The 72,089-nt window shown below is 39.4% G+C and overlaps 2 protein-coding genes across 2 annotated transcripts; both read right to left on the reverse strand.

The window, feature by feature from the left end:
- Nucleotides 1-3,376: 3,376 nt before the first annotated feature.
- Nucleotides 3,377-51,738, reverse strand: LOC110543072 (vomeronasal type-2 receptor 116-like). The gene is made up of 6 exons (XM_060366261.1): nucleotides 51,542-51,738; nucleotides 41,335-41,620; nucleotides 40,247-41,059; nucleotides 23,815-24,042; nucleotides 10,086-10,209; nucleotides 3,377-4,281 (listed from the first exon to the last, which is right to left on the reverse strand). The coding sequence occupies exons 1-6, from the start codon at nucleotides 51,736-51,738 to the stop codon at nucleotides 3,377-3,379; spliced, it is 2,553 nt and encodes an 850-aa protein (XP_060222244.1).
- A 13,196-nt stretch (nucleotides 51,739-64,934) lies between these two features.
- On the reverse strand, nucleotides 64,935-70,980 carry LOC132646983 (vomeronasal type-2 receptor 116-like). Its single transcript, XM_060366211.1, is given in 4 exon segments — nucleotides 64,935-65,133; nucleotides 66,336-67,153; nucleotides 67,421-67,706; nucleotides 70,784-70,980. Coding segments are annotated over 4 exon segments (1,500 nt in total).
- Nucleotides 70,981-72,089: the final 1,109 nt, after the last annotated feature.

Here is a 72,089-nt window from a genome sequence, read left to right on the forward strand (position 1 = left end):
GTTTGTGTATTTCCTCCCTCCTACTTGTGTGTGTTTGCTTCCTTTTTTTCTAGTGCTATCAGGTGAGCTCTTAAGTTGTTCTCTCCACTTTCTTTTTTTTAATTTTATTTTTCTTTTTAGTTACATTTTGTTAACTCTGTGTTCCAGCTGTATCCCGCTCCCTTATTCCCTCTCCAAACCCACATTCCCTCCCTGGTCTCTTCCCTGCCCTTTTCCACGTCCACTGATAGGGGAGGACCTCCCCCACCTTTCATTTGACCCTGTTTTATCAGGTATCTTCAGGGCTGGCTGCAAAGTCCTCCTCTGTGGCCTAACAGGACTGTTCCTCCCCTGGGGGGGGGGTCAAAGTCTCTCCACTTTCTTTATGAAGGCACTTAGTGCTATGACCTTTCCTCTTCACGCTTCTGTCATTGTGTCCCATAATTTTGGATATATTGTGCCTTCATTTTCACCGAATTCCATAAAGTCTTTAATTTCTTTATTTCCTCCCTGACCCAGTAGCCATTAAGCAGAGAGTTGTTAAGTTTTCTTTAGTTTTTTTGGTATTCTTCTCTTTTTGTGGTTGTTGAAGTATAGCTTTAATTCATGGTGGTCTGCTAGAATACAAAGTGTTATTTCAATCTTCTTGTATTTCTTGAGGCTTGCTTTTTGTCTGAGTATATGCACAATTTTGGAGAAGGTTTGTTTAATTATTTTCCTGTTTAGTTCCTGTCTCAAGGATCTGCCCATTAGTGAGAGAAGGGTGGTAAAGTCTACTATTAGTGCTTGGGGTTTGATGTGTGATTTAAGCTTTAGTAATTTTTTTTTTTTTTTTTTTTTTAATGTGAGTGCCCTTGTATTTGGGGCATATATGTTCAGAATGGAGACGACATCTTGGTCGATTTTTCCTTTGATGAGAATGAAAGGCCCTTCTCCATCTCTTTTTATTAATTTTGCTTGAAAGGCTATTTTACAACATTTTATAGTTTCCATGCTTACTGGAAGCATATTAGAAAACAGCCTTATACAGGAAATGAAAATAAATTAGTCATTAAAAAAAGAAATCTAAGCCATATAACCTGGGCCAAGGGATATTTATAAAACAAACAAGCAAACAAACAAACAAACATGATGTTTCATAGTTCCCAGTGAAATGTGACAACTTCAGAGAGTTTTGATTGTCATAGTCATCTGAAATTTAAGCATACTAAATGAGATTATTTTAACAAGAATTTCTTCTATTGTCATGTTTCTGACTGTGTTTCTTATGGTACATTTAACAGTGATGTTTATTATGTGGTATACATAGAGTGCCAGACATCTCTTGTCATATCTCATCCTTTCTATGTAGGTTCTTGTAAGTCTGACATCTTTTAAAAAATTAATTAACTAACTAATTAATTAACTAATTAATTAACTACAATTTATTCACTTTGTATCCTGGCTGTAGCCCCCTCCCTCATCTCCTCACAGCCCCACCCACCTTCTCTCTTCTCCCCCTATGCCCTTAGTCCACTGATAGGGGAGGACCTCTTCCCCTTTTATCTGACCCTAGCTTATCCAGTATCATCAGGGCTGGCTGCATTATCTTCCTCTGTGGCCTGGCAAGGCTACACACTCCAGGGGAGGTGATCAAAGAGCCAGCCAGCCAGCCACTGAGTTCATGTCAGAGATATCTCCTGCCACCCTCCCCCCATTAGGGAACCCACTTGGAAACTGGGCAGCCTATGGGTGTCCCCAAAGCAGAGGGTCTAGGTACTCTGTATGCATGATCCTTGGTTGGAGTATCAGTTTCTGCATTCCCCCCGGGCCCAGGTGATTTTTCCCCCACTTTGTTGGTCTCCTTGTGGAGCTCCTGTCCCCTCCAGGTCTTTCTATCTCCCTCTTCTTCCATAAGGTTTCTTGCACTCTGCCATGAGTCTCAGTATCTTGTTCAATACCGTGATGGGTAGAGTCTTTCAGAGGCCCTCTGTGGAAGGCTCCTGTTCCTTGTCTTCTCCTACTTCCGATATCTACCCTTTTTGCCTTTCTGAGAGAGGTTTCAGCCGCTTCCCTAGGGCCCTTCTTTTTATTTAACTTCTTTAGGACTATAGATTTTGTATGTTTATCTTATATTATATGACTAATATCCACTTATAAGTGAGTATATACCATTTGTCTTTCTACTTCTGGGTTACCTAACTCAGGATGATATTTTCTAGTTTCCACCATTTGCCTGCATATTTCATGATTTCCTTTTTTTTTTTTTAATTGCTGAGTAGTGTCTCACTGTGTGAATGTACTACAATTTCTGTATCCATTTTTCTGTTGAGGGACATCTAATCCTCCAAGAAATGCAAACCAAAATGACTGACATTCCACCCCACACCCATCAGAATGGCTAAAACACACAAGGGATGACACCTGTTGGAAAAGTTGTAGAAAAAGGGGAACCCTCCTCCATTGCTGGTCAGAATGTAGCCTTGTAAAACCACTTCAGAAATAAATCTGGTGTTTTCTCAGAAAATTAGGAATAGTGCTACCTCAAGATTGAGCTATACCACTCCTGGGCCAATATTTGAAAGATGCTAAAATGTACAACAAGGACATTTGCTGAACTATGTTCATAGCAACATTATTCATAATAGCCAGAATCTGGAAACAATCTAGATGTCCCTCAACTGAAACCTGACATCTTAAATGTACATTGAAAAAATATCATCCTACTCTTTAAAACATTCTCCTTTATTTAAAAATTATGTATTTTTCACTTATGTAAATGACTGTGTGTGTACGCATGTGTGTTTTTGTGTGTATGTGTGTGTTTTAGTATCTTGTTATGTGCACTGATTCCTTTATGGAGCCCAGAGAGGGCATCTTTTGCTTTGGGGCTATTGTTACAGTTGGTTGTTAACACCATTTTTCAGGGCTCTGTATTGAATCAGGTCTTATTCAAGAGCAGGACATGATATTAACTGCTGAGACATCAATCCATCTTCTTTTGCATTCTTTCTGTTTATCAAACCATCATTCTCCATGTTAAGTTCTAATCTTCTAACTCCTTGTTTAGCATCAGTATTCTCTTATTTTAAGGAGGAACATTGTTTCACTTTCATGCAAACAAAACTTCACTCTCCCATAAACTTCTTAAATTTTTTGCGCACTATTCAACTGACATCACAGCCATTCACCCAGATATTAAAATAAGAACTTTAAGTTTATTTTGCTTTTTTTATTTCAGAAAAGAACATGTCCACTCTGCACTATGTCCCATGATAATGCTATGAAATATCATTAGAGGAAACAGTGAACATCATTTTAGAAATAAATAGATATTGCACTATATTTGGTGCAATACAATATTTGGTGGTTATGCACCGATCTTATATTTGTCAGTTAGAATTAATGAAATATGAGTTTAGGAGTATGATTTCTCCCTGATCTTTTGAATAGAATTTCTGTCTGGTCTTAACAAAATTATGTACAACTTGGGAACAAAGATGCATCCCAGCATCCCTGCACTGGAAGCCAAGATAGAAAAAATCTCCACAGCTACCATGATCTTGCCCTTGGTGCTATGGTAAACAGGGAGGAAAGTGATCCAGACACTGCAGAACAACAGCATGCTGAATGTCAAGTACTTGGCTTCATTGAATGTGTCAGGCAGGTTCCTGGCCATGAAAGCCACAGTGAAGCTTCCCAGGGCCAGGCAGCCCAAGTATCCCAGGACACAATAAAATGCAACAACTGAACCCTTGTGGCAGACAATGAGGATGTGGCCATGCTCAGAGTGTGCATCAATATCAACATAGGGAGGAGAAACTCCCAGCCAGATTGAACAGAGAATAATTTGGATGAGGGTACAGAGGAGGATGATACAGTTAAGAGCCCCTGAAACCAGAAAGTACCTCATCCTTCTTCCATGAGCTGTGACTTTGAAAGCCAGAACCACAGTGATTGTTTTAGCTAACACAGTGGAAACAGCCACAGTGAATACAACTCCAAAAGTGATTTGCTGCAGGATACAGGTGACTGAGTTTGGATGACCAATGAAGAGCAAGGAACAGAGGAAACAGAGCATGAGTGACATGAGTAAGATGTAGCTCAGGGTGCGGTTATTGGCCTTCACGATGGCAGTGTCATTGTGTTTCAAAAATACTGCAAGAACCAGAGCTGTGAATGCAGAGCAGCACAAGGTCACTAAGGCCAGAGCCACCCCCAAGGGGTCTTTATAGCTCAGAAAGATCACAGCTTTGTGCATGCAGTGGGTCTGCTCTGTGTTGGCATACTGGTCTTCTGGACACTTCACACACTGATCCATATCTGATAGAGAAAGGAAAGATTTGTTAGTGTAGCTTCAGCATTTTTATTGATGAGACATTTCAAATAAGAGTCTTAGAGAAGTGTTGCAAGAGTGGTTGTACAGACCATAAGTTTACAAAAGCTAAAATCATTAAGAACGTGTGGCTGCGTATGGTTTAAAGTCATCAACCCCATACAGTCAGTGCCTCCCGAGTTTACTGTTTAATGCTGTCCTTATGGAGATGGAGGCTGTTTTCTAGTGGGACAAGACCTGTGATAGGCTTCCTAGTTCCAGTTCACCAGGCCACATACAATGACATAGAAGGAACAGTAAAAAGAAACTCATCAGGTTTTCTTTGTCTCTGTGTGTTTGTGTGTGTATAGGTGTGTCCATGTGAAAGTAAGCAGTGCTTATAAATTTGGTAATGATTTAGTTTATATAGGGGAAGTAGGAACATGAGGGTGAGAAATGAGAGTTATATAAATGCAATATTAATGTTTGAAAACTAAAAATTAAAATTACAATTATGTCCTTATTTATCTTCTCATCTGGCAGTAGGGACAAAGTGTTCCTCAGTCTTGTTCATGAGAAGCACCAAACCTATCAATGACGTTAAAAACCTCTGAACAGACTGAGCCCTATGTCTTGATTCCATCTTCTTGGGAAGCATCCACCCTCTTCCTACTTCCCTCATTTTCATCACTGTGAGACACAGACTCTGTGAATATACTCAGAGGTAAAATATATATTAATAACTAGAATGAGCAAAATGAAATAAGAACCCTCAAGCAAGAGTGGTAAACCAGATTTTTATTAACAGATCTTGCCTTGGGTGTATAAAAACAGCATAGGACACTGGTCATCTGTAAATAGTATGTAGGTAGGTTTGTCACACCAGTCCATCTGTCTTCACATTAGCAGAAGCCTTTCCTATGGGGCCTTCACCTGAGCTGGTGCTGAAGTCTGGACCTTAACTGAAGCTGTGGCCTCTGCCTTGGTTTGAAGCTTGGGTTTTGTTTGACAGAGCCTACAACCCTTGGCCATGTAGCTTCAAATCTGCTTTCCAAGCTTGGGGTATGCGATGAAAGCCAGATGCCTGAGTTTGTGGCTGGGGCCCTTTGGCACCTTTGGCTTAATGGTGGTAGGCTTCACAAAGGCCTTGATGGCTTCTGCTCACACACTCATTGCCTTTGCCTCGTTTGCCTGCATCTTCTTCAGGCCTTTCTTGTTGTGCTTCTCAGAAGAGCACATGTTCCTCTAGAACTTGGGGTAGACCCCTCTAAGAGATTTGTGTCTTTGTGTTGGTGGTTTCTTGATGCCATTTCTGTGCTATTTGTGGTACTGTCTGTGTGTGGTATAGTTCTTGGACTTGGTCATCTCTGCACAGTAACTGGTGGCTCCTGCAGCTTCTGAAACCAGAAGAGGTAACCCAGATTTGTGTGTGTGTGTGTGTGTTGTGCAGGATATGTAATTCCCAAATGGCAACTGTGTAAAATGTGATTGCAGTTGTCCTGAATCAATAGGTAATTGCCAAGAGATATGATGCACTTCCAGGATTTTAAGTCTTTTCATCTAACAATGCATTTATGGACAGCTGTCTTTAGTTAATTGGTTTAAACAACTGGAAAGTTGGTTCAGCTGTGAAGAGAATGTCCTGATCTTGCAGAAAACCTGAGTTTGGTCCCTGCACCTATGTCAGGTGTTTCACAACAGCTTTTATAACCATAGGGTTATTAGGTACCTCTCACTTGCATCTGCCCTTGAGTACACATAGCCTAACACCTCACAGATACACATAATTAAAGTAACAATAAAAACATTTTCTGTAAATTGTGTGGTATTTCTTAATGCAATTACCCATTGTTCTTACCTGTTTTTACATTTAAAATAATTTTATAGTTTTGGTTATGTGTCTAGCTTTGAACAGCTGAGCCATCTCTTCAGTACAGGCTGATCTATCAATGGAATCAAATCAAAGACCAAGAAATAAACCCACACAACTACCAAAAGTGGATTTTTGACAAAGAAGCCAATGCCATATAATGGAAAAAAAAAGCATCTTCAACAAATGGTGGAGCAGGAGATGGAGTAGGGAGGTAAACAAAAGTGGAGATCAGATGTGGGGATAATGGGGTTGGGAGGTGAGGGGGCCGAGAACAAGAAGAGAAACTGAGGAGGGACATCTCTTGGTCAGGGTGGAGGCCTGCTACAGGGTAGGCTCCTGGGAGGATATGTGTGTGATTCTAGCAGAGACTCCTAACAGCGTGGGGGCCATGAAGACTGAAGTGACCACCTCCTAGCCAGGCAGGACTAGTGGAAGGAGGGGAACAACAACCACCGACAAAACCTGTGAACTAAAAATTACCCTAAAGTGTAATTACACAAGAAATGTAAGGATAATGAGGGAATAAAGATTGAGGGAAAGTCCAAACAATAATTGGCCCAACCTGAAACCCACCCCGCAGGAGAGAGCCTGACACTACTCTGCTATGCCTTCAGACAGAAGCCTAACTTGACTGTTGTCTGGGAGGCTACAGCCAACAGTAGATTGAGACATATGCTGGGACTTGCAGCCACACATGGAGCAGAACTCTGGGGGTCATGCGGAAGTGTTGGGCGAAAGAAGGAAGGACCTGGAGGGGACAGGAACCTCATAAGAAGACCAACAGAGACAACTGACCCAGTCACATAGGGGCTTACAGAGACTGAGACATAAACCAAGGAACATGCATGATCTGGACCTAGGCCCCCTGCACACACGTAGCTGATGGGAAGCTTGGTCTTCAAATGGGGCACCTGGTGAGTGGAGGGGAGGCCTGTTTCTAACATGGACTCTATTGCTTGCTTTTGGATCACTTCCCCCTGGCAGGGCTGCCTTGCCTGGCCTCAGGGCACGAAGATAAGTGCAGTCCTGATGTGACTTGATGTTGGGGAAGGTTAATAAGGGGGGGAGGGGGCTCCTCTTTGTCTGGGAGAAAAGGGAGAGGGAAAGGGAAAGGAGAGGAAGCAGGGGAGAGTAGGAGGAGAGGAGGAAGGGGGCACACTTGGAATGTAAAGTAAATGAACTAATATAAAATTTAAAAAAATTCTCAATGTTCTGTGTCATAAAGGAAATGCAAATCAAAATGACTCTGTGATTCCATCTTGCACCAATCAGAATGGCTAAGGTTAAAACCTCAAGGGACGGCACATGGTGGGTGGTGTGGATGTGGAGAAAGGGGAACATTCCTTTATTGCTGGTGCAAGTGTAAACTTGTACAACAACTTTGGAAGTCAACCTGGTGCTTTCTCAGATAATTGGGACTAGCTCTACTTCAAAACACAGTCATACCACTCCTAGGCATAGACCCAGAAGTTTCTCTACCATACAACAAGGACATTTGTTCAGCTATATTCATAGTACCTTTATTTGTAATAGCCAGAAACTGGAAACAACCCAGATGTCCCTCAACCAAAGAATGGATAAAGAAACTGTGGTAATTTACACAATGGAATATGACTCAAGTATTAAGAACAGAAAAATCATAAAATTTGCAGGCAAATGGATGGAAATGGAAAAGACCATCTTGACTGAGGTAATCCAGACCCAGAAAGACACACATGGTATATACTCAGAAGCAGATATTAGCTGTATAGTACAGGATAACCACATTACAATTCACAGACCCAAAGAAGCTAAATAACGAGGCCCCAAGATGAAGTTGCTTGAATTTTACTCAGAAGACGAAATAGAATAGACATCAGAAGTGTTTGAAGAAACACACCAGGAGAGGAGAGGGAGTGTGAAGGGAAACAATAGTGCAGAGCAGATGTCGGGAGAGTGGGAGCAGGAGTGGAAAGACAGGGAATTTGCAAAGAGAGGGGAACCTGTGGACAGGAAATTTCTGAGACAAGTTGGAGACCTAAAACAGTGCAGACTCCAGGGAGGATATTGAGGCGACTATAACTGAGACCCATAGTAGTGGAGGGTCATGGAGACTAAAGAGACCACCCTCTAACTAGACAGGATTCCTGGGGGAGGGAGATGGAACACCAACTCACCTACAAACTATTGATTTGAAATTTACCCTGCCTACAAGCTGTGCAAGGATAAAGATAGATCAGAGAAAGAGGGAATGTCCAAGCAATCCCTGGCCCAACCTGAGACCTACTCCACTAGAGAGAGACAACCCCAAACACTAATAACATTCTACTATGCTTGCAGAAAGGCGCCTAGCATAGCTTTCTTCTGAGCAGCTCAGCCCAGCAAAGGGTTGAAACAGATGCTGGGACTCACAGCCAAAGATTATGCAGAGCTCAGGGAGTCTTGTGGAAGAATGGGGAAAGAACAGAAGGACCCAGAGGGGACAGGATATCCACAAGACCAATAGAGACAACTACCCTGGGCCCAGGAGGGCCAGCAGAGCCTGAAGCACCAACCAAGGACCATGCACCCACTGTATCTAGGCCCCCTACACATATGTACTCAGTGGGCATCTTGGTCTTCTTGGGTGTCCCTTTAAGCGAAGAGGGGGCTGTTTCTGGCATGGACTCTGTTGAATGCTTTTTGAACACTCTCAGTTGGTGGGGCTACCTTGCTAGTTGCTCAGTCCTGATGTGACTTGGAATGCTGGAGTAGGTTTGCTGGGAAGGGGAGCTCTCACTTGAGTAGGGGAGGGGGACGTGTGAGGGAGGGTGGGACCAGGAGAAGAGGAGAATAGAAACTAAGAATGAGGTGTAAAGTGAACAGCTAAATAAATAAAAGTAAAAAAAATTACAATTTTATTATACTCTGTTTAATTATTTCAGAGTACTTTGAAGTGCATAGATGTCAGAGCAGTTTTCTAGGAGTTGGTTACATGCTCCTACTACATGGGTCCTGGGCATGAACTCCAGTCATCAGTCTTAGTGACAAATGATTTAAATGTTGTATCATCTCATTTGCCAGAGAACTAGCATTTCATTACATAAGATGACAGGCAAAAGCAGAGAAAACCTATGCATTGGCCTTTTGCATATATCCAACCCTAAATATATAATCATTTGATTATTGCTCTGTTGGTGGCAATAAAATTTGAATATTTGTGACTAATTGCTTTCAGTACAAAATCATTATAATCTATTACTTCATGATTTAATTAATTGGGCACTTTATATAAAAACACTGAAAATACGACTCCTCATATTTTCTACATCATATGTTAACACTTATTCCCACCTTCCTAGATTCAAATCACATTTGAGAATAGGCTTCTCAAAATTGTACAAAATCTGTTTCATATTTAGCAGTTTGTGATAATTTTACAAGTAATATTTGACCTCTACATTAATTTTCAGAAGAAATGGATTTGGTGTCCAGCACCCTCATCACACAGTCCAGTGGGTCTGATGTCCTATTCTATTCCCCAAGGGCCCCTCTACATACAAGGTGTGCATAAATAAATGTAGGGACACACACACACGCAGAAAGAACTAATGCATTTTTAATAAGATTCGTGACTGAGATATTTTCTACATATTGTTTTAGAGGAGATTAATCACAAGAAAAGATTTTGTATAGAATGTGCTCACACTGCATTTTGACTATTAAAACTTTTTTTTTTTTTTTTTTTTTTTTTAGAAAATATGATCTGACAAAATTTCAGTGAATCAAAATCTAGGTCTAGGCATAAATATTTTTTTCTTTTTTGCTTAGGACATTGTTAATGTTTGATTCCTACAAAGACTACTGTAAAAATGGTATGTTTTATTTTTGCAGTTGCTTTTTCTAGGCTCCTTCAGCATCCCAGCGTGGGTGTGAGAGGAGTGGCAATGTGAAGGATTGACCACAGCAGCAAACACTCACTTGTCTCATTAGAAATTTCATTTTCTGGGCAGGGGATGCAATCAAAACAGCAGGCTGCCATTCCCTCCTTCCAGAATTTTCTGAACCCAGGACTGCAATCAGCACTGCATACAGAGGGCGGCATCTGAGAGAAATAACATACATGCTAATATCAGGAGTTTTACCCACTTCTTCCATAACTATATTCTATTAGCAAGTTGAGATATCAATAAGCGTATTTCATATACAGAAACTGAGGTAGCACTAGTCACTTAGGACTTTGTATAATGCCAAACCTGAATATATGGAAGCAAAATGATGAAAAGCTGAGTTCTTTACCAAATCCTACAAATTCAGGAGGAAGAGCTTTTAGAGTGCTTTGTGCATACACTACAGAGATTGCAACTTGGTTTTCTAGTTATTTTTCATCAAACTGACACAAAGTACAGTAAAAAGACAGAGGAGATGGAGGGAAGCTTAACTGAGAAATTCTTACTATCCAACAAGTGATCTTTAAGTTCTTGCCTTGTCTTTCCTTAACTATAGCCCTTCAGCCAAGTCAACTCTTCTTCCTACTTTGCTTAAGGTCAGTGTTTAATCACAGCAACAGAGTAGCAAGTTAGGACTAAAGGATATCTGAACAAGGAAACATCTCCTCTGTACCAGATAACAAACATGGCCTCCAATAAATTAATACTGCAAATCTTTACAACTCAGTGTAAAAAAAAAAAACAAAAACAAAACAAACAGCTGAAAAGACATATCCTGGACTATATAATGTGCTGAGTTGATGTGCAGGAAGCTTGAAGGTGAAGTATTTCCTGAAGTGCAAAGGCCTTACCGGGGAACCTGAGTAAAGTTAGTTTGTTTAAAGTTAATTGAAGGGTTTCTTAGGGTAAATCTGAACATGGTGATGGAGCTCTAAATGCTACATCAGAAATTTGCTGCTTCTTGAATGCTTACTTTCTTTTTTTTCTTTATTAATTACACTTTATTCACTTTGTATCCCCCCCTGTGGTTCCCTCCCTCCTCTCATCCCAATCCCTCCCTTCCTCCACCCTCTGCATGCATGCCCCTCCCCAAGTCCACTGTTAGGGGAGGACTTCTTTTTCTTCCTAGTCAATTAGGTCTCATCAGGAGTGGCTGCATTGTCTTCTTCTGTGGCCTGGTAATGCTGCTTCCTCCTCAGGGGGAGGTAATTAGAGAACAGGCCAATCAGTTCATGTCAGAGGCAGTCCCTGTTCCTATTACAATGGAACCCACTTGGATACTGAACTACCATGGGCTACATTTGTGCAGGGGTCTTAGGTTATCTCCATGCATAGTCCTTGGTTGGAATAGCAGTCTCAGGAAAGACCCCTGTGCTCAGATTTTTTGGTTCTGTTGCTCTCTTTGTGGAGTTCCTGTCCTCTCCAGATCTTGCTGTTTCCCACTTCTTTCCTAAGATTCCCTGCACTCTGCCCAAAAGTTGCCCATAAGTCTCAGCATCTACATTGATAGTCTGCAGGGCAGAGCTTTTGAGAGGCCCTCTGTGTCAGGCTCCTGACTTGTTCCCTCTTTTCTCCTTCTTCTGATATCCAGCCTCTTTGCCTTTCTGGATAGGAATTGAACCTTTTAGCAAGAGTCTTCCCTCTTGATTAGTTTCTTTAGGTGTACAGATTTTAGTAGGTTTATTCTATATTATATGTCTATATGAGTGAGTATATACCGTGTGCATCTTTCTGCTTCTGGGATAGCTCACTCACGATGATCTTTTCCAGATACCACCAATTACCTACAAATTTCATGATTTCCTTGTTTTTAATTGCTGAGTAATATTCCATTGTGTAGATATACCACAATTTATGCATCCATTCCTCCAGTGAGGGGCATCTGGGCTGTTTCCAGCTTCTGGCTATTACAAATAAGGTTGCTACAAAATGCTCAACCTCATTAGCCGTCAGGGAAATGCAAATCAAAACGACCCTAAGATTTCACCTTACACCCATCAGAATGGCTAAGATCAAAAACTCAAGAGACAACACATGCTGGAGAGGTTGTGGAGAAAGGGGAACCCTCCTCCACTGCTGGTGGGAATGTAAACTTGTATAACCACTCTGGAAAGCAATCTGGCGCTTTCTCAAACAACTAGGAATAGCGCTTCCTCAAGATCCAGCTATACCACCCCTAGGAATATATCCAAAAGATTCTCAAGTACACAATAAGGACATTTGCTCAACCATGTTTGAATGCTTACTTTCAATCCTTCATTCAGTATTAAGGTCTATGTCTAAACCACATTGTCACTGATGCTGTCCTCATGTGCTCCACAAATACAGTTTTAACTACAACTTTTCTTTTTATTGTGGTTGTGAAACAGGGTCCCAGGGAACATTTTTCCCTCTTTTTTGTATATATTTCCCCATTTATTTTGGCACTTGGTAAGATTTTAATGACTATTTTAAAGAAGAGTGGAGAAAATACACTCTAATGTCTGTTCCTTTTTTTTTTTTTTTTTTTTTTTTTTAAGGCAGGTGCTCTATGTCTGCTGTGCCAGCCTTGGGTTAGCTGTATTGGCCAGACTGTCTACATGTGGACACAGATCTTACTACCTTTGCCTACAAAGTGTTTGAATTAAAGAAATGCACACACTTACCTGGCCTGTTTTTTATTTGAATGGAAAAATTTTAATTTTTCTCTCTAACTAGTACAATCTGTTTACCATAAAAAAACCTTAATCTGTCAAGGCGTGTTCTTTTTATTCTGTCAGGTTTTGTTTGTTTTGTTTTTTAACTCTGAATGGATAATGGAATTCTGTTTTTAAATTTTATTTATTTTTCCTTTTTATTAATTTATTTTACATCTTGGTTACAGGCTTCTCCCACCTCTCTTCCCATTCCTACCCTTCCTCCTGCATAGCCTTTCCCTTATTCCTCAGAAAAGGGGAGGCACGCACCCAGATACCCCAGCTCATCTATTCACATGATGGCTGAGTTCTTTTTTCTCCCCTGTGGCTGATAGGAAAACCCTATCGGGTTGAATTGATCAAAATCAAGGCAACATAGTTCATGACTGAGATTTCCTCCCTTTCCCTAACTAGTTGGGCCCACATGAGGCCTAAGACTCCTATCTGTCTTATCTTCTTGATATCTGTGCATTGTAGTATGCCTATCCTGTGCTTTAAGACTAAAATCTGCTTATAACTGAGTATATACCATGTGTGTCTTGCTGGATCTGTATTACTCCACCTAGTATGATCTTTCCTAGTTCCATCCATTTGCCTGCAAATTTCATGATTTCCTTGTTTTTAATTGCTGAGTAGTATTCCCTTGTGTAAATGTACCACAGTTTCTGTATTCATTTCTCCGTTAATGGACATCTGGGTTGTTTCCAGTTTCTGGCTATTACGAATAAAACTGCTATGAACATGGTTGATCGAATGTCCTTGTGGTATAGTGGAGCATCTTTCGGATGTATTCCCAGGAATGATAGAGCCGGGTCTTAAGGCATGGCTATTGCCAGTTGTCTGGGAGAGCAGTGCCAGATTGATTTCCAGAGTGGTTGTCCTGTGCACTAGCACCAGCAGTGGAGGAAGGTCCCCTTTCTCCACATCCTTCCCAGCATGTGTTGTCACATGAGTTTTTGGTCTTAGCTATTCTGAAAGGTGTAAGATGGAATCTCAGAGTTTTTTTGATTTGCATTTTCCTGATGACCTAGGACATTGAGTATTTCTTTAAGTGCTTTTCCGCCACTCAAGATTCCTCTGTTGAGAATTCTGTTTAGCTCTGTCTCCCATTTCTAAAGTGCATTATTTGGTGTGTTGGTGTTTCTTTTCTTGAGTTCTTTATATATTTTTTAATATATTAGCCCTCTGTAAGATGGGCTAATCTAACAGACTGGAGATCTTTTTCCAGTTCGCAGGTTGTCGTTTTGTTCTGATAACAGTGTCCTTTGCTTTACAGAAGCTTTTCAGTTTCATCAGGTCCCATTTATTGATTGTTGATCTCAGTGCCTGTGCTGTTGCTGTTCTGTTCAGGAAGTTGTCTCCTGTGCCAATGAGTTCAAAGCTCTTCCCCACTTTTTCTTGTAACAGATTTAGTGTATCTGGTTTTATGTTGAGCGAGGTCTTTGATCCACTTGGATTTTAGTTTTGTGCAGGGTGATAAACATGGAACTATTTGGTTTTTGCTACATGTAGTCATGCAGTAACACCAGAACCATTTCTTGAAGATGCTGTCTTTTTTCCATTGTATGGTTTTGGCCTCTTTGCCAAAATCAAGTATCTGTAGGTGTGTGGGTTTATTTCTGGATGTTCTGTTCAATTCCATTGATCCACTGTTCCGTTTCTATGCCAGTACCATGTAGTTTTAATTTTTTTATTTTTTATACTCTTTAAAAATTTTATTTTTATTAATTACAGTTTATTCACTTTGTATCCCCGCTGTAGCCCCACCCTTATTCCCTCCTAATCCCACCCTCTCTCCTTCCCTCATCTCCTATCCCCAGTCCACTGATAGTGGAGGACTGATAGTGGAGGATCTCCTCCCTTTTCATCTGATCCTAGCCTATCAGGTCTCATGAGGACTGTCTTTCATAGTCTTCCTCTCTGGCCTGGTCAGGCTGCTTTCTCCTCAGGGGGAGGTGATCAAAGAGTCATCCACTGAGTTCATGTCAGAGACAGCCCCTGCTCCCCTTATTAGGGAGCCCATTTGGAGACTGAGCTGCCACTGGCTACCTCTGTGCTGGGGGTCGAGGTTATCTCCATGAATGGTTCTTGGTTGGAGTATCAGTCTTAGAAAAGACCCCTAGGCCCAGATTTTTGAATCTGTTGTTCTCCTTGTTGAGCTCCAGACCCTTCCAGGTGTTTCTATCTCCCCCTTCTTTCGTAAGATTCCCTGCACTCTGCGCAAAGTTTGGCTATGAGTCTCAGCATTGCTTTAATACCCTGCTGGGTAGAGTCTTTCAGAGGCGCTCTGTGTTAGGTTCCTGTCTTGTTCATTATTTTAAGCTTCTTCCAATGTCTATCCAATTTGCCTTTCTGAATGAAGATTGAACTTCTTAGGCAGGTTCCTCCTTCTTGCTTATGTTCTTCAGGTATACAGATTTAGGCATGATTATGTTATATTAGGTCTAAAATCCACTTATAAGTAAGTATAAACTGTGTGTGTCTTTCAGCTTCTGGGATACCTCACACAGGATGATATCTTCTAGTTCCCACCATTTGTCTGCAAATTTCACGATTTCCTTGTTTTTAATTGCTGAGTAGTATTCCATTGTGTAAATGTACCACAATTTCTGTATCTGTTCCTCAGATGAGGAACATATGGGTTGTTTCCAGGTTCTGGCAATTACAAATAAAGCTGCAATGAACATGGTTGAGCAAATGTCCTTGTTGTATACTTGAACTTATTTTGGATATATGCCTAGGAGTGGCATAGCTGGATCTTGAGGTAGCACTATTCCTAATTGTCTGAGAAAGTGCCAAATTGATTTCCAGAGTTGTTGTACAAGTTTACATTCCCACCAACAGTGGAGGAGGGTTCTCCTTTCTCCACATCATCTCCAGCATGGGTTTTCAGTTGAGTTCTTGATTTTAGCCATTCTGATGGGTGTAAGGTGAAATCTCATGGTTGTTTTGATTTGCATTTCCCTGATGAGTAAGGATGTTGAGCATTTTATTAATTGTTTCTCTGTCATTCGATATTTCTCTATTGAGAATTCTTTGTTTAGCTATGTACCCAGTTTTTAAAATTGGATTACATGATTTGTTGCTTTTTAACTTCTTTAGTTCTTTATACATTCTGTCAGATATAGAATTGGAGAAGATCCTTTTCCAATCCATAGGTTGTCATTTTGCTTTGACCACAGTGTTCTTCACTTTACAGAAACTTTTCAGTCTCACGAGGTCCCATTTATTGATTTTTGATCTTAGAGCCTGTGCTGTTGGTGTTCTGTTGAGGAAGTTGTCTCCTGTACCAATGAGCTCAAGGTTCTTCCCCACTTTTTCTTCTAAGAGGTTTAGTGTGTCTGGTTTTATGTTGAGATCTTTGATCCACTTGGACTGTAGTTTTGTGCAGGGTGATAAATATGGATCTATTTGCATTTTCCTACATTTAGATATCCAGTTAGACCAGCACCATTTGTTGAAGATGCTGTGTTTTCTCCATTGTATGGTTTTGGCATCTTTGTCAAAGATCAGGAGTCCATAAGTATGTGGGTTTATTTCTGTGTCTTCTATTCGATTCCATTGATCCACCATTCTGTTTCTATGCCACTACTATGCAGTTTTTATTACTGTTGCTCTATAGTACAGCTTGAGATCAGGGATGGAGATACCTCTAGAAGATCTTTTATTGTAGAGGATTGTTTTAGTGATTCTGGGTTTCTTTTTATTCCATATAAAGTTGAGAAATTTTCTTTCAAGTTGTGTAAAGAATTGTGTTGGTATTTTGATGGGAATTGCATTGAATCTGTAGACTGTTTTTTGCAGGATGGTCATTTTCACTATGTTAATCCTACCAATCCATGAGCATGGAGATCTTTCTATCTTCTGATATCTTCTTCAATTTCTTTCTTCAGAGACTTGAAGTTTTTTTCAAACAGGTCTTTTACTTGCTTGGTTAGAGTCACCCCAAGGTACTTTATGTTATTAGTGGTTATTGTGAAGGGTGTTGTTTCCCTGATTTCTTTCTCGGCTCTTTTGTCTTTGGTATACAGAAAGGCTTCTGGTTTTTTTGAGTTAATTTTGTATGCTGCCACTTTGTTGAAGGTGTTTATCAGCCGAAGGAGTTCTCTGGTTGGATTTTTGGGGTCGCTCATGTATACTATCATATCATCTTTGAATAGTGAAACTTTGACCTCTTCCTTTCCAATTTGTATCTCATTGATCTCCTTTAATTGTCTTATTGCTCTAGCTAGGTCTTCTAGTAATATGTTGAAGAGATATGGAGAGAGTGGGCAGTCTTGCCTTGTCTCTGATTTTGGTGGAATTGACTTAAGTTTCTCTCAATTTAGTTTGATGTTGGCTATAGGCTTGCTGTATATTTTCTTTACTGTGTTTAAGTATGTGCCTTGTATCCCTGATCTCTCCAAGACTTTAAACATGAATGGCTGTTGGATTTTGTCAATTGCTTTTTCAGCATCTAGGGAGATGATCATATGGTTTTGCTCCTTCAGTTTGTTCATATGGTGGATTACATTGATGGATTTCCATATATTGAATCACTCCTGCATGCCTGGGATGAAGCCTACTTAGTCATGTTGGATGATATCTTTTATGTGTTCTTGGATTCAGTTTGCAAGTATTTTAATAAGGATTTTTCATCAATGTTCATAAGAGAGTTAAGTCTGAAGTTCTCTTTTTTTTGTTGGGTCTTTGTGAGGTTACGTATCAAGGTGACTGTGGCTTCATAGAATGAGTTTGGTAATATTCCTTCTATTTCTATTTTATAGAATAGTTTGAAGAGTATTGGTAATAGCTCTTCTTTGAAGGTATGGTAAAATTCTGCCCTGAAGCCATGTGGCCCTGAGCTTCTTTTGGATGGGAAAGTTTTGATGACAGCTTCTATTTCCTTAGGGGATATAGCACTATTTAATTGATTTACCTGGTCTTGATTCAGCTTTGTTAAGAGGAATCGATCAAGAAAATTGTCCATTTCATTTAGATTTTCAAATTTTCTGGCATATAGACTTTTGCAGTACAACCTATTGATTGTTTGGATTTCCTTGGTGTCTGTTGTTATGTTCCCCTTTTCATTTTGGATTTTGTTGATTTGGATAGTGTCTCTCTGCCTTTTGGTTATTTCTGCTAAAGGTTTATTTATCTTGTTGGTTTTCTCAAAAAAGCAACTCTTGGTTTCATTGATTCTTTGAATTGTTTCATTTGTTTCTAAATTATTGATTTCAGCCCTGAGTTTGATTATGTCCAGCAGTTTACTTTTCTAGTGTGTGTCTGCTTCTTCTTTTTTTTTTTTTTCCTCTAGGGCTTTCATGTGAGACATTAAGTTGCTTGAATGAAATATTTCAAATTTCTTCTGTTAAGTTGCTGATATGAGATCTCTCAAAAAAGCTTTTTAAGGCACTAAGTGCTGTGAACTTTAAGGCACTTAGTACTATGAACTTTCTTCTTAGCACCACTTTCATAGTGTCCCAAAAGTTTAGGTAAGTTTTGCCCTCATTTTCATGAACTTGAGGAAGTCTCTAATTTGTTTCTTTATATTTTCCCTCACCCTGTGATCATTGAGCAGGGAATTGTTCAGTTTAAATGAGTGTGTAGACTTTTTATTGTTTCTGTTATTGTTGAGGTCTAGCTTTAATTCATGGTGATATGATAAAGAATACTAGGTTAATTCAATTTGCATATATCAGTTGAGGTTTGCTTTTGTGATAAAATAGACGGTCATTTTTGGAGAAGGTTCCATGGTGCTGGGAAAAAAAATTATGTTCTTTTGTGTTTGGGTGAAAAGTTCTTTAGACATCTGTTAAGTCCATCTGATTCATAATCTCTGTTAACCTCATTATTTCTCTATTTAGCTCCTGTCTCAATGATCTGTTCATTGGTAAGACTGTTGTGTTGAAGTATCCCACTATTAATGTGTTGGGATTGAAGTTTGATTTAAGCTTTAACGTTTCTTTTACAAATGCAGATGCCCTTGTATTAGGGGCATAGATGTTCAGGATTGTAATGTACTCTTGGTGGATTTTTTCTTTGATGAGAATGAAAGGAAAATTAATCTCTTTTGATTAATTTTGTTTGAAAGTCTATTTCATTAGATATTAGAATGGCTATTCCAGCTTGCTTTTTATGTCCATTTGCTTGGAAAACTTTTTTCAGCCCTTTACTCTGAGATAGGGTCTATCTTTGTTGCAGAGTTGTGTTTCTTGAATGTAGCAGAATGTTTTATCCTGTTTCCAGAACGATTCTATTAACTATTAACTTGTGTCCTTTTAGTGGAGAGTTGAGACCATTGATGTTGATAGGTATTAGTAACCAATGAATGTTACTTCCTTTCATTGTGGAGTTGGTAGTGATAGTGTGTGTGTGTGTGTATGTGTGTGTGTATACTTGTTTTCTTTTGAAATTTTTGTTGTGAGGTTATTTATGTCCTGTGTTTTCTTGGCTGTAGTTGATTTCATTAGATTGGAGATTTCCTTCTAGTATCTTCTGTAGGGTTGGGTTGCTGTGTAGATATTGTTTAAGTTTGGTTTTGTCAGGTATTATTTTGTTTTCTCTATCTATGTTGATTGAAAGTTTTGCTGGGTATAGTAGTCTGGTTTGACATCTGTCCAGGCCCTTCTGGTTTTCACGGTTTCTGCTGAGAATTCTGGTATGATTCTGATAGGTCTACCTTTGTATGTTAGTTGGCCTTTTTCCCTTGCACCTTTTAATATTTTTCCTTGTTCTGTAGATTTAATGTTTTGACTATTATGTGGCTTGAGAAATTTCTTTTCTGGTCTAGTCTATTTGGTATTCTGTAAACCTCTTGTATGTTTAAGGGCGTCTCTTTCTTTAGGTTAGGGAAAATTTTCTCCTATGATTTTCTTGAAAATATTTTCTGGATCTTGGAGCCTGTCTTTTTGTCTATTTTGATTATTCCTATTTTCATCCTTTCATGGTGTCCTTGATGTCTTGGATGTTTTTTTGTCAGGAACTTTTCCAATTTTATTTTTTCTTTGAGAGATGTATCAATTTCTTCAGTTATATCAACACCTGAGATGTTTTCCTCCATCTCTTCATTCTGTTGGTGATGCTTACCTCTGTGGTTCCTGATGTCTTCTCTAAGTTTTCCATCTCCAGAGCTTTCTCAGCTTGTGTTTTCTTTATTGATTCTAATTCCATTTTCAGGTCTTAAATACTTTTATTCATTTCCTTAACCTGTTTGATGGGGGTTTCCTGTCTGTCTTTGATGGCCTCTATTTGTTTGGATGTATTTTCCTGTATTTATTTGAAAGATTTGTTTGTTTCCTTTTTAAATGCTTCCAATAATTGCATAAGCATAGATTTAAGGTCATTTTCCTCTGTTTCAGCTGCATTAGAATATCCATTGGTTTTTTTTTAATTTTATTTATTATTTTTTTTGTTTCTAGTGGAGCCATGATGTTTTGGTTTTTGTTGATTGTGTTCTTACACTGGCCTTTAGCTATCTAGTTGTCTGTAGCCTTGGTTGTTTGTTCCTGGAACCTTCATGAAGACTGAATACACCAATTTCTGGAGTCTGGAGCAGTCTTCAGGATGATGAGAGAGGTTTAGGGGAACAAGAATGGGTGCTGGTGTTTTCGATGCAGTCATGCTTTGGTGGGTTTTTCTTAGGCAGGGTGCATGCAAGGGTGCCTTAAAGGGCATGCAGAAGACAGCTGAGCTGGGCTTATAGTCTTACCAGACACTGTGCTCCTCAGACTCAGATTTGTCTAGGCTCTGTCATCTTGGATCAGGTTGTTCACCTGATATCTACAGGGGCACCAGTAGAACCAAGGTTTGGAGGATGGGATGTTGTTGCAGGAATCCAGATGATGTCCTCAGAGGAACTGGAGTGATCCGATGTCTGGCTGTTGGAGCTGAGAGTTCCACACTGGTTTGAATATACGGGAAGGTCAGAGCAATCACAGTTTGTGACTCCTGAACCTGGGAGTTGGCCATGAGGGGCCTGGATCAGATCATTCTCAACTCCCAAGAGAACCCATTCAGTCAGGGAAGCAAAAAAGTCAGTGTTTTGGTTTACTGATGGGTTTTGCAGTCTCTGATCTTCTGCCCCTTAGATACAGTACACACTGGTTGCTGTCATCTTGGAACTGCCCAGATGACAGATTTCTTTAAAGGCCTTTTATGCATGTTTTTGAATAATCATGCCATTCCATCTTAGAGTGTATTTACAGGAAGTATCTCGCTTAACTGATCTGCGTTTGCGGAATCATGCTTCTATCCCTTGAAAAAAGAACACTTGGGTGCAGAGACTGACCATTCTGTTTTGTTGTTGAGTTCTCTTGGTAGGTGTTTAGTCAAGAATTTTTCCATCCATGTCCATCAAAGGGATTGTTCTCTCATTTTCATTTTTTGATTCCAGTTCTTTACAATGTTTCCTCCCCATTTTTATAGACGGATTCTGTTCTCAGTTATAAATAACATTTGTCCCCATGGATATAACAAAAGAATGTTGTTTTTGTTTTGTTTTGTTTTAATTACCAAATATTGTTGTCAGTGGCTTTTTTTTTAGAGATTGTGATCATTAACAACAAATTATTATTGAAAATTGTTTGGTACATATTGTCTATTTATTGTTATTGCAATATTTGTTACTTTTCTAATATTTTTTTTTCTCTGGAGTTTAGTGCTGTCTCTATGTTCCTTTGACATCTTTTGTTCATCTTGTGAAGGGGTTACTCTAGTGTCTTTCAGAGTGCTCTTTCAGTGGTTATGAATTTCTGTACTTGTGTTAATTATTAAACTTTATTCTGTATTCTTCAATTTTTAGGAATAACCTTGCTGGGCATAGTTGCTGAGGTTGGCAGTTATGTCTTGATATATCAGTGTTGCTCTCCTCTTTTAAGAATAGTGACATTTGCTGTTTTACAGATGGAGCCTTTCCATGACACAGTCTTTTGTCCTGCAGCTTTCATTTTCATCTCTTTGTTACAAAATGATTTTTAAGTTAAATATGTCAAAGGTAGTTTCCTTACTGATGTTGAGTGTTTAGTATTTAAATAACTATTGTATCTTGATGGCCACACATCTCATGAAAATTTACAACTACATTTTACTGAATATAGTGTTGATGATTTGAGTGTGTCTTCTCCTCCTGTGCACATAGTTTGTAAGGTTGATCTTTTAATTAGAACCACTTGGTCTCCTATGTTTTTAAATCTTCTGTGTTGCTTTATCTTTGTCATGGTTTAGAATTTTCTAACACATATGAATAATCTTTGAGCTTTGCCATCCTGCCTTCATCTTGAATTATTCTATTGGTGAGAATTTTTACTTAGAATTTAATTTCCTTTTTCCTTTACATATTTTTGTTTGAATATTTACATTATTTTGTACCTTTATGAGATTCTTTTTTCACATCCTCTTTCATTGTGTAATTGTATGCAAGGTTTTGTGATCTCATTGAATTATTCCAGAGTTAATTTTTCTCTTCTCTTTTGATTTTTCACAAAAATTCTTATAATCATTCTTTGAAACTTTTATTTGTAATGTCGTTGAACATACTCTCATTTATGTCTCTAACTGTAACATTTTGAGGCATGTTGCTTTGATATCATCATTTTTTAAGTTTGTTTCTGTATGTATCCTGTTATGCATATCTGGGAGCAGAACACTGACTGTATAGTTTTTAATCTTGTTTATTTATTTATTTATTTTTCTTTTTAAAATTTTTTTCATTTAATTTTTATTAATTACACTTTAATAATCTTGTTTATTATTCCAGGGGATGCTCTTGTAATGCTAAAGTGAGCTGTCATTAGAACACACATGAAATTTCATCTCTGCCATTGAATGGATATGTAGATCACTAGCTACACTTTCAGCTCATGTGATCTTTTGCCCAAGAATGATTGCCCACATCACTCTGGGGAAAGAATTTTAACTATAAATGTCACACTATATGAATAACCTGAGATATTACTTATGATCTAGCTTGAAGAATGTCTGAACTTCACTTCTTTAAAATTTAAACAACTTTGGAGTTGGGTAGTTAGAATAGAATACCTTAAAACCAACCACATCAAAATGTATATACCCTATGATATATATTATACCCTAAAGCCATGATGGGATATTTTATGTTCAAATTTCCTCATAGCTAAATTTATATTATTACCAATACTTCTCGGTATAGTGAAGGAAACTAGACATAGTCTTATTAGTTTGAAAGAGATATGCAGGAATTAAGGGAACCAAGCAAGGATACTATAGCAAGCAATTTCTTTTCCATGGCATAATTTAGGGTTGGAGAGATGGCCAAAATCTCATTAACAGCTGAATTTTTTTGCACCCACTGTGTACCACTAAGCTATCTCAAGTTCCCAGGTATTCAATCACTCTACTAGTGTCCACATGCTTCACATATGATAGTGTTGAATGGACAGGCATGCATACAAAACACCCATACACATATAAAAGAAGAAAAGAAAGAAAATACAAAGTTATATTTCATAGAATATCTGATATGTATGAAAATGTTAATTTTTGATTAGATTAATTTTGATAACATTTTAGGGCCTCATTGTAAAAAGGCTTAAATAAAATTATAAAATAAAAATTAATGATTGCATTTGAAAAAGTACTTTGTATTTTTAATTTACTCCATCTTTACAATTAGCCTCAGCCTCTTAAAAAACTCTTTCACATTTCAGCATAAGGGAGAAAATCACTGTATAGTAACTAGAATGGTACCATGAAGACATTGCTCACTTCACTGAAAATAATATCAATGAGTGTTCAAAACAGTTTTATATTCCTATTAAAAATAAAACAGGTTCTGAGATAATAAAGTACACTGTATATACTGTACGTTTGAAATCCTCAAATAAATAGAAATGTCACATCTAAAACAGTGAAAAGAAGTAATGTAATATAGGAAGCTAGAGGTAAGTTTCTTAAGTAACATTTTTTTAATTTTTAATTTTTATATTAATTACACTTTATTCAGTTTGTATCCCTTAAGTAACAATTTATCACATTTTGCTAAATCATAATAAAGTATTAATGGATCCACTAAGCACACAGTGATTACTGCTGTGCAATGAAAAATTGATTCAGTTACTTAAAACCCACCTGTCTACTTCCTGTGGCCCACTCTATCATGTCTTCAGATAAATGCAGCTGTTGACCATGTGGGAAATATGGGCTAAACTTTCCTATCTTCACCTTAAGTCCAAGGCCATGTGGGAAATTTCTAATGTGGAAGATGTCACACTCTTCCTGTAGTTTTTCCTTCTGGTTCATATTCACTTTATCTCCAATAGGACTAGTGAAGTGGGTCTTTCTCAGAATGGAGTGCATCTAAAAGAGAGACAAGGGTCTGTAGTCTATATGTCCTTTATTGGTGTGAAAAAAACTGAGGAAGTTAAACAGCAACAAATCAATAATCCAATTAAAAATGGGGTATTGAGCTAAACAGAGAATTCTCAATAGAGGAATACCAAATGACAAAGAAACACTTAAAGAAGTGCTCAACATCCTTAGTCATCAGGGAAATGCAAATCAAAATGACCCTGAGATTTCACTTTATAACCCATCAGAATGGCTAAGATCAAAAATTCAAGTGGCAACCCATGCTGGAGAGGATGTGGAGAAAGGGGAACCCTCCTCCACTGCTGCTGGGAATGTAAATTTGTACAACCACTCTGGAAATCAATGTCACTCTTTCTCAGACAATTAGGAATAGTGCTTCCTCAAGATCCAGCTATACTACTCCTAGGTATATATCCAAAAAGATGCTCAAGAATACAATAAGGATATTTGCTCAACCATGTTTGTAGCAGCTTTATTTGTAATAGCCAGAAGCTGGAAACAACCAAGATGCCACTCAGTTGAGAAATGGATACAGAAATTGTGGTACATATACACAATGGAATATTACTCAGCAATAAAAAACAAGGAAATCATGAAATTTGTAGGCAAATGGTGGGAACTGGAAAAGATCGTCCCAGCAGCAGAAAGACACACAGGGTACATTATATACTCACTCATAAGAGGATATTAGATATATAATATAGGATAAACATACTAAAATCTGTACACCTAAAGAAACTAACCAAGAAGGAGGGCTCTGGCTAAGATGTTCAATCATTATTCAGAAAGGCAAAGAGGATGGACATTAGAAGAGGGAGAAAACAGAGAACAGGATGGGAGCCTATCACAGAGGGCCTCTGAAAGTCTCTACTCTGAAGGGTATCAAAGCAGATGCTAAGACTTATAGCCATTTTGGACAGAGTGCAGGGAATCTTATGAAAGAAGGGGGAGACAGTAAGACCTGGAGAGGACAGGAGCTCCATAAGGAGACCAACACAACCAAAAAATCTGAGCCAAGGTGTCTTTTCTGAGACTGATACTCCAACCAAGGACCATTCATAGAGATAACCTAGAATCCCTGCACAGATGTAGCCCATGGCAATTCAGTGTCCAAGTAGGTTCCATAGTAATGGGACTGTCTCTGACATGAACTGAATGACCTGCTTTTTTATCACCTCCCCCTGAGGGGGGAGCATCCTTACCAGGCCACAGAGGAAGACAATGCAGCTACTCCTGATGAGAGTTGATAGACTAGGATCAGAAGGAAGGGGAGGAAGACCTCCCCTATCAGTGGACTTGAGGAGGGGCATGGGTCAAGAAGGGGAAGGGAAGGTGGAATTGGGATGGGAGGAGGGAAGGAGCTACAGGGGGGATACAAATTGAATAAAGTGTAATTTATAAAAATAAAAAAGAGAAAATATATTCTCATTCATCAGAAAGACAACTTTGTTGAAGGTATCCAGGGGAAAATCTCAATGAAAGCAAAATGATAAATTATTTCATCATAATGTTTGCAGAATTTTAGTTCGCTGAAAGTAATAAAACAAACAAAATCATAGGTGTAAATGTAGACACCAAATATAGATGTGGAACACACATGTCTCTGGACAGAGAGATACATCCATATGGATATACACAAGTAATATGGTCTCACATTTATTTGCACACATATCAACACTCATGCCTAGACACACTTATGAATATACAGTCACAAACACACAGACATATGCACCCTAAAAGACACACAAGAAACAGTGAAAACACATACATAAGCACACACACACACATGCACAGACAAATGCACACAGGGTGACATAATGAGATAGAAACACCCACACAGAGAGACGCTGACACAAAGACAGATTTATGTTCACAACATCCAGTGACAGTTCAACACACACATACACACACACACACACACACACACACAGAGCAACACAGGTATACATATAAACAAGGCTATACACAGAAACACAAAAACACATATTCAGGAATACAAAGACATATGCACTGACAAATACATTCAGAAGAAGAATACATTCAGAATACATTCAGAAGAATACATTCAGAAAAATACACAAAGACAGAAACAAACAGAGAGACATTGAAACACAAATCAATTTATGCTCATTTTCACAGAGAGTTAGCAGGACAGAAACACACATGCACACAAACACAAACATCAACACAGATATACAGAAACACTCATAGAAACACAATCACACTGGAAAACATAACATTCAAGCACATGAACATATGTCTGTTACTGAACTCAGTAACAGCACTATTTTCTGTGTAATTACTCTCAGCCTCTGAGGAAGGTCTCCAGAGATCTACAGTTGGGACAGAATCAGTTGTGAAAACTTGAGAAAACCTTCCCTTGCAATTATTAACTCAAATTTAGCAATTAATAAACAAATGTTAATCTTATCATGGGAAAGATTAATGAGGAAGGACAGATTACTTCTCCAATAGTAGAACAGGTATGATTATATTTAGGTGCTCTGTGACAGAATCATTGATTTTTCACAGGAACATAGTGTCTTTGACTCCACCGCCTTTCTATTAGAGATTTATCCAAATCTCTAGATTTAGTTTGTCAGCATTAAACATGTTTAGAAACCTAGTTTTTTGAGGAAACATTTTCTAGTCAAATTAGTTTGGACATCTGAGAGATTCTTAAAAACTATGACATTGATGAGAACAAGCATCATCCAATGGAAGAAACATTACTTTCAAGTAGATAAAAGCGTGTACTTTCCAATTGTCAACTGGCTGATTTTCTACCTGCTGAAGAAGTATCTCATGAAAGACATGGGTCACGGCATACACAGCATTGTATGTGTCATAACTGCTATCACTAAAGGCCATGTCAAATGTCTGTTCCATTAGCCATTCCAATGAGGCATTGGATGAGCAGTTCTTCAGTGTCTTACAGTTAGCTGCTGAGTCTTCACAGTTAAAGTGCATCCACTCCAGCCTTGCCAGAACTTGTCTGAGTATTTGAGAGGGTTCAATGTCTGGACAAAATTTTTAAAACCAGAAATCTTCCCATGGTGGTGTGCAAAAGCAAGATTCCCATGGTATGAGTCAAGTCTGAAGTCTCTCTTACTTGTAGTGACATCCCATTGTGAGGTGGTGACCCACATTCTCTGTATACCTCGAGATTCCCACATTCTGAAGCTCACAGCTAGAGTACCGTCTGTGTCACCATAAATGATAACCACATTTGCAGATGATGTCATGATTTGGTTGTAGTACACTTCAGCTCTTGACATGTATAGCTGTGTGTTGCCTGGGATCATGTTCACAAAGGCCAAGCAGACTGTACTTTTTTCCATCTCTGTTCTCAAATATGAGAGGAATTGGATACTTTGATCATTGTCTGAGATGGCCAGCCCAACCCAGTTCCAGTTGAAGTAAAGTAAGAAGGAGACCATGGCCAGAACAAGAGATGAATCCTCATGGGCCATTTGATGCAGAAAGGGAAATTGTACAGCATCATTCAGGATAGGATGGAAAGACCCATAAGTAAGCTGAAGAACCTAGGATATAGGTAGCAGCATGAGGAATCATGTATCATGACTAAGAACTTGTAACCCCCCCCTTTTTTTGGTAAAAAGTTCTAGAAATCCTCCTTAGCTCTTATTTCTTCCCTTGTCTCTGTTTTACACAAGGACATGTGTGAATCCCATCAAGTCTGTGAATAATACCTTTGAAGTACATAGATTGACATAAGGCCAGTATAGGCAGTCGTCTCTTTACACCCTTCTTAATACCTGGTTAATGCCACCAATGGAGACACAATTTCATGAATTTCCACCCCACAAAATCTTACCTGCTGTGATGCGTTGTGGTACATGATTGTCTGAGACAACACAGATGTTATCCAATTTGGTCCCGTAAGCAACGCATTACAATCCATCTCTTGGTACATATAAAATTAAGAGGAATTTCATGATTTTGTTCAGAAAAAGGAATTAGAGTGTAAAATACATAGTGGTAATTCTTTATTTATTTATTTATTTTTATCAGTTACATTTTATTAACTCTGTATCCCAGCCGTGTCCCTATCCCTCATTCCCTCCCAGTCCCTCCCTCCCTCCCTCATCTCCACCGTGCCCCTTTCCAAGTCCACTGATAGGGGGGACCTCCTCCCCATTCATCTGATCCTGTTTTATCAGGTATCTTCAGGACTGGCTGCAAAGCCCTCCTCTGTGGCCTAACAGGACTGCTCCTCCCTTCGGGGGTGGGGAGACCAAAGAGCCAGTTATTGAGTTCCTGTTAAAAATAGTCCTTGTTCCCCTCACTTTGGGAAACCAATTGGTTACTGAGCTACCACAGGCTACATCTGAGTGGAGGTTCTAGGTTATATCCATACATGGTCCTTGGTTGAATGTCAGTCTCAGAAAAGACCCTGTGCCCAGATATATTTGGTCCTTGTGGAGCTCCTATCCTTTCCCCATCAGACTAACTCCCCTTCTTTCTTATGACTCCCTGTACTCTGCCAAAGGTTTGGTCATGAGTCTTTGCTTTGAAAACACTGCTAGTTAGAGTCTTTCAGATGCACTCAGTAAAAGATCATTCTGAGTGAAATATCCCAGAAGGAGAAAGACAAACATGGGATATACTCACTTATATAGACCTATAAGATATGATAAACATAATGAAATCTATACACCTAAAAAAGATAATCAATTGAGCGGACATGGGGTAAGATGATCAATCCTCATTTAGAAAGACAGATGGGATGTGCATTGAACGTATGACTGGTAATTCTAATACTAATGTTTTATTTGGTAAAAGATATGGGTTTCTATTGACTTCATCCATTGAAAAAGCCTTGGCTAGAGAAAACTGTTGGTTTTCTGCTGGTGTTCTGTAAAAGGGTACAATATTTATTATGCTCAGAGATCTACATATAATCACTTGCAGTCAATACAATAACTATTTTGTACTCACTGGCCCCACCACTAAAGTATGAAACCAATGTTCTGGGTAGTGAGGTTGGGGTGACATAAAAATATGGAAGCTTGCAAAAGTTATAAAATTCCATGAGAGTTCATCACCCATAAACAAGCATCTTCCACAGAAAGTGTTTTCCATCTGTAGTTATTGTGTGCTTCCTCAGAAGGTAAAGACAAGGCCACAGGCTTTGATAAAACAGCAAACTTGATTATGTACTTATTTTGAATATTTCAGCAAAAGGAAAAATATACATAATGTATGAGTTCTGAAACAATAATATTTTCTTATGAAATTAATTGAATTGGCTGGGGTAGTTAAAGAATGGCTGATCAGATTGATTTCCAGAGTGGTTGTACAAGTTTACATTGCCACCAGCAGTGGAGGAGGGTTCTCCTTTCTCCACATCATATCCAACATGGGTTGTCACTTGATTTTTTTCATCTTAGCTATTCTGATGGGTGTAAGGTGAAATCTCAGGGTTGTTTTGGATTTGCATTTTCCTGATGACTAAGGATGTTGATCATTTCTTTAAGTGTTTCTCTGCCATTCGATATTCCTCTATCGAGAATTCTCTGTTTAGCTCTGTACCCCATTTTTAATTGTATTCCTTGATTTGTTATTTGTTGCTGTTTAACTTCTTCAGTTCTTTTTATATTTTGGATATTAACTGTCCATCACATATAGGGTTGGTGAAGATCCTTTACTAGTCTGTAGGCTGTTGTTTTGTTCTAATGACAGTGTCCTTTGCTTTACAGAAGCTTTTCATTTTCATGAGGTCACATTTATTGATTGTTGATCATAGAGCCTATGATGTTGGTGTTCTGTTCAGGAAGTTGTCTCCTGTGCCAATGAGTTCAAGGCTCTTCCTCACTTTTTCTTCTAACAGTTTAGTGTGTCTTGTTTTATATTGAGGTCTTTGATCCACTTGGACTTTATTTTTGTGCAGGGTGATTATTTTCATTTTTCTGCATGTAGATATCCAGTTATACCAGCACCATTTGTTGAAGAGGCTGTCTTTTTTCCATTGTATGGTTTTGGCTCCTTGGTCAAAAATCAAGTATTCATAGGTGTGTGGGTTTATAATAGGATAAACATACTAAAATCTGTACATCTAAAGAAGGAGGATCCTGGATAAGATGATAAAAATTCACTCAGAAAGGCAAGCAGATCAGACAGTGGAAGAGAGAGAAAACATATATATATATATATATATATATATATATATATATATATAAAGAAAAAAATATAACTGATCAATGCACAGCCATCCTTTGTGCAACATTTGCTCTTGTACTAAAAATTCATTATACTTAGTTGTCAATATTTTTAACATATCCCTCAAATTCATCCTCATGTTGTTTATTTTTCCTTTGTAGTTTATACTTGAAGACAGAAAATCTTTTTAACGGTTTATTTTCAAATAAATTCACACACCAGAGATGCATTTTTTGTTTTCTTTTCTTTCTTTTATTTTCTTAGTTATTTTGTTGTGTGTGTATGTGTGCAGATTGTGCATGTACATAGTTGCACATACATGTGGAGGACAAAAGTCGTTGTCAGGTGCCTTCCTCTTATGTTCTCTACCTTGTTTTTTTTTTCCTTTTTTTTCTTTTTTTCCCTCCCAATCCCTCCCTTCCTTTCACTTCTCCACACAGTCCCCTCCCCAAGTCCACTGGTAGGGGAGGGTTTCTTTTTCTTCCTTCTGATCCTAGTCTATCAGGTCTCATCAGGAGTGGCTGCATTGTCTTCCTCTGTGGCCTGGTAAGGCTGCTCCCCCCTGAGGGGGAGGTAATTAAAGAGCAGGCCAATCAGTTCATGTCAGAATCAGTCCCTGTTCCCATTACTATGGAACCCACTTGGATACTGAACTGCCATGGGCTACATCTGTGCAGGGGTTCTAGGTTATCTCCATGCATGGTACTTGGTTGGAGTATGAGTCTCAGGAAAGAGCCCTGTGCTCAAATTTTTTGGTTCTGTTGCTCTCCTTGTGGAGTTCCTGTCCTCTCCAGATCTATTATTTGCCACTTCTTTCCTAAGATTCCCTGCATTCTGCTCAACAGTTGGCCATTAATCTCAACATCTGCTTTGATAGCCTGCAGGACAGAGCCTTTCAGAGGCCCTCTGTGGGAGGCTCCTAACTTGTTTCATGTTTTCTTCTTCTTCTGGTGTCCATCCTCTTTACCTTTCAGAGTGAGGATTGAGCATTTTCAGGTAAATGGTGGGATCTGGAAAGGATCATCCTGAGTGAACTATCCCAGAAGCAGAAAGACACACACGGTATATACTCACTCATATAGACATATAATATAGGATAAACCTACTAAAATCTGTACACCTAAAGAAACTAATCAAGAGGGAGGACTCTGGCTAAAATGCTCAGAGATGCATTTTTTTAAAAATAAAGTGCATGTCTGACCTTCAAAATCAGTCTGTCACTTTTTGAGAAAACTAGGAATAGCTCTACTTCAAGACCCAGGTATAACTCTCCTGGGCATATACACAAAAGATGCTCTACCATACAACAAGGGCTTGTGCTCAGCTATGTTAATAGCAGCTTAATTCATAATAGCCAGAACCCATAAGCAATCTAGATGTCCCTCCACCAAAGAACTGATAATGAAAATGTGGTATATATACACAATGAACTACTATTCAGCCACTAAAATCCAGGAAGTTATGAAATTTACAGGCAAATGAGTAGAACTAGAAAAGATCATCCTGAGTGAGGTAACCTAGACCCAGAAAGACATATATAGCATATACTCATTCATGAGCACATTTTATCCATATAATAAGTGATAAACATACTACAGTTCACAGACCCAAAGATGATATGCAGCAAGAAGGCTCTCAGGGAGGATGTTTAAATCTCACAGAGAAGTGGGAACAAAATATACAGCAGAAGAGGTTAAAGAGAGGGCAGAAGGTAGGAGAGGGAATGCAGAGAGAAATGATGCTGGAGATTAGACTTGGGGAGACCTTGGATGGGAGGGCAGATGGCCTGCAGAGAGAAGACACATCTCTCTGGCAAGCTGGAGAACTAAGAGATGGTAGGCTTTTGGAGAAAATATTGGGGTTACTCTAGTTGAAATTCCTAGTACCAGGGGTCATGGAGGCTGAAGAGGATACCCTATTACAAGACAGAACTTTTCATGGAGGGAGGGGAACACCAACCCACCCATAAGAATTTTGATGCAAAATTTACTATACCTACAAGAGATGCAGGGATAAAGATGGAGCAGAGATTGAAGGAATGTTCAACCAATGCCTGGTCTAACCTTAGACCCATCTCATGGGAAAGAGTCAATCCAAGACACTATCAATGATACTTTGCTGTGCTTGTGTATGGGCCTAACATAGCTGCTCCCTGAGAAGTTCCACCCAGCAGTGGATTAAAACAGATGCTGAGACTCACAGCCAAACATTGGGCCAATTGTAGGAAGTCTTGTGAAAAAGTGGATGAAATGATAGAAGAACCTGGATGTGACAGGAGCTTCACAGGAAGACCCAAAGAGCCAACTAATCAGGACTCCTGAGGGGCTTGTGGAGACTGAAGCACCAACCAAGGACCGTGAATAGATTGGACCTAGGCCCCACACAGATGGGCAGCCCAGGCTCATGTGGGTCCCATAGCAAGGGAACCAGGGGGTGTCTCTAACATGGACTCTGTTGCCTCTTTTTTAATCACTTTTTTTTCTGCGTGGGGATACTTTATTTGGCTGCAGGGGAAGAGGACAAACTCAGTCTTGATGAGACTTGATGAACTGAGGTGATTGGTAAAGGCGCTCTTCTTCTCTGAGGAACAGAGGAAGAATGGGGAAAGGTGGAGGGAATATTACTTAGCAATTAAAAACAAGGAAACCATAACATTTGCAGGCAAATGGTGGAAACTGGAAAAGATCATCCTGAGTGAGAAGCAGAAAGACACACAGGGTACATTATATACCCACTCATAAGTGGATATTAGACATATAATATAGGATAAACATATTAAAATCTGTACACCTAAAGAAACTAACCAAGAAGGAGGACTCTGGCTGAGAGGCTCAATCCTTATTCAGAAAGGCAAAGAGGATGGACATCAGAAGAGTGAGAAACAGGGAACAGGACAGGAGCCTTCTACAGATGGACTCTGAAAGACTCTGCTCTGCAGGGTATCAAAGCAGATGCTGAGACTTATAGCCAAACTTTGGGAAGAATTCAGGGGATCTTATGAAAGAAGTGGGAAATAGTAAGACCTAGAGAAGACAGGAGCTCCACAAGGAGAGCAACAGAACCAAAAAAATCTAGGCCAAGAGGTCTTTTCTTAGACTGATACTCCAACCAAGGACCATTCATGGAGATAACCTAGAACCCCTGCACAGATGTAGCCCATGGCAGTTCAGTGTCCAAGTAGGTTCCATAGTAATGGGAACAGGGCCTGTCTCTGACATGAACTGATTGGCCTATTCTTTGATCACCTCCCACTCAGGAGGGATTCAGCCTTACCAAATCACAGAGGAAGACAATGCAGCCACTCCTGATGAGAACTGATAGGCTAGGATCAGAAGGAAGGGGAGGAAGACCTCCCCTATCAGTGGACTTGGGGAGGAGCATGGGTAGAAAAGAGGGAGGGAGGGTAAGATTGGGAGGGGTGCAGGGAGGGAGCTACAGGTGGGATACAAAATGAATAAGCTGTAATTAATAAAAAAAACTGTAAAAAAAAGTATTGCCTGTAAGAAAACAAAAAACAAAAACAAAACAAAAAAGGAGAGGAGGGGAGAGCTGGGATGGCGGCATCCACCACGCATGGTATCTGACCAGCAGCTCAGCAGTGAGAGCTGGGTAGCCGACAGGCCATACTGTGGTCCCCCAAGTACTGACCTCTGTATTTCTCAGGTGAGAGGAGAATCCATGGGGATACTCGAAGGTCCAGCTTCAATCCACCAACTAATACCAGGAAAAATTCCCCAGGCTCCCTCATGGCACTGCGGAAGCCGTAGGCCATCCGCCCAAGCCCAAGCCCTAGGCCACCCGCCTAAGTCCACTTTCTGTGGATACCTTCCTGGGACCAGAGGCTGGCTGCTCAGACCTTGGGCACTCACTCTTACTGCCTGTGCAATGAATACTTTCTCTTACTGAGGGTGAGGCTCCAAACCTGGGCACCTACTCTCACAGTCCTGTGGGCACTTTCTGGTATTGGTGACTCCTGGTTCCAAACCCTGGAACCCACTCCTACCATCCTATGAAGACCTGGTCACAGCAGCTATTGGTGCTCACTTTCACTGCCCAGTGGAGGGGAGACATTCTGATACTGTCTGAGAGGCTTGGCTCCATTCGGCCTCTTCCCCCCTGCCTGGCTCACCTGGGTCAGAATCAGCCAGCGAGACACAGACTGTGAATACAGTGGAGCTGAGCTAGGTGCAGGGACTCAAGTCCCATTATATGCCATCTCGAGGAAGCAGTGGGACACAGAGATATTTCTATCAGCGCCCCAAGGCTCACTTAGGCCAGAAACAGGGAGCCCAGCACAGACAGAGAAGCCAGAGCAGCTGAGTTAGGTACAGGACCCAAGTTCCATTTTTCTCCTTCCCAAGAAGGCCTTGGGGCACTGGAGCAGCAGTAGGCACAGAGATCTTTCTGCCTGCTCCCCAGAAGCCTAGCCCACCTGGGTCAGAAACAATGAACCTAGCACAGCCAGTGAACACACTGGAATGGAGCCTGGGCATGGGACTCAAATCCCATTCTCCACCATATTAATGGAGCCTGTGGGGCACTGGAGCAGCTCTAGGCTGAGAGATCTTTCCGCCTGCCCACCCCCCAGCTACCTGGCCTACCTGAGTCACAAACAGTAAGCCAGCAGAGAGAGTGAATCCAACAGAGACAACTCCAGATTCCAGAGACAGGTGGAATACAGTACAGGCTCCAGGAATAATTAACCAGATAGCTAGAGGCTGGCGTGAGAATACAGGCAACAAAACCTAGGACATCCCTAGAATCTCAAAAAAAAAAAAAAAATCAATGAATATTCTATTGCTGGTGAAACACAAGAAAATGCTCTTAAATCTACAATTATGCAGTTATTTGTGGCACATAAAGAGGAATTGAACAAAAAATAGAAACTATCATGGACAAACAGGAACCCACACTCAAACAGATGAAGGGAATTGTGCAAGACATGAAAACAGAATTAGAGTCAATAAAGACACAGACAGAGAAAACACCGATGTTGGAGAACTTAGAGAAGATTAGGAACAACAAAAGTAAGCATCACCAACAGAACACAGGAGATGGAGGAGAGCATCTCAGGCGCTGAAGATATGATTACAGAATTCGACACATCTCTCAAAGAAAAAATAAAATCGAAAAAATTCCTGACACAAAACATCAAAAAATCAAGGACACCATGAAAAGATGAAACCTAAGAATAACAGGAGAGGCAAATAAGAAGATTCCAAACTCCAAGATCTAGAAAATATTTTCGAGAAAATCATAGGAGAAAATTTCCCCAATCTAAAGAAAGAGATGCCCTTAAACACAGAAGAGGTTTACAGAACATGAAATATACCAAATAGACCAGAAAAGAATTTCCTCTCACTACATAATAATCAAAACACTAAATCTACAGAACAAAGAAAAAATATTAAAAGATAGAAGGAAATAAGGCCAAGTAACATAAAGGCTGATGTATCAGAATCACAGCAGACTTCTTTTTTAATTAAAATTTTATTTTTTATATTAATTTTAATTTATTCACTTTGTATCCCAGCTGTAATCCCCTCCCTCAATCTCTCCCAATCCCCCCTCCCTCCTTCATCTCCTACCTTGCCCCTCTCCAAGTCCACTGATAAAGGAAGTCCTCCTCCCCTTCCATTTGACCCTAGCTAATTAGGTCTCATCAGGGCTGGCTGCATTGTCCTCTTCTGTGGCCTGGCAAGGCTGCTCCCCCCTCAGGGGGAGGTGATCAAAGACCCAGCCACTGAGTTCATATCAGAGACAGTCCCTGTTCCCCTTACCAGGGAACCCATTTGGAAACTGATCTGCCATATGCTACATCTGAGCAGGGGTTCTAGGTTATTTCCATGAATGGTTCATGGTTGGAGTATCAGTCTCAGAAAAGAATTCTCTGCCCAGATTTTTTGGTTCTGTTGCTCTCCTTGTGGAGCTCCTGTCCACTCCAGGTCTTATTATCTTTTGTCATATGATTTTCTGCTCTCTGCCTAAAGTTTAGCTATGAGCCTCAGCATCTGCTTTGATACACTTCTGGGTAGAGTCTTTCAGAGGCCCTCTGTGGTAGGCTCCTGTTCTGTTTCCTGTTTTCTCCTTCTACTGTCCATCCTGTTTGCCTTTCTGAGTGAGATTGATCATATTACCCTGGGTCCTCTTTAGTTAGCTTCTTTAGGTGTACAGATTTTAGTATGTTTATCCTATATTATCTATCTAATATCCACTTATAAGTGAGTATATACCATGTGTGTCTTTCTGCTTCTGGGATACCTCACTCTGGATAATCTTTTCTAGATGCCACAATTTGCTTGCAAATTTCATGATTTCCTTGTTTTTAATTGCTGAGTAGTATTCTATTGTGTAAATGTACCACATTTTCTGTATCCATTCCTCAACTGAGGGACATCTCGGTTGTTTCCAGGGTCTGGCTATTACGAATAAAGTTGCTACGAACATGGTAAAGCATGTTGTGAACTTGAGCATATTTTGGATATATGCCTAGGAGTGGTATGGCTGGATCTTGAGGAAACACTATTCCTAATTGTCTGAGAAAGCGCCAGATTGATTTCCAGAGTGGTTGTACAAGTTTACATTCCCATCAGCAATGGAGGACGGTTCCCCTTTTTCCACATCCTCTCCAGCATGTGTTGCCACTTGAGTTTTTGATCTTAGCCATTCTGATGGATGTTAAGTAAAATCTTAGGGTTGTTTTGCTTTGCACTTTCCTGATGACAAAGGATGTTGAACATTTCTTTAAGTGTTTCTCTGCTATTCTATACTCCTCTACAGGGAATTCTCTGTTTAGCTCTATTTCCCATTTTTTTAATTGGATTATTTGATTTGTTGCTTTTTAACTTCTTTAGTTCTTTTTATATTCTGGATATTAGCCCTCTGTCAGATATAGCGTTGGTGAAGATCCTTTCCCAGTCTGTAGGATGTTGTTTTGTTCTGATGACAGTGTCCTTTGCTTTCCATGAGTTTTCCACTTTCATGCGGTCCCATCTATTGATTATTGCTCTTATAGTCTGTGCTGTTGGTGTTCTGTTCAGGAAGTTGTCTCCTGTAGTGATCTCGGGCTCTTCCCCACTTTTTCTTCTAACAGGTTTAGTGTGTCTGGTTTCATGTTGAGGTCTGTGATCCACTTGGACTTTTGTTTTGTACAGGGTGATAAATATGCATCTATTTGCTTTTTTCTGCATATAGGCATCCAGTTAGACCAGCCCCATTTGCTGAAGATGCTGTCTTTTTTCCATTGTATGGTTTTGGCTTCTTTGTCAAAAATCAAATATCCGTAGGTGTGTGGATTTATTTCTGGGTCTGCTATTAGATTCCATTGATCTACCATTCTACAGCATGCTTCTTTTTTATTTTATTACTCTTTTCTTTTTTAATTAAATTTTTATTTTTTATATTAATTACAGTTTATTCATTTTGTATCCCATCTGTAGTCCCATCCCTCATTCCTCCCAATCCCACCCTCCCTCCCTCATCTCCTCCCAGGCTCCTCTCCAAGTCCACTGATAAGGAAGGTCCTCCTCCCCTTTCATCCGATGCTAGCTTATTAGGTCTCATCAGGACTGGATGCATTGTCCTCCTCTGTGGCCTGGCAAGGCTGCTCCAACCTCAAGGGGGGTTGGTCAAAGAGCTAGCCACTGAGTTCATGTCAGAGATTGTCCCTGTTGTCCTTACTAGGGTACCCACTTGGATAATGAGCTGCCATGGGCTACATCTGTACAGGCATTCTAGGTTATCTCCATGAATGGTCCATGGCTGGAGTATCAGTCTCAGAAAAGACCCCTTAAGGTCTTGGCTGCTTTACCAGGCCACAGAGGAAGACAATGGAGCCAGTTCTGATGAGACCTGATAAGCTAGGATTAGATGGAAAGGGAGGAGGACCTCCCCTATCAGTGGACTTGGGGAGCGCCTTGGGAGGAGATGAATGAGAGAGGGTAGGATTGGGAGGGAATGATTGAGGGTGCTACAGCCTGGATAAAAAGTGGATAAACTGTAATTAATATAAAAAATATAAAGAGAGAGAGGAAGAAAGAGAAAGAGAGAGAAAGAAATAGCTCCCTACACACACTCACCACGAATCCGCATGAAGACCAAATTGCCAATCAACTTTCATGGAAATGATATCAATTAGTGATCAAAAATAGTTTCGTATTCATACTAAAAAATAAAACAGGTTCTGAGATAATCAAATACACTGTATACAGTGCATGTTCAAGATCCTCAGAAAAATAAAAAGCTTCATATCAAAATATTGAAAAGAACTACTATAATTTAGGAAACTAGAAGTATGTTTCTTATGTAAAAACTTATCTCATTTCAGTAAGTTATAAGAAGGTATAAATGGATCCACTAAACACACAGCATTTACTACTGTGTAATAGAATTCAGTACAGTTATTTAAGACATACTTTTTTACTTCTTGTGCCCACTCTGTCACAAGTCATCAGATAAATGGAGTTTTTGACCATGTGAAAAATATGGGCTAAACTTTCCTATCTTTACATTAAGTGCACAGCGTGTGGGAAATTCCTAATGTGAAAGATGTCACACTCTTTCTGCAGTTTTCTTTTTGGTTCATGTTTACTTGGTCTCCAATAGGACTAGTGAAGCAGGTCTTTCCAAGGAAGGAGTGCCTCTAAAAGATAGACACCATCGTGTATTCTACATGTTCTCCCTTAATGTGAGAAAATGTGTTCTCATTTCTTCTGAAAGACAATTTTATTGAAGGTATCCAGGAGGAAATGATAAATTAATTTATCCTAATGTTTGCAGAATTTTAGTTATCTGAAAAGAAACTAACAAACACAAATATAGACATATATTTAGACACCAAACATAGATGTACAACACGCACATGCACACACAGACAACAAACATTCATGTGCAACATACACAGACAGACATCTTCACACACAGAGAGTCACATCCATATAGAGATTCACAAGTAATATAGGCATACATTTATGTAGACACACCAGCCTAGGCACACATATGAACATACAGACACAAACAGACAGACACATGCTCCCAAACAGACACTCTAGTACAGAGACCCAGAAAACACATACACAGATATACACAGACAAATACACATGGGAGACATACAGAAATACACAGACTTACCAGGGGGACATTAACTCAAAGACTAATAAATGCCCACAGTATCCAAAGACTGATAGACACACACACACACAGATACACACACACACACACACACACACACACACAGCAACACAGATATAAATAAGTGCAAGCCCAAATACAGAAACACATAAAACATACACAGATACATGCACTGATAGAAATACTCAGAAAAATATAGAAACACAGAATCAAACATACAGAGAGACATTGACACACAGACAAATTTTGGCTTACTCTCACAGACAGACAACAGAGTCAGCAGGACAGAAACACACACACACACACACACACATACACACAAATACAGACACCACAGTTATACACACAGATACACAAAAACACACATAGAAACACAAATAGACAGTGAGAAACTTTCATTCAAACAGATGAATATACGTCTATGCACTGAACTGAGCCACAGCACTCTTCTCCGTGTAATTACTCTCAGCCTCTGAGGAAGGTCCTCAGAGACTACAATTGGGACAGAATAAGTTGAGAAAACCATCTTCTCCATTTATTAACTCAAATTTTGCAATTAGTGAACAAACGCTCTTCTCATTATGGAGAAGATTAACGAGGAAGGACAGATTATGTCTCCAATATTGGAACAGGTGTGATATATTCAGATGCTCAGTGACAGAATCGCCGATTTTCACTGAAAAATAGTGTATCCAATTCCACTGCTTTTGTATTAGAGAATTATCATATTTCTAGATGTACTTTCTCAGCAGAAAAAAAAGGTTAAAAATCTACTTTTTGGGTGAAACATTTGCTAGTCCATTCAGTTTGAGCATCTGAGAGATCCTTTAAAACCATAACATTGATGAGACCAAGTATCATTCAAAGAAAGAATCACTACCTTCAAGCAGCTAAAATCACGTCCTTTCCCCTTGTCAGTTGGCTGATTTTCTACCTGTTGAAGAAACATCTCATGAAAGACATGGGCCATGGCATACACAGCATTGTATATGTCATAACTGCTATCACTAAAGGCCATGTCAAATGTCTGTTCCATTAGCCATTCCAATGAGGCATTGGATGAGCAGTTCTTCAGTGTCTTACAGTTAGCTGCTGAGTCTTCACAGTTAAAGTGCATCCACTCCAGCCTTGCCAGATATTTGTCTGAGTATTTGAGAGGGTTCAATGTCTGGACAAAATTTTTAAAACCAGAAATCTTCCCATGGTGGTGTGCAAAAGCAAGATTCCCATGGAATGAGTCAAGTGTGAAGTCTCTCTTACCTGTAGTGACATCCCATTGTGAGGTGGTGACCCATATTCTCTGTATACCTCGAGATTCCCACATTCTGAAGCTCACAGCTAGAGTACCGTCTGTGTCACCATAAATGATAACCACATTTGCAGATGATGTCATGATTTGGTTGTAGTACACTTCAGCTCTTGACATGTATAGCTGTGTGTTGCCTGGGATCAAGTTCACAAAGGCCAAGCAGACTGTACTTTTTTCCATCTCTGTTCTCAAATATGAGAGGAATTGGATACTTTGATCATTGTCTGAGATGGCCAGCCCAACCCAGTTCCAGTTGAAGTAAAGTAAGAAGGAGACCATGGCCAGAACAAGAGATGAATCCTCATGGGCCATTTGATGCAGAAAGGGAAATTGTACAGCATCATTCAGGATAGGATGGAAAGACCCATAAGTAAGCTGAAGAACCTAGGATATAGGTAGCAGCATGAGGAAGCATGCACACTTCAGAAATTATAAACACCTTTTTTCCCCTTCGAACTGTTCTAGAAATCCCCCTTAGCTTTTACTTCTTCCCCTTTTCCTATTTCACACATATAAATGTAGGAACCCCATCAAATCTCTGAATAACACCCTTGAACTACACAGATTGACATAAGCCATTAAAGCCAGTTTTTCCTTTACAGCTGGTTAATAACACCAATGGAGATAATTTCAACCATTTCCACCCCACAACATCTCACCTGCTGAGCTGTGTAGTGGCATATGAGTGTCTGATACAGCACAGATGCTGCCCAATTCGGTCCTGTAAGCAATATTCTACATTTCATTTCTTTGTTACAGGAATAATTAGGAAGAATATCATTATTTCGTTCAGAAAAAGGAATGAGACTGTATAATTGTGGCATATCCGTACAAACTGGTAAATTAAATACTAAAGACTTATTTGGTAAAAGATCAGGGTTTCTGTTGACCTCATCCGTTGAAAAACTCAAGGCTAGAGCAAACCGTTGGTTTTCACCTGGTGTTCTGTAAAAGGGTACAATAATTATTTTGTTCAGAAATCTGCACATGATCATTTACAGTCAATACAATGACTATTCTGTACTTGTGGATATTGGTCCCCTCGCCCAAAGTTTAAAACAAATGTCCTATATAGTGAGGTTGGGATGACATAAGAACGCTAAAAACTTTCATTAGAGTTCATGTTCCATAAACAAAGATCTTCAACAGAAAGGGTTTTCCCTCTGTGTTTATTGAGTGCTTACTCAGAAGGTAAAGACAAGACCATATGCTGTGATCGAACAGCAAACCTGATCACGTACTAATTTTACAGGTATTTAGCTTATTAAAACCGATGTGTGAGCCTTTGAGATAATGTTATTTTCTCATAAAATTAAGTGAACCTTGTGGCCAAGTACAGGCCAAGGTAGCCTCGAGTGTGGATGTTATGCACGTAAAACTTTAACCGGCTATGGGAAGCTTTTTGTTAACTCTCAACTGACCTTCCCATTGCGAACTGTTATTCCTGTGGTTTTAGGCCAGTATTACAGTACCTCAGGCAATGCTCAGCCCATTCTAATCAGAAGTCTTGATTAGCATTTACTTACATTACTGGTGAATTAAAATAGATGACGTAGTCACGGCTTAGAAAAGTTTGTGAATTGAAGGGCCACATAGAGGAAAAAGAAAAAAAAAATGATTGAATAGCAACAAGAAGATTTGGAAGAACTAGATGGCTTACTCAAGAAGCAAGTTTATTTTGATGTTAGAAGTACTGTACAAAGGGGTCATTCAATATAGATTTTATTGGAAACTTTGTATCCTAAGATTCCCACATTACTTAGCTCTTTCAATTTTAGGTCTAGTGCAAAGGCTATATTCCACCCCAAACATTGTTTTTGAAGCCACTAAAAGCAACCTAGGAGAGGGAGACTAGTTAGGCTACCTATTCGTCCATAACTATTAATATAAAAAATAAATATATATGTACACAAACATTTGCAAAAGTGTACAAAAAATTAACTGAACTTGTTGGTGTAGTGAAAGAATGACTGATGCAGGCAAAGAAAATTATCTGGGACATTTGCTTCTGTACTAACAATTCGTTATAATTGTGGGAAATATATTTAACATATTCCCTCATACTGATTTTTTTTGTAATTTATCTTTGGAGGTAGAAAATCTTTTTAATGATTTATTTTCAAGTGAATCACACAGCAGAGATGCATTTTTAAAAAGATGCATGACTGACTTTGGACATCATCTGTCATTTTCTGAGAAAACTGGGAAAAGCTCTACCTGAAGACCCAGCTATCCCATTCCTGGTCTTATACCCAAAAGATGCTCTTCCACACTACAAGAACATGTGCACAATTATGTTCATAGTAGCCTTATTCATAGTAGTCACAATCTAGAAACAGTGTAGACCTTCCTGAAACAAGAATTGATAATGAAACTGTGTTACATTTACACAATGAAATATGATTCACAAGGAAATGACGAAATGTACAGGCAAATGAGTGGAAGTAGATAATCCTGAGTGAGGTAACCTAGACCCAGAAAGACACACATGGTATGTACTCACTCATTAGCGGATTTTAGCCATATAGTACAGGATAAACATACTTTACTTCACAGACCTAGAGAAAATAAGTAACAAGTAGGACCCAAGTGAGGATCCTTTTTTTTTTTAATTTTAGCACATTTTAATGCTTTGCTATTTCTTTTTTAAGTTTTTAAAATATCATCATTTATTAAAATTTATTCCATTTGAATACTGGCTGTGTCCCCTTCCGCTGTCTCTTTCAATTCCAACCCTCTTTCCCACTTCTTCCCCTAAGTCCTTAGTCATCAAGAAAATGCAAATCAAAATGTCCCTGAGATTCTACTTTACACCCATCAGAATGGCGAAGATCAAAAACTCAACACTTGCTGGAGACGTTGTGGAGAAAGAGGAACCCTCCTCCATTGCTGGTGGGAATGTAAACTTGTACAACCACTTGGAAGTCAATCTGGTGCTTTCTCAGACAATTAGGAATAGAGCTTCCTCAAAATCCAGCTATACCATTCCTAGGCATATATCAAAAATATGCTCTACTACACAGAAAAGGCATTTGCTCAACCATGTTTATAGCAGCTCTATTCATAATAGCCAGAAGCTGGAAACAACCTAGATGTCTCTCAATAGAGAAATATATACAGAAATTGTGGTACATATACACAGTGGAAAAACAAGGAAATCACAAAATTTTCAGGCAAATGGTGGGAACTAGAAAAGATCATCTTGAGTGTGGTAATCCAGAAGAAGTAAGACACACATGGCAAATACTCATTCATAAGTGGATATTAGCCATATAATATTGTATAAAAATACTAATATATATAGTCCTAAAGAGGATAAACAACAAGGAAGACCCTAGGGAAGATGTTCAATCCTCATTCAGAAGGACAAATGTGATAGACCAAGTGAAGATTCTCATATCTCACTTAGAAAGGAAAATAGAGTAGTCTGCCGAAGATGCTGGAGAGGTAACAATGTATGAGAGGGAATACAGAGATATATGAGTGTAGAGAACAGACATTGGGAGAGTGGGGATGGGAGGAGAGAGGGCCTGCTGAGAGAAGAGAAGAGAAGAAGGGTGGGGTCATGTCTCTCTAACAGTCTGGAGAAGTAGGACAGGGAAGGATTTTGGAAAAACATGGACTTGACTCTAGCTGAGATTCTTTGAAGGTGATACAGACTGAAGTGAATACCTTCTAGCCAGGCAGGACTCCTAGTAGAGGGAGCAGAGTAATAACCCACCCAAGAACCTTTGATCCAAAAATTATCCTGCCTACAAGAAGTGTAGGGATAAAGAGAGTACAGAGATTTAGTGAATGTACAAGCAATGCTTGGTCCACACTGAGCCTAGCATAGCTTTTCCCTTTGAGGATCCATCTATCAGTGGATCAAAACAGATGCTGAGGCTCACAGCCAAACTTGGTCAAATTGTAGGCAGTCTTGTGGAAAAGTTGTGCGGTGGGATAGAAGGAACTAGATGTGACAGGAGCTCTACAAGAAGACCAAAAGAGCCCAGAGAGGCTTGAGGAAACAGAAGCACCAAAGAAGAATAATGCATAGAAAGGGCCTATGCCCCACAGAGTTGTAGCCCATGGGCAGCTCAGGGTTCATGTGGGTTCCATAGTAAGGGAACTAGCTCTCTCTGACTTGTAATCTCTTCCCTGTTTTTGATCACTTTCCCCTGGTGTGGCTTCTTTGTTAGGCCACAGGGAAAAAAGACATGCTCAGTCCTGATGTGACTTGATGAGCTGGGGTGGGTTGGTAGGTGTCTCCCCTTCTCTGAGTAATGGAGGAGGGTGGATGAAGAAAAAGGAGGGAGAGTAAGATTAAGAAGAGAGGAGGGAGGGTCTATGATTAGGATGTAAAATGAATAATCAAGTATATTAATTTAGAAAACATATATTTCTGTATGGATCTTAGTGTATGGATATAAGCAATGCTCATTAATCCAATATGAATGTAACTGATCCTGTGGTTTGAATGTTTTTTTTTCTCTAGACTACTCTGGTTAAATGTTCAATGATATTCCTTCTCCAGATGTGCATGAAGAGATTAAGGGTATGCACAAGCTTCCCCATGTACTTCACCTATTGCATTTCCACAAATGGATGTGAGGTAAGCTTGATACATCTGAGTAATACTTTTTCTTATAGAAAATATCTTTTGACTACCTTTGACTATACTAACATAACACTAGCACTCTACTGAAAAATAGTAAGTTCTCAAAATTGCAGGGACATTTGTTTGTGCCAATATTGCATGTTTTTAAAATAGAAGGGTATAAAGAGTAAAACACATGGGAAATCTTTATGTTTTTAACAAAAGTGGGAAAAATTCAGTTGGACTATAACACAACATTTTTGTTTCTCTTTATGGAAACAATAACCAATCCTGTCTCTTCCTAGTCCTTTCATATCATCTGACCAATAAACATCAATCCTGATCCTTCCTTTGAACGGTTCACTCAAAGTTAAATGAAATTTATTTTCTACTTAGAAATGCTGATTTCTTATATTTATGGTTGTGAGCCTAGCCTTTAATGGCTGAGCCATATCTCTTATGAAAGAAGTGGGAAACAATAAGATTTGGAGAGGACAGGAGCTCCACAAGGAGAGCAACAGAACCAAAAAATCTGAGCACAGGGGTCTTTCCTGAGACTGCTATTCCAACCAAGGACTATGCATGGAGATAACCTAAGACCCCTGTACAGATGTAGCCCATGGCAGTTCAGTATCCAAGTGGGTTCCATTGTAATAGGAACAGGGACTGTCTCTGACATGAACTGATTGGCCTGCTCTTTAATACCTCCCCCTGAGGGGGAAGCAGCATTAGCAGGCCACAGAAGAAGACAATGCAGCCACTCCTGATGAGACCTAATTGACTAGGATCAGAAGGAAGGAAAAGAAGACCTCCCCTATCAGTGGACTTGGGGAGGGGCATGCATGCAGAGGGTGGAGGAAGGGAGGGATTGAGACAGGAGGAGGGAGGGAACCACAGCGGGGATACAAAGTGAATAAAGAATTTAAAAAAAAAGTTAAAAAAAAGAAATGCTGATTTTTCTCCCCCATTATCTGGCTTCAATCCAGACATTGCATTGTGATGCTTACTCTAAGCATCACCTGTCTCAAGTTTCTGTAAACATGCCAACATTTGTTTTCTAAATTGTCAATTAAAACAACCAGCCACATTGCTGAACAATGGAGAGGATAGGGTGGGACATCCTGGTCCGGAGTAGGAGGAAGAGGAAGGAAGTAAGGGAGGAAGGAGGAGAATCTGGAAGAGAGGTCTTAGAACCAAGTGGAGAGATGGATCGGATCTAAGATATCACTAAAAGCAAGTATGATGGGTAAAAGCTGAATGGTAAGAAACTATGTGGGCTTGGAGGTTTAGGATGGAATAACTATTGCCTAGCATTGTGATCTAGGTTAATTAAATAAATAAAAAAAAGAAATTGTACATTGTGGTATCTTTGGCTACAAAACAGGACATTTTACAATACATTTATTTTTTATTTTAATTTTTATATTAATTAAAGTTTATACAATTTGTATTCCAGTTGTAGACCCCTCCCTCATTCCCTCCCAATCCCACCCTTCCACCTCCATCTCCTCCCATACTCCTCTCCAAGGCCACTGATAGGAAAGGTCCTCTTCCCCTTCCATCTGACCCTAGCCTATCAGTTCTCATCAGGACTGGCTGCACTGTCTTCCTCTGTGGCCTGGTAAGGCTGCTTCCCCATCAGGGGGAGGTGATCAAAGAGCCAGCCAGTGAGTTCATGTCAGAGACAGTCCCTGTTCCACTTACTAGGACACCCACTTGGATACTGAGCTGCCATGGGCTATATCTGTACAGGGGTTCTAGGTTATCTCCATGCATGGTCCTTGGTTGCCTTTCTGAGTCAGGATTGATCATCTTACCCTGGGTCTTCCTTCTTGTTTAGCTTCGTTAGGTGTACAGATTTTATTATGTTTATCCTATATTAAATATTCCCGATCTCAAGCTGTACTACAAAACAATAGTAATTAAAACTGCATGGTACCTTCATAGAAACAGAATGATGGATCAATGGAATTGAAGACCCAGAATTAAACCCACACACCAACATAGTACTTGAAGTCCTAGCTAGAGCAAGAAAACAACTAAAGGAGATCTAGGGGATTCAAATCAGAAAGGAGGAAGTCAAAGTATCACTATTTGCAAATGATATGATAGAATACATGAGTGACCCCAAAAATTCCACCAGAGAACTCCTTAAACTGATAAACACTTTCAGCAAAGTGGCTGGATAAAAAAATAACTAAAAAACAAAAACAAAAAAAAAACAACAAAAAAACAGTAGCCCTCCTGTATATGAAAGATGAAGGGACTGAGAAAGAAGTTAGGGAAATAATACCCTTCACAATAGCCACTGATAACATAAAGTACTTTGGTGAGACTCTAACCAAGTACATGAAAGACCTGTTTAAAAAAAAAAAAACAAACTTGTGTCTTTGAAGAAAGAAATTGAAGAAGATGTCAGACAATAGAAAGATCTCCCTTGCTCATGGATTAGTAGGATTAACATAGTGAAAATGGCCATCGTGACAAAAGCAATCTACAGATTCAATGCAATTCCCATCAAAATACCAACACATTTTTTTTACTAACCTTGAAAGAAAAATTCTCAACAACATATGAAAAAACAAAAAAACCTCAGAATTGCCAAAACAATCCTCTGCAACAACAGATCATCTGGACATATCTCCCTCCCTGATCTCAAGTTGTATGATAGAGCAATAGTAATAAAAACTGTGAGGAACTGGCATAGAAACAAAATGGTGGATCAATGGAATTGAATAGAAGACACAGAAATAAACCCAGGATGGAATGGCCTCAATGGGGAGAGAAGTCATCGGTCACACAACTCCAGAAAAAGGCAGGAAAGAAGCTCTGGTGACTAGAAAAAATAGAAAATTGAGAAACGAAATTGAGCAGAGATCAACACGCGTGATTTTCACTCTTTGTGATATGGGAGGTTTGTTTGTATTGTGCTGTCTGGGGGAAATGAGAGAAATAAAGGAGTCATTTTTAGGCATGTTGGTTAGGAGATAATGAAAGGTTATCAGAAGGGAAGTCTTTGCAGAAAGTCAAAAGTACAGACTAGCAACTGCTCCAAGGGCAGAGAAAGAGTGAGTGTGCAGTGGTTGGCAATAAACAGAACATATCTATCACCTTCCTGGGTAGCCAAGGCTCAGGGGGCAGAGAGCTGGTAAGAGCCTAAGGTTGACAAGGACGGCTGCAACCAGTGCATCTGGACATGACGGGACTGCTGCACTCAGGAATGTACTGCACCTACAGCCATTTGCACCAGACGAGGCTGGCAACATTTGTTCATGAAAGGGTGAAGGGTTTTTGAGCCCCCTCTTCTTTCTGAAAGACTATTGATACTCAATTCTGCTGAAAGAAAGGATACCACTTTCTTCAGTGGTGTAACCACTGTAAGTCATTGTGCTCCAGTAACTAACTTCCCATCCATACTCTTTGAGGCAAGTGTAACTAAAGACAGCAGATCTGCCACACACACACACACACACACACACACACACACACACACACACAATGAAAGTAGGTTAGGTGGAAAAAATAAGGAAAAGGAGATAACTTATTAAGGTTAAAAAGTGCTAATGTTCATTATATTTATGTATAAAATGATCGAATAATTAAAAAAACAGTTTTGTACTTGGCACTATCATAAATTTTATTATTTTAATTCTGATTGTTGTTGCTAATAAATAAAAATGCCACTGACTTGTGCACATTGATACCAAAAAAAATTAATCGCAGGTTATTTAGCAGCTTTATTTGTAATAGCCAGAAACTGGAAACAACCCATATGTCCCTCAGTTGAGGAATGAATACAGAAATTGTAGTAAATTTACACAATGGAATACTACTCAGCAATTGAAAACAAGAAAATCATGAAATTTGTAGGCAAATGGTGGGATCTAGAAAAGATCATCCTGAGTGAGGTATTCCAGAAGCAGAATGACATACACGGTTTATATTTACTTATAAGTGGATATTAGACCTATAAGGAAGGGCAAACATACTAAGATCTGTACACCTAAAGAAGCTGAACAAGAAGGAGGTCCCGGTGTAAGATGATCAATCCTCACTTAGAAAGACAAATGGGATGGATATTGGATGTAGGAAAAAACAAGAATCAGGACAGGAGCCTAACACAGAGGGCCTCTGAAAGACTCTACCTACCAGTGTATCAAAGCAGATGCGAGACTCATAACCAAACCTTGGGCAGAGTGCAGGGAATCCTATGAAAGAAGGGGGAGTTAGTAAAACCTGGAGAGGACAGGACTGACACAAGGACCAAATATATCTTGGCACAGGGGTCTTTTCTGAGACTGACTCTCCAACTAAGGACCATGCATGGATATAACCTAGAACCCCTGCTCAGATGTAGCCCATGGCAGCTCAGCATCCAAGTGGGTTTCTGTAGTAAGGGGAACAGAGACTATCTCTGACATGAACTCAGTGGCTGGTTCTTTGATCACCTCCCTCCTAGAGGGGAGCAGCCTTACCAGGTCACAAAGGAAGACAATGCAGACAGTCCTGATGAGACCTGATAGGCTAGAGTCAGATGGAAGGGGAGGAGGACCTCCCCTGTCAGTGAACTGGGTAAGGGGCATGAGTGGAGAATAGGGAGGAGGGTGGGATTGGGCAGGGAAAATAGAGGGTGCTAAAGATGGGATTCAAAGTGAATAAAGTGTAATTAATAAAAATAAATTCAAAAAACAAAAACAAAACAAAACAAGACAAAAAAGGAAATATCTTTTGACTACCTTCGACTACACTAAAAGAACACTGTCACCCTATTGAGAAATAGTAACTTCTCAAAATTGCAGGGACATTCGTATGTGCCAATATTGTATGTTTTTAAAATAGAATGGTATAAAGAGTAAAACACAAGGGAAATCTTTATGATATGTTTTTTAACCATAATGGGATTAAGTCACTTGGATTATAACATAACATTTTTTTTCTCTTTATGAAAGAAACAATAATCAGTCCTGTCTCTTCCTAGTCCTTTCATATCATCTGATCAATACATAGTAGTCATGCTGCTTCATTCTGAATGGTTCACTCCAAGTTAAATAAAAACTATTTTCTACTTAGAAATTATGCATTATGGTGTTTTTGTCTACAAAAATAGGACATTTACAATATGCTTTATTTTCACACAGCAATATTGTTCTTGAAAATTTCAGTGACATACAACAGGAATTTGAGAGTAGAAATTGTGTGACTCAAACCCTATGTATGTGTAAGAAACATCAATTTCTTGAGCTGTAAGAATGACCTAGTGGATGAATGTGCTGTGCTGGAAATCAACTACCAGAAATCCACAAAGTCAAGATGTGTACACTAACCACATTGGTAAAATATGTAATTTCACTAGTAAAATTCCTTAAAGAGAAACATAAGAGGTAATATAAGTGATATAAGTGTCAGAGAATAAACAACTTGGACACAAAGAAAGAAGACACACCATTCTCCAATAATGGCAGATGAGCTTCTAGGAAATTCTATTCCTATTGTCAAGTATTGTTAACTATACATGTCACAAATGTCACTTAGGCAAGTGACAAGGGAAGTAAGTAGTCACCACTATTAATGACAGCCTCACTTTTCAAACAAATTTACAGTCCAAACATTTCTTCTTTACTCTAAAGACAGAGTGGAGAACTGAGCTTTGTAGTACTTAAAAGGCAGTGGCTGTGTATGTATACAAGTTAAGATGGAGGTATAAAACATGTTTGAAGTTCACATTGGACAGATCTCCTACTTCCATTCTTGAAGAAGGTTCATAATACATGAATGACAGCATGCAGAGCCTTTCAGGGAGTAACTGAACATCTATATGAAAGCTGTCTGTAATTAGGCGTGGCCCAAACATTACAGGCCCAGCACAGGTATTAAGAATTCTACAGGGACAGAAAAACAGCACACCTCTATGGTTATTTAATTGTACTTTTTCTAGTTGATACTGATTGAAATAGTGTGGGGCATCTTTTTATAAGACAACACTGGCTACTCTGCTTTGGTAACTGTCAACAGGAGAGCTGTTTGCTGTGGATCATGGTAGACAGCCCTGTGTTCACTCAACCTCTGGGTCTGTAATTGTGAGGCTAACTAATGGAAAAAGAAAACACTCTATAGAGTAATTTAAAGTGATAAACAGCATTGAGTCTCTAAAAGATTTTGGAGTTGTTCCTTGGTGTTCACAGTAGGAGAACAGGACAGAAGACTCAGAGCATTGTCCTATTCCTCATTAAGACTGCTTGTAATATACTCATGACGGTATTTAAATGGAAAAATACAAAAATACTTACAGTGTATTCAGGATGTTGCTGAAATACTCTTTCTCCACAGACGAATGTACTGCCCTGAGGTAAAAGGAACAAACTGTCATTAAATCTCCATCCTTTTCTTCATTCTGCTTCACTCTCCAAAAGCAGCTGGAAGGAATGAAACTGGCCACGAGAAGTGGAATATGCAGAAGCAAGTAGAATAAAATCAAAGTGAACATCTTTGTCCTACTGTAAGCCTGGGAAATGTGGCCTGAAAAGTGTCGTGCAAATCAGCATATCGTGTGGGCACTCTCGTCTTCCTACCTGCTTTTATTTTTCTGTGCAAGCGAGAGGCTACTTGCACATTCGTGGATCCTTTTTTCCCCAAGGTCCTTCCTGAATCCTGGAGGAAACTTTGATACTCTCTTTCCTGGAGCTCATCATCTGAGATCCACAGTTCATGTGATAAACATGAGGTGATAAGTAAATATATCACCATGACATCATTCATATTTGCAACAAAGAGACCCCAGGCAGAGCCATTTTGAGACAATTTGGTCTCAGAACTATCTCACAAATTTGTTAATGTGAACAGCATTAGAAGCTATGTCATTACATTTTCTTAGATGATCAACAATGAAAGATAAATTATTTTTTTTCAGGAGGGACTTACAAAAGGGCTAATGAATTCAAGCTGAGCATTCTATCACCAAATCCATTTGATGGAGAGACAGCCTCTTGTGTTGGGTATCTATGCCAGTCAAAAGTACAGAACATCTAAACAAAACCTGTGTCTCCAGTGTCTGGAGAATTAACAGTAAGGTGGAATCCAGGAATTTTTGAGTCCTGATGTGTCCAAAATCATCCAGCTCCTCACAGAACACAGTTCATTTACATGTTAAATCTTGATTTTTAAAAGTTCAACAGGATCTATGGAGAACTACAGTCCTTTGTGCATCATTTCAAATATTAAATATGACTCATCACCCCACAAACAGATATACTATTAATGAAAAACTACATTAAATATTTAGTTCTAACACATGATCTCTCTCCTAGAACTTCAGTTCTCACACATCAATACCTTGGGATGGCCCATTTCTTGTACTTCCTCTTTGTTTTCCAACATTGCTTTTTGCTGTTTTACATTCCAGAAATGGCTGTATAGAATGCTTGTGCAGAATATTCTATAATTAGGTAATAACATGGAGACAACCTGAGTGTGCTGTGTAAACTCTTCATGTGTCATTTTCCTAGTCATCTCTTCTTGGTTGCATTCTAGAATCTGCATTGCCAGTGTAAGCGGACACTGATGATACTGTTTTCCATTTGCTTCACATGGTACTCCATACCCATTTCCTCAAGGCCCTTTCAATTCTCAAATAATGCTTGTCCTACTTTATTTGTGTAAAAATGTGTATGTCTCTCACACACAGACAGTTATACATACACAGACACAAGAAATGCTCTGTTGAATGTAGAGTCTGAAAATTCTGAGTTTCCCAAATCTGATATTTAGCTTAACATGATGACCTCCTGTTCCTGCTAATGATAGAATAATTTTTCCAGCTTGAAGACAACTCCATTATTTATATATAGACCACTATGTGCTTTTCTTCTGAATTCAAATAGGTCTAAGGGAAGTCTGGACAGAATAATTGCATTTGTTTAATTTAGTCTTTCATTTCAGTCGTTTATGGATTACATAGAAGCCAATGTTTAAAGTATCATATAATCAGTTGTATGATTTAGTTTAAAACCACACTGTGTATAACATTTAATGAAACTTTCAAAATTATAAGGTTGTATTACAAATACCAAAATGATAATGTACATAAGAAAGTAAAATCACCCATTTCAGATGTTCTGTTTTATTTACGTACTCATCTGTTCAGAAGTGTTGAGGTTCATTTCATATCTTCAATATTCTGAATAATGCTGAAATAAACATGGCAGACAAGTGTCTGTGTGCTGTGCTGACTTACCTACATTCAGAATATTTCATGAGAGGTGTGGGTGGAGCATAAAATACTCAGACACAAAGATGGCAGCGCCGGGAGAACTCTCATTCTGACCAGCAGCACAGCGGGATCGGCATAGTGACCAGCAATCAGAACTCGCGGCCATAAAACACAGACGATTGTGTTTCCCAGGTGAGAGGATACCCCATAGTGGGGGATTCAATTAGCTTTTAACTCACCTGGCTAAACCGAGGAAGAGAACCTGGTTCCGCCAGATGCTTGGCCGCCAGTCCAGAGCCACACATGAGTGTCTCTGGTCCCTGTCCCAGACTGAACTGTGAGCACCACACTATCAGAGACTGGAATTTTCACTTGAGAGATAACCCAATGGTACAGGAAACGATTGGGACCGACCTTAGGTCACCCAGAAATCCCCTGGAAAAGACTCGGGTTCTGCGGGCGCACCAGGAGCCAGCCTGGAGCCAGAGCCGGGGACCCAGGCACCTGCACATAGCCCTGCCTGTGTGCCTGATTCACCGCCTCAGATAGAACTGTGGGCACCAGGGCACCAGGGACTGAGTTTCACTGTCGGGTGCAAACCCACAGGGAGGGAAATGTCTGCTCTGATCTCAGAGCACTCAGCCGACACCCCCACCCTGAAAAGGTCTCAGAAAAATTACCCAGTTTAGGTAGATGCCCAGGCTCCCAAAGGCCGGAAAGGCAGACACAATCAGTTTCAGTGCGCCAGCTAGCTGGTGGAGACTGAACGGTGCGCTCCAGGGCAAAAAAGAGACTGGGAGTCCCTGTCTCCAGAGAATCCACAGGGAAGGAAGGAAACTGTACTGACTTAAATCACCCAGTTCTTCCCTGGAAAAAGTCTCGCAGATCGGTGGGGCCAAGCCGCCATCACTCAGCTGTGCTTGAGACACAGGCACAAACAGTTGCTGTGTGCCAGATGTCCAACTGGGTCACAACAGCTGATCATTAAATTTACAGCAAGAAACCCAGAAACAGGGCAGCTGTCCTCAGGACTTCCCTGGGTGAGAGGAGAACCCTCTCGACTAAAAAGACCACAGTTACCAGTCAGGTCTCTATCCCTGAGGGGAGCAGCAGCAACTCCTAAAAAAACACCAGCCATTCAGGGACTATACCCAAAAAGCTGAAAAGACTTCCTTCAGGAAAAACAGCTTTCTGCAAAGCTGATTCTCTCTACCACAGGATCTCCAGGAACCACCAGAAAATAACCCCAAACACCTAAGATAACACAATGGGTAGAGGCCAGCATAAAAGCTCAAGCAACAAAAGACAGAGCAATATGGCATCTCCAGAACCTGGTTACCCAGGAGCAACTAGCCCTGGACATCCCAGCATAACCGAAATCCAAGAAGATGACCTAACAACTATGCTCATGAAGATGATAACAGAGGAAACAAATAAGATATGTAAAGACATAGAGGAAGATAAACTCAAACAGAATATTGCCATCCATAAAGAAATAGAGGAAGTTGCAGCTAAACAGTTTATGGCCTTTAGAAAGGAAATGCTTAAAGCACTGAATGAAATAAAAGAAACAGAGTTGAAGGAACTAAAAGAAAAACAGGAAAGTACAATCAGACAGGTGAAGGAAGTAAACAAAACAACTCAAGACCTGAAGATAGAATTGGAAAAATTAAAGAAAACACAAATGGAGGAAATAATGGAGAGGAAGAACCTAGGGAAGAAAACAGGAACTACAGAGGTAAGCATAACCAACAGACTACAAGAGATGGAAGAAAGAATCTCAGGTGTAGAAGATACAATGGAAGAAATAGATGTATCTGTCAAAGAAAATGTTAAATCCGAAAAATTCCTGACACAGACCATCCAAGAAATCCAAGACAATATGAAAAGACAAAACCTAAGAATAATAGGGATAGAGGAAAGAGAAGACTCCCTTGTCCAAGGCCCAGAAAATATTTTCAACAAAATCATTGAAGAAAATTTCCCCAAGTTAAAGGAGAGGCCAATAAGAATACATGAGGCCTACAGAACACCCAACAAATTTGACCAGAAAAGAAAATCCTCCCGCCACATAATAATCAAAACAGTAAGTATACAGAACAAAGAAAAAAATACTAAAAGCTGCAAGGGAAAAAGGCCAAGTAACATATAATGGCAAACCCATTAGAATCACACCTGACTTTTCAACAGAGATTATGAAAGCCAGAAGGGCCTGGACGGATATCATGCAGACCCTAAGAGAACACAGATGTCAGCCCAGGCTACTATACCCTGCAAAGCTCTCAGTCCTCATAGACAGAGAAAACAAGATATTCAATGACAAAAACAAATTTCAACAATACCTACACACAAATCCAGCATTACAGAAACACTGGAAGGGAAAATACAACCCTAAAAAATTAGCTTCTTTCAAGAAAACACAGGAAATAATTAATCTTACTACAGTAAAACAAAAAGCAACCAAGCACACAACCTTATGACTATAGCCAACATCAAAATCAAGGGATCTAACAGCCACTGGTCATTAATCTCTCTCAACATCAATGGACTCAACTCTCCAATAAAAAGACACAGATTAACAGAAGGGATACGTAAAAAAAAACCCCAGCAATCTGTTGCATACAAGAAAGACACCTAAGGCACAAAGATAGATATTACCTGAGGGTAAAGGGTTGGAAGACGGCTTTCCAAGCAAATGGACCCAAGAAGCAAGCAGGAGTAGCCATTCTAATATCTGATAAAATAGACTTTCAACCAAAATTAATCAAAAGAGATGGGGAAGGACACTTCATACTCATCAAAGGAAAATTCCACCAGGAAGACATCACAATCCTGAACATCTATGCCCCAAATAAAAGAGCACCCACATTTGTTAAAGAAACATTGATAAAATTTAAAGCACATATAGATCCCCACACATTAATAGTGGGAGACTTCAACACCTTACTCTCAACAAAGGACAGGTCATCAAAACAGAAATTAAACAAAGAAACAATGTCTCTAACAGAGGTCATGAATCAAATGGACCTAACAGACATTTACAGAACCTTACACCCAAACACAAAAGAATTTACCTTCTTCTCAGCACCTCATGGAACCTTCTCCAAAATAGACCATATAGTTGGTCACAAAGCAAGCCTCAACAGATACAAGAAGATTGAAATAATCCCTTGTATCTTGTCTGATCACCATGGAATAAAGCTGGACCTCAACAATAACAGAAATAGTAAAAAGCCTACACACACACATGGAAACTGAACAACTTGTTACTAAATGACAGCTGGGCCAGGGAAGAAATAAAGAAAGAAATTAAAGTATTTTTAGAAATCAATGAAAATAAAGACACAACATACCCAAACTTGTGGGACACAATGAAAGCAGTGCTAAGAGGAAAGTTCATAGCACTAAGTGCCTTCAAGAAGAAATTCCAGACAGCTCATTCAAGCAACTTAATGGCTCACTTAAAAACCCTAGAAAAAGAAGAAGCAGACACACTGAGAAGGAGTAGATGGCTAGAAATAATCAAACTCAGGACTGAAATCAATCTATTAGAAACAAATAAAACAATTCAAAGAATCAATGAAACCAAGAGCTGGTTCTTTGAGAAAATCAACAAGATCGACAAACCCTAGCCAAGCTAAATAAAAGGCAGAGAGACATCACCCAAATCAACAAAATCAGAAATGAAAAGGGGGACATAACTACAGACACTGAGGAAATCCAAAAAATCATTAGGACTTACTTCAAAAGTCTATATGCCACAAAATTTGAAAATCTAAACAAAACGGACAATTTTCTTGATCGATTTGATTTACCAAAGCTGAATCAGGACCAGGTAAATCAAATAAATAGTCCTATATTCCCCAAAGAAATAGAAGCGGTCATCAAAAGTTTCTCATCCAAAAAAAAAAAAAAAAAAAAAAAAAAAAAAAAAAAAAAAAAAGCCCAGGACCAGATGGCTTTAGTGCAGAATTCTACCAGAACCTCAAAGAAGAGCTAACTCCAATTCTCTTCAAACTATTCCACAAAATAGAAACAGAAGGAACATTACCAAACTCATTCTATGAAGCCACAGTCACCTTGATACCTAAACCTCACAAAGACTCAACAAAGAAAGAGAATTTCAGGCCAATCTCCCTTATGAACATTGATGCAAAAATACTTAACAAAATACTGGCAAACTGAATACAAGAATACATCAAAGATATCATCCACTATGTCCAAGTAGGCTTCATCCCAGGTATGCAGGGGTGGTTCAATATACAGAAATCCATCAATGGGATCCACCATATTTACAAACTGAAAGAAAAAAAACCACATGATAATCTCCCTAGATGCTGAAAAAGCATTTGACAAAGTCCAACATCCATTCATGTTTAAAGTATTGGAGAGATCAGGGATACAAGGCACATATCTAAACATAGTAAAGGCGATATACAGCAAGCCTATAGCCAATATCAACCTAAAAGGAGGGAAACTTAAAGCAATCCCACTGATATCAGGGAGAAGACTAGGCTGCCCACTCTCTCCATATCTTTTCAACATTGTTCTTGAAGTCCTAGCTAGAACAATAAGACAATTGCAGGAGATTAAGAGGATACAAATTGGAAAAGAAGAAGTCAAAGTATCACTCTTTGCAGATGATATGATAGTATATGTGAGTGACACCAAAAACTCTACCAGGGAACTCCTACAGCTGATAAACACCTTCAGCAAAGTGGCCCGATACAAAATTAACTCAAAAAAATCAGTAGCACTCCTGTATACAAAAGACAAAAGGGCTGAGAAAGAAATTAGGGAAACAACACCCTTCACAATAGCCACAAAGGACATAAAGTACCTTGGTGCAACCCTAACCAAGCAAGTCAAAGACGTATGAAAAAAATTTCAAATCTCTGAAGAAAGAATTAGAAGACGATATGAGAAGATGGAAAGATCTCCCATGCTCATGGCTTGGCAGGATTAACATAGTGAAAATGGCCATCTTACCAAAAGCAATCTACAGATTTAATGTAATTCCCATCAAATTGCCTACACAATTCTTTACAGACCTGGAAAGAAAAATTCTCAACTTCATCTGGAATAACAAGAAACCCAGAATTGTTAAAACAATCCTCTACAATAAAAGATCTTCTGGAGGTATCTCTATCCCTGATCTCAAGCTGTACTATAGAGCAACGGTTTTAAAAACTGCATGGTACTGGCACAGAATGAGAATGGTGCATCAATGGAACCGAATAGAAGACCCAGAAATAAACCCACACACATATGGACACCTGATTTTTGACAAAGATGCCAAAACCATACAATGGAAAAAAGATAGCATCTTCAACAAATGGTGCTGGTCCAACTGGATGTCTACATGTAGAAAAATGAAAATAGATCCATACTTATCATCCTGCACAAAACTGAAGTCCAAGTGGATCAAAGACCTCAACATAAAACCAGACACATTAAATCGGCTAGAAGAAAAAGTGGGGAATACCCTAGAACTCATTGGTACAGGAGACAACTTCCTGGACAGAACACCAACAGCACAGGCTCTAAGAGCAACAATCAATAAATGGGACCTCATGAAGCTGAAAAGCTTCTGTAAAGCAAAGGACACCGTCATCAAAACAAAGCAACTGCCTACAGATTGGGAAAGAATCTTCACCAACCCTTTATCTGACAGAGGACTCATATCCAGTATATATAAAGAACTAAAGAAGCTGAAAAGCAGCAAACCAAGTAATCCACTTAAAAAATGAAGAACAGAGCTAAACAGAGAACTCTGTAGAGGAATATCGAATGGCAGAGAAGCATTTAAAGAAATGCTCAACCTCATTAGCCATTATGGAAATGAAAATCAAAACGACCCTGAGATTTCACCTTACACCCATCAGAATGGCCAAGATCAAAAACTCAAGTGATAACACATGCTGGAGAGGTTGTGGAGAAAGGGGAACCCTTCTCGACTGCTGGTGGGAATGTAAACTTGTACAACCATTCTGGAAATCAATCTGGCGCTTTCTCAGACAACTAGGAATAGCGCTTCCTCAAGATCCAGCCATATATCCAAAAGAGGCCCAAGTACACAAAAAGGACATTTGCTCAACCATGTTTGTAGCAGCTTTATTTGTAATAGCCAGAAGCTGGAAACAGCCCAGATGTCCCTCCACTGAAGAATGGATGCAGAAATTGTGGTACATCTCTACAATGGAGAGATGCTTATTTTTCAGCCATGAAAAATAAGGAAATCATGAAATTTGTAGGTAAATGGTGGGACCTGGAAAGGATCATCCTGAGTGAGTTGTCCCAGAAGCAAAAAGACACACATGGTATATACTCACTCATATCAACATACAGCATATGATAAACCCACTAAAATCGGTAATCTAAACAAACTAAGCAAAAGAGAGGACCCTAACTAAAACACTCAATCCCCATCCTGAAAGGCAAAGAAGATGGACATCAGAATAAGAAAACAGGAAACAACCTAGGAACCTGCCACAGAGGGCCTCTGAAAGCCTCTGCCCAGCAGACTATCAAAGCAGATGCTGAGCCTGATGACCAACTGTCAGGCAGAGTGAATGGAATTTTATGTAAGAAGTGGGAAATAGCAAGAGCTGGAGAGGACAGGAGGTCCACAAGGAGAGCAACAGAACAAGAAAATTTGAACACAGAGAACTTTGCAGAAACTCATACTCCAACCAAGGACTATTCATAGAGATAACCTAGAACCCCTGCAGAGATGTAGCCCATGGCAGTTCAGTGTCCAAGTGGGAAGAGGGACTGCCTCTGACATAATCTGATTGGCCTGCTCTTTGATCACCTCCCCTTGAGGGGGGAGCAGCCTTACCAGGCCACAGAAGATGACAATGCAGCCACTTTTAATGAGAACTGATAGTCTAAGATCAGAAAGAAGGAGAGAAAGACCTCCCCTATCAGTGGACTTAGGGAGGGGAATGCATGCAGTAGACTTGGGGAAGGGTGGGACTAGGAGGGGAGGAGAGAGGGGCTTATGGGGGGATACAAAATGAATAAAGTGTAATTAATAATAATAATAAAGAAAGAAAAAAATACTTGTGCACTAGCTAAAATAATCAGCGGAATACTGCTTACCACACTGGAACTTTTAGTTTCAGCTTATACTAGAAGCCTTTAGGAACCTTTACAACTCCCCCTTTCTCATTAATCGATTTGGTAATTATTTAGCTACTCATTTTCCCTGTGATGAGTGACACTCCTCTTAACTGTTGTTTCAATTTTTTTGATATCAAAAGCAACGTAATCTTGAACTTTAGCATCATTTGCAAAAAGGAAAGTTAAAACTCTAATATGGATTATGAGGAAATATTCACTATGTGAATATAATCAGTTCGTGATTAAAAGCATTGACTGTTGTTACCGAGATCTAGTGTTCTATTCCTTGCATCCCCACAGAGGCCCACTGACATTCACAAATACAGTTCTAGAGGTTCAGATTACCTAATCTGACCTCTGTGCTTTCATATGCATGAGATGAATAAATTGGTCTTTTAAAAAGGAAGTAATGGGGGCAGAGACAAGACGGCAACTAGCACACACAGTTTCTGAGTGGCAGAGGAGCTGAATGTCTGAGTTCATGAATAAAAGGACTTCTGAAGCCAGGGAAATGATGGTGAGTCTTTTTAAATGACAGGGAACATTGCACAAGGTAAGAACTCTGGTCACCAGATGTAGCCTGTGGTAGCTCAGTAACCAATTGGTTTCCCAAAGTGAGGGGAACAAGGACTATTCTAACAGGAACTCAATGACTGGCTCTTTGGCCTCCCCACCCCCCAAGGGAGGAGCAGTCCTGTTAGGCCACAGAGGAGGGCTTTGCAGCCAGTCCTGAAGATACCTGATAAAATAGGATCAGATGAATGGGGAGGAGGTCCCCCCCATCAGTGGACTTGGAAAGGGGCACGGTGGAGATGAGCGAGGGAGGGAGGGGCTGGGAGGGAATGAGGGATCGGGACATGGCTGCGATACAGAGTTAATAAAATGTAACTGAGAAGAAAAAATAAAATAAAAAAAAGAACTTTGGTCACCTGTGGATTTGTTTGGGGAAGGAAAGAAATGATCCTTTGATCTCCCAGCACTCCCCTTTCTAGGACAACCTTCCACCTCGGCATAGCCAGCTCACAGAGATTCTCAGCTCAGAGCTCACTGCCTGGGGTTTGGAGCAGCTGAGGCAGGGCTCCTAGCCCCTTAGCCACAACTGCCAGCTGTTCCTGTCTTAGAGTCCCAGATCCGCAGCACCATCCTCCCAGGGTCCCAGGTCTGCTAGTGGCCATAATGACTCTACAGGGTCTCTCAGCCACTGACTATATGGCCCGCCCAAACCCTCAGTGCCAGATAATATGCTATATACCCATCAAAGACCAGCAGATCCGCCTTACAAACTAGGCACAGCAGGCACTGGGCCTCCCAGGCCTGGAGAGCACAGTGGAGGGCCCCCAGGACTTCCCAGAAGGCATCTGGACCAGCATCCCAGTCTCCAGCTCTAGCTGGACTTCTTAACCTGGCGGCTGCATTCAATTGCATTGAACCTGTAGATTGCTTTTGATACGGTGGCAATTTTTAGTATCTTAATCCTGCCAAACTATGAGCATGGGAGATCTTTCCATCTTCTGATATTTTCTATTTCTTTCTTCAGAGACTGAAAGTTTTTTTTTATACAAGTGTTTGACTTGCTTGGTTAGAGTCACACCAAGGTACTCTATGTCCTTTGTGGCTATTGTGAAGGGTATTGTTTCCCTAATTTCTTCTCAGCCATCTTGTCTTTTGTATACAGGAGGGCTACTGACTTTTTTTTTTTTTTGAGTTGCTTTTGTATCCGGCCACTTTGCTGAAGATATTTTTGAGCTGTAGGAGTTCCATGGTAGAATGTTTGGGTCACTCATGTATACTATCATATCATCTGCAAATAGTCATACTTTGACCTATTTCTTTTCTGAACTGAATATGCTTGATATCCTTTAATTGTCTTATTGCTCTAGCAAGGATTTCAAGTACTATGTTAAAGAGGTATGGAGAGCATGGCAGCCTTGTCTTGTCCTGATTTAAGTGTGATTGATTTAAGTTTCTCTACATTTAGTTTGATGTTGGCTATAGGCTTGCTATATATTGCCTTTACTATACCTCTGCACAGATGTAGCTCATGGTAGCCCAGTGTTCAAGAAGGGCCCATGTCTGACATGAACTCATGGGCTGGCTCTTTGATCACCTCCACCTGAGGGGGGAGCAGCCTTGCCAGTCCACAGAGAAAGACAATGAAGCCAGTCTTGATGAGAAAATGATAGATTAGGGTCAGAGGGAAGGAGAGGAGGACCTCCCCTATCATTGGACTGGGGTAGGGTCATAGGAGAAGTAGAGTGAGGGAGGTTGGGATTGGGAGGGATTGGGGGAGAGGGCTATAGCTGGGATACAAAGTGAATAAACTGTAATCAATGAAAACAAAATAAAAATTAAAAAGAAAAGAAGATATTTCAAAACAAAAGTCAATTGGAACATCTCGACACAAATCCAGCCATACAGAAAGTACTAGAAGGAAAACTCCAATCCAAGGAGGTTTACTATATCGACAGAAACACAGGAAATAAACAGCGCCACACCAGCAAAAAAAGGAAAGGAAGCACACAAACACACAAACAACAACAACAACAACACACACACACACATCCCAACATCAAAATAATATGAATTAACATCAAGAGACTCAATTGCCCAATGAAAAGACACAAACTAACAGAATGGGAAAACAGGATCCACCACTCTGCTGCACAGAAGAAACAGATCTCAGAAAAAAAAAGAAGACATTATCTCAAAGAAAAGAGCTAGAAACAGAATTCTAAGCAAAAGGACCCAAGAAACAAGCAAGAGTGCCCATTCTGATATCTAATGAAATAGACTTTCAACCATAATTAATCAAAAGAGATGGAGAACAGCACTTCATGCTTTTCAAGAAAAAATCCACCAGGATGATGTCTCAATTTTGAACATCTATGACCTAAGTGCAATGGCACCCACATTTGGAAAAGAAACATTACTCAAGCTTAAATCATACATCAAACCCCACATATTTTTATTGAAAATTATTTGGTAAATATTATGTATTTGTTGTTATTGCAGTATTTGATACTTTTCTAATAGTTGTTTTTCTCTGGACTTTAGTGCTATCTGTATGTTCCTATGATATCTTTTGTTCATCTTGTGAAGAGAATCCTCTAGCATCCTTCATAGTGCTCTTTCAGTGTTTATGAATTCCTGTACTTACGCTCATTATTGAACTTTATTCTGTATTCTTTTATTATGACCAATAACATTGCTGAGTGTCATTACTGTGGATGGCAATGATATCTCTAAAGATTTGGGATATATCACTGTTAATCTCCTTTAAGGATGTCCATAGTGGAATCTGCTGTTATACAGATTGGCCTTTCTATAATACAGTCTTCTGTCCTGCAGACTCCAATTTTATGTCTTTCTTACAAAATAATTTTAAAGTTAAATTTGTCAATGGGTCTTTCTTTTCTGATGTTGAGTGTTTGGTATTTAAATGACTATTTTATCGTGAGGGTGACACATTTCACTGAAAAACTATCACTGCATTTAGCTGGATATTGTGTTGATAACTTGAGGGTGTCCTTCTCCTCTTGTGCCCATGGTCTGTAAATTTGATCTTTTAATCATAACCTCTTCGTCTCCTATGTTTTAAAATCTTCTGTACTTTTTTATCTTTGTCATACTTTGATTTTCTAATACTTATGTATAATCTTCAAGCTTTTTCACCTGTCTTCATCTATTAGTTTTCTCTTGGTGAGATATTTTTGAATTTTATTTCAGCTTATTTAGTTTACATCCCAAGGATGCCCCTCCCTCCTCTATTCTGAGTCCCTCCTCCCTCTTCTTCCACTGTACACTCTCGCTTCCCCCCAGAAAATGGGAGCCCTCCTTCTTCCATATCAACCCTACCCAGAACATCAAGTAATAATCTTACTGAGCACATTCTCGTCCATGTGGCCAAGCAAGACAGTGCTCCTGGAGGAAGTGATCCATATGCAGGCAACAAAGTCCATGTTAGAAATAGCTCCCAAAACACACTCTCCAGGAACCCAATGAAGACTAAACTGCCCATTGGATTTTCCAGGAAATGATATCAATGAGTGATCAAAAATAGTTTTATATTCTTACTAAAAAATAAAACAGGTTCTGAGACAATTAAATATCCTGTATGTGTTGCACATTTAAAATCTGCAAAGAAATAAAAATGTCACATCCAAATAATAAAATAAGTAACATAAATATAGGAAGCTAGAGGTAGGTTAATTATGTAACAATTTATCTCATTTTATTAAGTTAGAAGAAAGCATAAATGGAGCCACTAAACACACATCATTTACTGCTATGTGATAGAATTCAGTACAGTTATTTAAGGCCCACCTGTCTACTTCCTGTGGCCCCCTCTATCAAGTCATGAGACAACTGGCGCTGAGGACCAGGTGAAAATTATGGTCTAAACTTACTATCTTCACAGTAAGTCCACAGCCATGTTGGAAAATCCTAATGTGGAAGATGTCATACTCTTTCTGCAGTTTTTCTTTTCAGTTCATATTCATTTTGTCCCCAACAGGACTAGTATAGTGGGTCTTTCTCAGGAAGAAGTACCTCTAAAAGACAGGCACCATCCTGTAGTCTATATTTTCTTCCTTAGTGTGAGAAAATGTATTCTGTTTCCATTTGAAAGACTATTTTATTGAAGGTATCCTGGGGGAAAATCTCAATGAAAGCAAAATGATAAATTAATTCATTCTAATGTTTGCAGAATTTTAGTTCTCTGAAAGGAAACTAACAAACTCAATCATACACATTCATGTAGACAGCAAACATACATGCGCAACACACACAAACAGACAGATATGTGGACACAGAGAGAGTCACATCCATACAGAGATTCACAAATAATATAGGCATAAATTTATGCAGAGACATAGCAGCATACCTCCCTAGGCACACATGAACATACAGACAGAAACAGACAGACACATGCAACACAAACAGACATCTGAGTACAGAAACACATAGAACACATACAGAGTTATGCACAGACAAATACACACTGGGAGACATAGAGAAATACACAGACCTACCAGGGAGACATTGACACAAAAACAAATACTCACAATATACAAAGATACAGAGACAAACAGACACACAAGAACAGCAACATATATATATATATATTATATATATATGAGAAATATTGACACACAGACACATTTTGGCTCGCATCCACAGACAGACAACAGAGAGTCAGCAGGACAGAAACACACACACACACACACACACAAAAGGTATACACACATAGAAACAAAAATACACAGTGAGAAACACACATTCAAACAAATGAACAACTATGCACTGAACTGAACCATAGCACTCTTCTCTGTGTAATTACTCTCAGTCTTTGAGGAAGGTCCTCAGAGACTACAACTGGGACAGAATAAGTAGAGAAAACCATCTTTTTAACTTATTAACACAAAATTTGAAATTATTGAGCAAACACCCATCTTATCATCTTGGAGAAGAATAATGAGGAAGGACATATTATGTCTCTAATATTAGTACAGGTGTGATTATATTCAGGTGTTCTGTGGCAGAATCACTAATTTTCATTGAAAAATAGTGTATAGTTTATCTGATTCCATTGCATTTGTATTAGAGAACTGTCAAATCTCTAGACTTACTTTGTCAGAAGAAAACATGCTTAGAAATCTAGTGTTTTGGGGGGAAACATTTCCTAGTCCACTCTGAGAGATCCTTAAAATCTATGGCATTGATGAGACGAGGTATCATTCAAAGAAAGGAACACTACCTTCAAGCAGTTAAATTCATGTCCTTTCCCATTGCCAATCAGCTGATCTTCTACCTGTTGAAGAAGCTTTTGATGAATGGCATTGGCCACAGCATACACAGCATTGTATATGTCATAACTGCTATCACTAAAGGCCATGTCAAATGTCTGTTCCATTAGCCATTCCAATGAGGCATTGGATGAGCAGTTCCTCAGTGTCTTACAGTTAGCTGCTGAGTCTTCACAGTTGAAGTGCATCCACTCCAGCCTTGCCAGGTTCTTGTCTGAGTATTTGAGAGGGTTCAATGTCTGGACAAAATTTTTAAAACCAGAAATCTTCCCATGGTGGTGTGCAAAAGCAAGATTCCCATGGAATGAGTCAAGTGTGAAGTCTTTCTTACCTGTAGTGACATCCCACTGTGAGGTGGTGACCCATATTCTCTGTATACCTCGAGATTCCCACATTCTGAAGCTCACAGCTAGAGTACCGTCTGTGTCACCATAAATGATAACCACATTTGCAGATGATGTCATGATTTGGTTGTAGTACACTTCAGCTCTTGACATGTATAGCTGTGTGTTGCCTGGGATCATGTTCACAAAGGCCAAGCAGAGTGTATTTTTTTCCATTTCTCTTCTCAAATATGAGAGAAATTGGATACCTTGATAATTATCTGAGATGGCCAGCCCAACCCATTTCCAATTGAAGTAAAGTAAGAAGGAGACCATGGCCAGAACAAGAGATGAATCCTCATGGGCCATCTGATACAGATAGGGAAATTGTTCATGATCACCCAGGATAGAATGGTAAGGTCCATAAGTAAGCAGAAGAACCTAGGACATGGAAAGCAGCATAAGAACACATGCACTTCTAAGAACTTGTAAACAGTTCTAGAAATTCTCCTTAGCTTTTACTTCTCCCTTTAACCCATTTCACACAAGGAAATATAGGAACCCCATTAATTCTTTGAATAATACCTTTGAACTACATAGACTGACATATGGCCATTAAAGCCAGTCTTTTCTTTACACTCTTGTTAACACCTGGTTAAAACTGCCAATGCAGACAATTTCATTAATTTTCACCCCACCATATCTCACCTCCTCAGTTGCGAAGTGGTTCACGAACATCTGAAATAACATAGATGCTGCCCAATTTGGTCCTATAAGGAATATATTACACTTCATATTTGGGTTACAGACATAATTAGGAATAGTATCATGATTTTGTTCAGAAAAAGGAATGAGACTGTATACTTGTGACAAGCTTTGACAATGTGGTAATTGAAATACTAAGGACTTATTTGGCAAAAGATCAGGGTTTCTGTTGATTTCATCCATTGAAAAAGCCAAGGCTAGAGCAAACTGTTGGCTGTCAGCTGGTGTTCTGTAAAATGGTACAATAATCATTATGTTCAGAAATCTCTATATGATAATTTGCAATCAATATAATGACTATTGGAAAATTGATGATATTGGACCCCACGCCCAAAGTTTGGATCAAATGTCCTGTGTAGTGAATTTGGGATGATGTAAGGATCTGGAAGCTTACAAAAGCTAAAAAATTTCATGAGAGTTCATCTTTCATAAACAAACATCTTTGGCAGTGTTTTCCTTCTGTGTTTATTGAGTGATTGCTCAGAAGGTAAACACAAGGGCATAGGCTTTAATCAAACAGCACTCATTTCACAATTATTCAGCAATAAGAAAAATAGACATGATGTGTGAGCTTTTATTTTAAAAGTAACTGAACTTGTTGGGGTAGTGCAAGAATGACTGATGAAGGCAAAGAAAATTTTCTGGGGCAACATTTGCTGCTGTACTAACAATTGATTATAATCGTGGGAAATATATTTAACATTTTCCCTCAAATCTATCCTTATATTGATTTCTTTGTAATTTATCTTTGGAAGCAGAAAATCTTTTCAATGATTTATTTTCAAGTAAATCACAGAGCAGAGATCCTTTTTTAAATGATGTATGTCTGACTTTGGAAATCATCTGCCACTTTCTGAGAAAACTGGGAAAAGCTCTACCTGTAGACCCAGCTATCCCTTTCCTGGTCTTATACCCAAAAGATGCTCTTCCATAGGACAAGGACATGTGCACAATTATGTTCATAGTAGCCTTATTCGTAATAGCAAGAATCCAGAGACAACTTAGCTGATCCTGAACCAAAGAATTAATAAAGAAACTGTGTTAACAGAGGAGGACTTTGCAGCCAGTTCTGAAGATACCTGATAAACCAGGGTCAGATGAAAGGGGAGGAGGTCCTCCCCAATCAGTGGACTTGGAAAGGGGCAGGGTGGAGATGAGGAAGAGAGGGAGGGTTTGGGAAGGAACGAGGGATCAGGATATAGCTGGGATACAGAGTTAATAAAATGTAACAAATAATAAAAAATAAAAATAAAAAAGAAACTGTTTTACATTTACACAATGAAACATGATTCGCCTTCTAATCATAAGGAAATGATGAAATGTACAGGCAAATGAGTGGAAGTAGATAACCCTGAGTGAGGTAACCTAGACACAGAAAGACACACATGGTATGTACTCACTCATAAGCAGATTTTAGCCATAGAGTACAGGATAAACATACTTCACTTCACAGACCCAAACAAAATAAGTAACAAGTAGGACCCAAGTGAGGATTCTTAAATCTCATTTAGAAGGGAAAATAGAGTAGACTGTAGAAGATGCTGGAGAGGAAAGAAGGTAGGAGAGGGAGTGTAGAATGTAAAGATCAGTCATTGGGAAATTTAGGGTGGGAGGAGAGAGGACCTGCTGAGAGAAGAGAAACCATGGATCCATTCATCAGTAGATCAAAACAGATGCTGAGACTCACAGCCAAACATTGGTTAAATTGTAGGGAGTCTGGAAGTCTTGTGGAAAAGTCAGGGGAGGGATAGATGGACCTGAATGTGACAGGAGCTCCACAAGAAGACCAACCAAGCCAAATAACCAGGGCCCAGACGGGCTTGAGGAAACAGAAGCACCAGAGAAGGACCATGTATAGCTAGGACCTATGCCGTGCAGAGCCCATGTGAAGGTCATGGTTCTTGTGAGTTCCATAGTAAGGGAACCAGTGGCTGTCTCTGACATGGACTCTCTTTCTTGCTTTTGATCACTTTCTCCTGGTGTGGCTGCTTTTTTAGGCCATTGAAGAAGAAGCTCAGTCCTGATGAGACTTGACAAGCTTTGGTGTGTTAGTAGGGGTCTCCCCTTCTCTGAGGAATGGAGGATGGTGGATGAAGAAAATGGAGGGAGGGTGGGATTACGAGGAGAGGAAGGAAGATCTATGATTGATAGGTAAAATGAATAATCAAATACCTTGATTTTAAAATATATATTTCTGTATGCATCTTTGTGTGTGGACATAAGCAATGCTCATTAATCCATTATGAATGTAATTCATCCTATGCTTTTTGAATGTGTTTTTCTCTAGTCTAGTCTGGCTTCATATGCTCACAGATATTCCTTCTCCAGTTATGCATGAACAGGTTAAGGATATGCACAAGCTTCTCAGTGTCCTGCAACTATTGCATTTCTACTAGGCGATAGGATTCATGCTTGATACTTCTGAGCAATATATTTTCATATAAAAATATATTTTTACTGACTCCAGCTACACACACGGAACATTATCACCCTACTGAGAAATAGTAACTTCTCAAAATTGCAGGGAGGTTTGTATGTGCCAGTCTTCCCTTTCTTTAAAATAAAAAGTTATAAAGAGTAAAACAGGTGGGAAATCTGTATGATATGTTCTTTGTCCAAACCTTACTTCTTTACACTAAAGAGAGAGTGGAGAACTGAGCTTTGTAGTACTTAAAGGCCAGTGGCTGTGCATGCATACAAGTCAAGATGGAGATATAACAACATGTTTGAAGTTCACATTGGACAGATCTCCTACTTCCATTCTTGAAGAAGGTTCATAATACATGAATGACAACATGCAGAGCCTTTCAGGGTGTAATTGAACAACTATATGAAAGCTGTCTGTACTTAGGCATGGCCCAAACATTACAGGCCCAGCACATATATTAAGAACTCTACAGGGACAGAAAAATGTCCCCACACCTCTATGATTATTTAATTGTACTTTTTCTTGTTGATACTGATTGAAATAGTGTGGGGCATCTTTTTATAAGACAACACTGGCTACTCTGCTTGGTAACTGTCAACAGGAGAGCTGTTTGCTGTGGATCATGGTAGACAGCCCTGTGTTCACTCAGCCTCTGGGTCTATAATACTGAGGCTAACTAATGGAAAAACAAAACACTCTATGGAGTAATTCAAAGTGATAAACAGCATTGAATCTCTAAAAGATTTTGGAGTTGTTTCTTGGTGTTCACTGTGTGCGAACCAAACAGAGGACTCAGAGCAATGCTTTATCCCTTATCTTCAGACCCCATGTGATATACTCATGACAGTATTTAAATGGAAAAATACAAAAACACTTACAGTGTATTCAGGATGTTGCTGAAATACTCTTTCTCCACAGGTAAATGTACTCTCCTGAGGAAGAAAAAACAAAGTCTCGTTAAATCTCCATCCTTTCCTTCATTCTGCTTCACTCTCCAAAAGCAGCTGGAAGGAATGAAACTGGCCACGAGAAGTGGAATATGCAGAAGCAAGTAGAATAAAATCAAAGTGAACATCTTTGTCCTACTGTAAGCCTGGGAAATGTGGCCTGAAAAGTGTCATGCAAATCAGCATATCATGTGGGCACTCTCGTCTTCCTACCTGCTTTTATTTTTCTGTGCAAGCGAGAGGCTACTTGCACATTCGTGGTTCCTTTTTCCCCAAGGTCCTTCTTGAATCCTGGAGGAAACGTTTATACTCTCTTTCCTGGGGCTCATGATCTGAGATCCACAGTCCGTGTGATAAACATGAGGTAATAAATAACTATGACAATAGTTCACTCTTTTGTTCCATGACATCATTCATATTTGTGGACATTGATACCCCAGGCAGAGCCATTTTGAGACAATTTGGTCTCAGAACTATCTTACAAACTGTTTATGTGAACAGCATTAGACATTGTGTGATTGCATTTTCTTAGATGCTTCACAATGAAAGATAAATTATCAATACAGGAGGGACATTCAAAAATGCTAATTATTTCAACTTGAGTATTGTATCTCCAAATCCATGTGCTAGAAAGGCAGCCTCTTGTGTGCTCCATCTGAGATCCACAGAGCATGCAGGCTAAAGAATATGTCACACCAGTGACAAGTACAGAAAACCTAAACAAAACCTGTGTCTCCAGTGTCTGGAGAATTAACAGTCAGTTGAAATCCAGAAAGTTTGAGACCTCTATATCCACAATCATCCTGGTCCTCACAGAACCACAGTTCATTTACCTGTTAAATGTTGATTGAATGTATGCAATTTTATGAAAGAATGGGGAGATAGAAAGCTCTGGATGTTACAGGAGCTCAAAAAGCAGACCAACAGTGCAAACAAATAAACAACAAAAACAACAACAAAAATAAACAATATCCACCCCAAAACCTACCAAAAACCAAAACAAAACCAACCCTCGGGCCCTGTGTGATCACCACAGACTGATACACCAACTAAGGACCATGCATGGAGAGGACCTAAAAACCCTGCTCAGATGTAGCCCATAGACTTGTCTCCAAGTGGGTTCCCTAGTAAGGGAAGTCGGTGCTGTCGCTGGCATGAACTCTGTGGCAGGCTCTCTGATCATCTCCCCTTGGGGTGTGTAGCCTTGCCAGGTAACAGAGAAAGACAATGCAGCCAG

The sequence above is a fragment of the Meriones unguiculatus genome, chromosome 14, assembly GCF_030254825.1.
Source record: "Meriones unguiculatus strain TT.TT164.6M chromosome 14, Bangor_MerUng_6.1, whole genome shotgun sequence".
NCBI classification, from domain to species: domain Eukaryota; kingdom Metazoa; phylum Chordata; class Mammalia; order Rodentia; family Muridae; genus Meriones; species Meriones unguiculatus.

Excerpts from the sequence above, each read along its gene's own strand:
- LOC110543072 (XM_060366261.1), bottom strand. The coding sequence starts at position 51,738 with ATGTTCACTTTGATTTTATTCTACTTGCTTCTGCATATTCCACTTCTC. Across the intron at positions 41,621-51,541 it reads AGCAACATCCTGAATACACT|AACACCAGGTGAAAACCAAC; the intron begins GTAAGTATTTTT and ends ACCCTTTTACAG. Across the intron at positions 4,282-10,085 it reads TGAAATTTCTAATGAGACAA|ATATGGATCAGTGTGTGAAG; the intron begins GTGAGTGTTTGC and ends TTTCTCTATCAG.